General features: G+C 42.2%; 3 protein-coding genes across 15 annotated transcripts; 2 read left to right on the top strand and 1 right to left on the bottom strand.

Moving 5' to 3' along the window:
- Positions 1-14729: 14729 nt before the first annotated feature.
- On the bottom strand, positions 14730-58688 carry LOC109400267 (zinc metalloproteinase-disintegrin-like EoMP06). Of its 13 annotated transcripts, none has more exons than XM_062847190.1 (5): positions 58578-58688; positions 49576-49963; positions 16979-17366; positions 16724-16922; positions 14730-16663 (listed from the first exon to the last, which is right to left on the bottom strand). In XM_062847190.1, the coding sequence occupies exons 2-5, from the start codon at positions 49736-49738 to the stop codon at positions 14783-14785; spliced, it is 2631 nt and encodes an 876-aa protein (XP_062703174.1). In that variant the 5' UTR covers positions 49739-49963; positions 58578-58688; the 3' UTR covers positions 14730-14782. The 13 variants fall into 13 exon arrangements, with proteins under 13 accessions (XP_062703174.1, XP_062703172.1, XP_062703171.1 ...); XM_062847188.1 differs by having other exon boundaries at positions 58477-58684; XM_062847187.1 differs by having other exon boundaries at positions 49576-49990; positions 58477-58684.
- Positions 23410-26696, top strand: LOC134286687 (uncharacterized protein K02A2.6-like). Its single transcript, XM_062848354.1, has 2 exons — positions 23410-24685; positions 24780-26696. Exons 1-2 carry the CDS (start codon positions 23468-23470, stop codon positions 26694-26696), a joined length of 3135 nt encoding a protein of 1044 aa, XP_062704338.1. The 5' UTR covers positions 23410-23467.
- LOC134285758 (uncharacterized) lies at positions 36229-43655 on the top strand. The gene is made up of 5 exons (XM_062847178.1): positions 36229-36628; positions 40346-41579; positions 41828-42531; positions 42593-42953; positions 43016-43655. Exons 1-5 carry the CDS (start codon positions 36519-36521, stop codon positions 43649-43651), a joined length of 3045 nt encoding a protein of 1014 aa, XP_062703162.1. The 5' UTR covers positions 36229-36518; the 3' UTR covers positions 43652-43655.
- Positions 58689-60948: the final 2260 nt, after the last annotated feature.

The following is a 60948-nucleotide window of genomic DNA, read 5'->3' on the forward strand; positions in this document are numbered from 1 at the left end:
CACCATGCTGTAGGGTGAGGGTTCGATTCCCGCTCCGGGCGATGAAACTCTTTGTGAGAATAGTTTCTTCTCCGTATCCACTGGTGCATGCTCCGTGTGTCCCTTGTCTAATGTTATGTTCAGTCTGTACAGCCTTTGGCTGAAGACGGTGTCCGCGTCTTTTTGCCTTTCTCGTACACTAAGTGTACTGGAAAGGCTATATGTTCACTCCAAAAATGACTTTTTGATAGAAGGCCCGGAGGGTCAAGTCACATATACCAATCAACTCAGCTCGACGAATTGAGGTGATGTCTGTGTGTGTGTATGTGTGTGTGTGTGTATGTGTGTATGTGTGTGCGTATGTGTGTGTGTGGACAAAAAACTCACATCACTTTTTGGCAGTAAACCTCAACCGATTTTAATGACCGATGGTTCATTCGATGGGGAATCTGGTCCCATTGTTTCCTATTGAAAATGGTTCGGATCGGTCCAGCCGTTCCGGAGTTATGGCCATTTAGGTGTTCCGGACCCGTACCCCAGGAAGGGGCCAGATATGAAAATGCTACAAACTTATGCATGCGACACATAAAACCGCAGCATTTTCCATAACCTGATGAACGATATGCAGGAAAATAGTCTCAGGCCATATCTGAACCGGTAGTGTTCCGGAACCGGTTCCGGGTGTCCCGCCGGAAGTTGCCAAATATAAAAGTGAACCAAATCCATGCATGCGACACATCAAATAGCGGATTTTTTGATAACCTTATGAACGGTGAGCAGCAAAAACGCCTTGGACCATATCTGAACCGGTAGTGTTCCGGATCCGGTTTCGGGTGTCTCGCCGGGAGTGGCCATATATAAAAGTGAACCTAACATATGCATGCGACACATCAAATTGCGGCTTTTTTGATAACCTGATGAACGGTAAGCAGGAAAAACGTCTTAGACCATATCTGCACCGGTAGTGTTTCGGAACCGGTTCCGGGTGTCCCGCCGAGAATGACCAAATATAAAAGTGAATCAAATCCATGCATGCGACACATCAAATAGCAGCTTTTTTGATAAACTGATAAACGGTTAGCAATAAAATAGGCTTACACCACATTGGAAACTACCGGTATTGTTCCGGAACCGGTTCCGAGTGTTGCGCTGGAAGTGGCCAAATACAAAAATGAACCAAACCCATGCATGCGACACATCAAACTGCGGCTTTTTTGATAACCTGATTAACGGTAAGCAGGAAAAACGTCTCAGACCATATCTGAACCGGTAGTGTTCCGGAACCGGTTCCGAGTGTCGCAAAAGTGAATCAAATCCATGCATGTGACTCATCAAACCGCGGCTTTTTTGACCACCTGATGAACGGTAAGCAGGAAAAACGTCTTCGGCCATATCTGAACCGGTAGTGTTCCAGAACCGGTTCCGAGTGTCCCACCGGAAGTGGCCAAATATAAAAGTGAACCAAACCCATGCTTGCGACATATTAAATTGCGGTTTTTTGATAACCTGATGAACGTTAAGCAGCAAAAACGTCTTCGGCCATATCTGAACCGGTAGTGTTTCGGAACCGGTTCCGGGTGTCCCGCCGAGAGTGTTCAAATATAATAGTGGGAAAAACCCATGCATGCGACACATCAAAACGCGGGGTTTTCGATAACCTGATGAACGGCAGTTAAAACGTCTTAGTTCATATCTGAACCGGCGGTATTCTGGAACCGGTTGCGAGTGCCCCGTCGGAAGTGGTCAAATGTAATAGAGAACCAAACCTATACATTACATGCGTCACATCATACCGCGGCTTTTAGGTAACCTGATGAACGGTTAACAAGAAAAAAAAACTTAGACCATATTAGGGAAAACCAGTAGTGTTCTAGCACCGATTCCGGGTGTCCCGCTGGAAGTAGTCAAATGTAGAAGGGAACCAAACACATGCATGCAGCTCATTCAATAGTGGCTTTTTCGATAACCTGAAGAACGGTCAGTAAGTAAACAATATCAGATCACATTTGAAACTACCGGTAGTGTTCCAGAACCGGTTTCGGGTGCCCTGCTGGCAGAGATGGCATGCTCCTCAGAGCCCAAAGTGAGAAGAGAAAAAAATACACATTACACGCAACCATCAGGAAGAGTAAGAGTGCGTGTTAAGAATTATCTTCTGCGTAGTTCAACTGTACGCACTCGGCATCGTTGTCGCATAGCGCAGGACGGTGCGCGCAGGAAAGCAAGAGAAAGTACAATTCAACACACACCGCACACCGCATATGATGCGCTTCTCTGTATTGCCGAGTGCCTACAGCCTGCAGCGCAGAGCGCCGCGCAGCGCTAGGAATGAGCGAAGCTCACGCCAAATAATGTTTGAGCTCTGCGGCGTTTCGCGCAGCTGATGTGACCTTTCACTCTCACTCTCACGCAAAGTTTTACGGCTGAGTGGTGTGTGTTTGCTACCGGGCCACATTCGTAGCAGAACACAGCTGCGCGCATTTTATTGAAGATGTGTTCGCAGAGCTGTTTAGCAGTGCATCAATGCCATCTCTGCCTGCTGGTATTGGTCAAATGTAAAAATGAATCAACCCCATGCATGCGACATATCAATTCGTGGATTTTTAGGAAACCTGATGAACAGTTAGGCAGAAACTATTCTCATGCCATATTTGGGACAATCGATACTGCCCTGGAATCGGTTCCGGATGTCCCTCCGGAAGTGGTAAAATGTAAAATTGAATCAAACTCATGCATGTGGTACATGAAATCGCGGCTTTTTCAATAACCTGGTGAACGGTTAGTAGTGTGCAGAAAAAAACTTTGTTGAAGACCGCAAAAGGATCTGTGATTGTGAAGCAAATTATATCTTACCCAACTAACAGTCGCCAGCCGCAAACAAGCATGCATGCTGAATTGTTGCTTTATAATAGTAGTTATAGCTGAACTAAAATTATGCTGTACACATTACTGTACGAATGCTTTTTCAATTGAAAAAGTAGCCAATGTTCAACTTTTCGTATTGGTGTAAACAATGATAATTTAAAATACTTTTCAAGCGTTTAATAAGATTTTTATTCGACACGCAGTATTTTCTTTACAACATAGCTTCCCCTCGGTGGTACACCCTTTCGATACCTCCCATCCAACTCAACAATCCCATCGATTCTTCCCCGGATCTACCGGAATCACCTCGACCCGGCACGGCCCCGTAACGGATGTTCAAAACTATCAAGACACCGAACGCAAACGACAAAAAAACACAAATTTTCCCCAATAATTTATTCACTTCACGGACACGGCGCGACGACCAACAGAGACCGGACGGACAGCAGATAGACAGGGGTGCGTCCTCACTCGAACGCAAACGCTACACATCTGAGGCGCAACGAACTGACGGGGAACGAACGAACGAACGACGACGACGGAACAACGACGAAAGCAACAACAAAAGGAGCTCAAAGTGACACACATACCTACTCCGGAGCGAAAAGCTCGCACATGAATCACCAATACAAAGAGAGAGATTCGGAACAATTACAAACTTGAAAAATTGCGTAGAAAGCTAACGTTTGCAGTGCTACGGTTGGAAGATCAACGTATTTTGAGAGATTCGATGACAGTTTTTAGGAATGTAACGCAATTATCACGCTTGACGTGAATTAGGTGTGACAACATAAATGGAACGGTCTCACCAACATACCCTACCGCTTCACAAAGCATGGCTCACGAATGCGCTTGAAACGTTTGATGGATTGAATGTAAACCAGCAAACACGATTTTTGAGCAAACAATCTTACCATTATTTACCAATTATTCCGTTTTTCTTCCATCGTATGTCCTCAATAAGCAGTTCTGGGTGCACTGTGCCTCAATACTATTGAAGCAAATTCAAATATAACGTATATCGTCATTTCGTTAGTAGCTGTTTAGGATAATATTTCACTACCACAAGTCAACTATACGTGAAAAGTCAAAACAAGCTGTCAAAATTGCATTGGAAAAGAACCACCAACGTTGTGGGCGTTACACTTTGAAAGTCTGTAATGTAGTTATTTACAGCTATACAGAGGGCAGAATCCATTGGACTGAGTTGGTTATTTGGGATAGATACGATGGATATTGTTTAGCAGTCGTTGGAAGACGAGGTAAGCAATGTACATGATGTAATAGCAGTATTCCACCAAGATTATTATATACAGGGTGTTAGGTTCCTGAGTGCAAACTTTTTAAAGGGTGATAGAGGACCATAAATGGAGAAAAAAAATGTTCTACGCATATGGTCAAATCTCAACCGTTACGTAGTTGTTGAACTTCCCATGTTTATGACTCTTATTGCCTTAACTGGCAATAACTTGAAAATGGTCAAACTTATTAAAGTTTTTATTCGAAAGATTATTGAATTTTCTAACAAATGGCATCTTTGAATCGATTGGTTTAGTTAAATAACTAAGTTTTCTAGAGCAAAATAGCTAAAAATAGTGTATTTTTATTGGGTTTTGTCAATTATCTTTGAAACATGCGTAATAAATTAAAATTCTTTCTTTGGCAAAGTTGTGGCCCCTGTTACACTCTACAATTCGTTTTTTGACACCAAACTTCTATCTCTTATCGTTTTGTTGCAATTTTGATTTTAACATCGCATTTCAGATCATAAATTTGCAACTGTCATGGAAAGCACTTTTTTGCGCATTGTGCCGCACATTTAAATCAAAATTGCAAGTAAACGACAAGAGCTAGAAGTTTGGTGTCAAAGAACGAATTGTAGAGTGGAACAGGGACCACAACTTTGCCAAAGAAAGAATTTTAATTTATTACGCATGTTTCAAAGATAATTGACAAAAACCAATAAAAATACACTATTTTTAGCTATTTTGCTCTAGAAAACTTAGTTATTTAACTAAACCAATCGATTCAAAGATGCCATTTGTTAGAAAATTCAATAATCTTTCGAATAAGGGTATAAAACTGCGATAAGTTTGACCATTTTCAAGTTATTTCCAGTTAAGGCAATAAGAGTCATAAACATGGGAAGTTCAATAACTACGTAACGGTTGAGATTTGACCATATGTGTAGAACAATTTTTTTCTCCATTTATGGTCCTCTATCACTCTTTAAAAAGTTTGCACTCAGGAACCTAACACCCTGTATAAGGTTGTCTATGACGTTCAATTTACATGAGTGGAAGCCAATTTTGAAAAGAATCAGCCAGTTTTGGCATTTGGAACAACCTTCCATATATAATAATCTTGTATTCCATAGCCTGCATACCTATCGTGAAGGTAAAATAGAAACAGTGACGATTCTCTAAGTCTCAAGCAAGGTTTCAAGTTGTAAGTGCAGAGTTCACACGACAATCAGAGAAGAAATTCGGCTAGGCGGTCAGGATACATCTATCACAGGATCAGTAGGTCAGCTCCAGAGGCACGTTCTCTTCATTTGCATTTTTTTTAACATCAGCTTGAAGTATCCAATCGTTTGGTTCGCCTGCGATCAGAAAAAAAGGAACTATGCGAGACTACAAAGTAGTTCTATTTCCGTGTGATGACCAGCTCCTCCCCTCCCCCACGAAAGTTATGCCCCCTACAACCGCTACTACTTAGCCTACTCTTTTATTTCTTTTCTAATGGGTAGTACGCAGATCGCGGGAAATTCCTTGGCCTATCTCGATGCGTGAGAAATTAAGGCAAGGAATCGCTCCAGAAATAAGAAAGCGTCGCTTTATTCCGGATCCTAGTGCGGAGCTGAAACGTAACGTCCAATCAAATGAGGCTAGCTGTGTTAAATTTCTTGACCATTCCGGTCACGGAAAAATAATGCACTGAACGAAAATTACTCGAGCGATCTCGTTTGAAGTGCATACCTCGCATAAAAAATGAAAGGATAATCTGCTCAACAGACTCCCGAAAGGCCCAAGTCCAGGTAGTGTGAGGTTGGGAACTGTATCCTACAGGCAAAGTAGGAGACAGGTTTACATCACGATCCATTAAACACAATCCCATTGCCGTCAAACCTGGAACAATTGCATTGCACATCGCACCCTCAATGGAGCTACCATAGCCATTAGTATGGGACACGCTTGTATGAAAAAATAAATTCTCGCTCCAGTCGATTTTTTAGATCCCATTTAGGTCCCATATGAACTGTACAAAATTTCAGCGCAAGCGGTTCAAAGTTTTCATAGGATTTACTATGGGAAAAGTTACACTTTCAATCAAAAAATCCCAGAGGTCACCCTTTGTCTCCTTAATTCAAAACGATCAACGTTTCTTAACTTTCCTTCGAAGACCGCTAAACGATGGGATGCTTGTGGAAAAAGTTATTGATTTAATACCGATTAGTGATCCAACAAACGGCTTTTTGTTTTGTTTTATCAGCAGCACTGCTGCTGCCGTTGTTGCATGGGGTGGCGGGAGGCATCACCACCCCCAGAAGGCAGGCCAAGGCAGCAGCTACAGTACTGCTAATAAAATAAAACAAAAAGCCGTTCGTTGGATCACTAATCGGTATTAAATCAATAACTTTTTCCACAAGCATCCAATCGTTTTGCGGTCCTCGAAGGAAAGTTTCACAAATGATTTTTCTACAAGAAACGTTGATCGATTTGAATTAAGGAGACAAAGGGCGACCTCTGGGGTTTTTTGATTGAAAGTGTAACTTTTCCCATAGTAAATCCTATGAAAACTTTGAACCGCTTGCGCTAAATTATAGTTTCACCGATTGCGCTGAAATTTTGCACAGTTCATATGAGACCTGAATGGAATCAAAAAAGTCGACTGGAGCGAGAATTTGATGTTTGTCCCATACTAATAGCCATGCAGCAACGAACATCGATGACTCGCTTTGGGGAGTCCATCAAGGCAGGAAGGGTCAACACATGCCTGCTTCCACCTGCGTTATTTGACCTTCCCGCAAGTAAGGCTCTATCAGCCAGCACATAGAGGGACGTGCCGACATGAGGCCTCAACTTACTCCGACCCTTACCGAAGAGCTCTTTCTAACCGTGAGCTCGGATCCAACCCAGTAGATCGACGCCACGACAGCATGGCTACTAGAATGTTGTCCTCGTGGCCACTTAATCGCTGTATGGGATGATTTCGACCACAGGACATCGGTATGATCTACGTAGCTGATATCCGGTTATTCACAACCACCACCTCAGTTTACTATCTACGGCGAAGTACCTCAGTTTTGTGGTGATCCAATTCCAGTTTCCAGAAACCCGTAACGTGGGTAACACCTTTGAATGGTGCGTTGCGGCGTAAGATCTACCAAATCAAATTTTGATCTTGAAATTTTCCTGCCTAAAATAATCAGGCAGTAGTTTACAAATACTCCAAGATCAAAGTTTGATGCACTTTTTTGATGTTTTTTCTGGCGCATTAAACGTTTGTATCGGCAGCCACCGCACAATGTGTACGGTCGGCTATGCTATGCCATGCTATGCTATGCTATCCAATACCAGTTTCCTGGAGCACATCCACTCCTCCACAATTGTGAAATGGCTTTTGACCCACCTCTAAGGCGTAAAGACTAAAATATTAACGCGCACTGAAACGGCAAAAAATAGCAATAGCCAATATCTCACAGAAATAATAATAAAAACTATCAAAGTCTTTGATAACAGAGAGATGTTCCTTCTTTTTATCATCCACACAAAAAACTATTGAAAAATATCCATAGGATTGCCAGTTATTCAACAAAAACCGAAATTTTTATTGCTTCACCCATACAAAGTGTTAGGCGATTACGATCAAGTTTATTGCTAATTTCTAATTTTTAATTGAGCGATAATATAGCTGCCATTTTAATCGCACTTTGTTTCAGGTGATACGTCTGTTTGTCTGTGCTTTAAGGGTAGTTAAAACCCCAGGTCCGAACTGAGTTCCGAACCAGGCCTTAAATTTGTGATTGCAGAAGCTCCAGGATGCTGAGGTCTGTTATGCAGAAATGCCTGGACGAAATTTTTCGCAGAGGTTTGGAAGCGGCAGGGCAGCTATATTTTATTAAAATCATCGTCACAAAAGTATAATCGCTCAATGCTATTTACGCTGTCTTTCGCAATCCCGCTGATTAGATGGCGGTAGTGAGCAAACGCCAAACATGAACAAAAATGATGCGGGCGCCATATGCGAAAGATTTGCGAACTACAGAATATTTGAATAGTCCGTTAAAAAGAGAAATGCTGATAAATGAGTAGAGTGAGACGTCTGCTTGTCTGTGCTTAAAGATTTCGCAATCCAGCAAGTTCCTCAGCAGTGACCCTCTCCTCATCGCCGACCCCTGTCCCCATCTGTACGCTTTACCCCACTACATATTTCGTATTGGCACTCTGATAGCCATACTCGAAGCAGGCCTTTTGCTTGCCCTTATCTCGGTCTTCAGTGTGACTTTGGCAGTGGCGAACACCACACGACCCTTCGTTCATTTTGCTCTTCCTCAATCCGCGCTCACAGCTAGCCTGTAGCCAGGCGCAGCGCAGGTCCGTAATCGTTTGAGTCCACCAGTAAGCCGGTGGTCTCCCATTTCTGGGGTGAACTTACCTAGACATGATCGCATCGCACGCACGAGAGAGCACTGCTACCAACTCGTCGCCGCTTAAACCGAGCAGGCTTCGCTCACGGTGGATCACCTCCCTAAATACCTCGTTGTTGAAGGGTGATGTCATCCACCGACGAGGGCTTGGCCTTGGCCCAGCCGCCTTTTTCGCTACCCGCTGCCTGCAGTTGTTGTAGTCGATACTGCAGCGAACCGCAATGTAAGTGTAGCCATTCGAACTACTTGTAAGGTCAGGGAGGATTACAAAAAGTAACGTAGATAATCGACTCCGCTCCGTTCACACTAAAGATACTTTTGGTACCGACATTAGCCAGATCGACATCTGACAGATCTGTCCCCACTGGTTCGTAAAATGGCTTCTCCATTCCACGGTCCAGGTATTGAAGGCCGCTATTACCATCGGCATTCACCCTGTCAGCACGGTCGTGGTACAGCCCAGCATCTGCGTAAACTGCTGGACCGACCACCGCGGAGATGCATAACAGCTACAAAGGAAGAGCACGTTTACTATTTGGCCACCACGAAGCCTCCGTAAGGAGTCAGGTGTTTATCCGTCGTCCATATCGCCACCATTTTTCCGGAATCGCGACCCCGCGCGAAACTGCCTGATACAGCGCATTTGCCGAGCTGCGTCATAGTGATTGAAATTTAGCTGCGTTGTCAGCTGAAGCTGTCGACCTTGAAGCCCGTCGTCAGCTTGCTGTTCGTGGATTTTTCTAACAAACTAGAAAACACTTGGGAGAATTTGTGCAGCCTTTTATGGTCTACCCCGTCACATCGCCTACAAAGCTTGTTACTGTCAGGATATCTACAGTCCCACAAAGTGTCCCGGCTCAAGACACTTGAAACAAACTTCCGGTGCGTCGTATATACCCAGTGGACATACCAACCAGCCTACCTTGAGCTTACCTACTTTAACGGACTTATTAGCGTCCCCCACAGGTAAGTGAAACAAGACCGAACGAAAGTGGAGAAGGGGGCGCATGTGGCACCCGGAAGAAAGCCCGGGTAACGGTACAAGTTGAACATCGAGCCGCGAGATACGGCATCTCGTGGATCCGACAAAGCATCCAGTGAAGCTATGATAATGAAGAAGAACGTTTTCAATCGCACCGGTGATTCGGTTTCTGTCCACAGAATAAAGAGGCTTCTCCTAAGCCTTTAAGAAGCAGATCGAAAACTCACTAGTTGATGCGTATACAGCTTTGAGTTACAAATTAATTTTCCAATTAACTTTAGTTTTAGCATATAAATGTATGCCTGACAAATTTCAGTGTGCCTAATCTTAAAGAGATTTTTAATTTTCTTGTTGTAGATTCCCCTCCCGTAACACTGGCCACTGGTCCCAGTTTTACCACCTAATTCAAGCTCCAACACTGCCAATATTGATACCGGTCTAAGCAATAACCCCCTCACAGTCTGAACAACAGCTTGCCAAACTCTTCCGTCTTCGGCAGTCATGACTACGAGTCCATCCATTCCTCCGGGTATCGTCCACTATAGTTCTTCCATCGCCGCTTAGAACTCTCCACCCATCAACTGTTGGAGTCAACTGCTACATATAACCTGCTTGTCCTGGAAAGCTTGATCGGTCTCTTTGATAACAGAGCCATCTCATCTGGACTCTCTTGAGACTACACGATCCACATTAAAGAGTTCTTTGCTTTCCTCAGTTCATCCTGCCTCAAATGCAACAGCTGCAGCTGCTCTCTTCGACATCTGCATCTGCAATCATCCACGAAACGATGGACATACGCCATCGCACCTAACAGTCGTCGCCACTTTGAGGAACGGGTGAAGTCCAATATACTCTGCTTAGCGAACGATTCTCAGATAACGAAACAAGGCCGCAGTTCCTCCTTTCGCTGGATTGAATGATGTGCTTACTTCGGTCAGTTTTCGTCGGAAAACCCTCGAAACTCCAGACCTTCGTGCCATTCGTCACTTACGTCAGAGCAAGCATTTTTCCTCCATTTCGTGGCGGCGTCTGCCGGATTGCTTCGGCCATGTCTGCCGCTGAAAGTAGCTCTCCTATCCGACTCCGACATGCTACATACTGCTTATATCGGCGATGATCAGCCCGTAGCCAGGTCAATACCGCTGCTGAACCGCTCCACAGAAATCGTTGCTTAACTTTGACACTGTGACTTTCCTGCACGGGACAGTAAACGATTACCCAGAACAGCAGCTTGCAACTCCAATTGAAGAATTGAAAGAGGCTTTAGAGGCGTGACCAACTATCGAGCATTCTGGTTCTCCTTGATAGTTTACTACTCGGAAATATACCATGGCAGAGAAAGTGGCTTCGCTCGTATCGACGAAAAAGCGCAACTGAAGTTGTTCGTACTTCCGAACAGTTGCTCCTTCAAAGTAGCATCGATGAATTCGTAGAGCTCCTCTCTTTGAAAACTGACTCACTCAAAGTGCAAATTTTCGGTAATACCAATCCGTGTGGTCAATTATGGATTTACGAAAGCATTGTGATGGCCTCAAAAAAAATTATGGATTTCAAATAACTCAACGTCAGAGTATATGTACGCACAAATCTCAATATGAGATTGAGACAAGTTGGCGGTGAACACATTAAAATTCCATGACCTTGAGACTCGCGATGTTGGTGCACATCACATTAGCATTGCGAGTCTCAATGAGACATCTCAATGAGACAAGCTCTAGATACAGCTAGTTATAAGCCGATATCGGTTCATATCTTCAGCTCTTCAGTATGATAAGATTTCCGGATGATATCCAGCTGGGATTTGGTTGGAGTGTTCCGGGGGTAGAGGGGATTTATTTAATTTGTAATTTTTGAAAATTTGTATGGAGCTTTAACTTTGGCCAGACACCCCCCTTCCCCCAAAAAGTCTACGTGGTTTATAGACGACCCCAAACGAAAAGTGGTAAGAGGAACAATACTGACAGGGTATTCTTCCCAAGTGACGATACTATGTCTGTTATGTCCTGGGAGATTCCGTAGGACTGCTGTTGCAGCTCATGCGGTTTTGCCACCTCGTGTGCTTCCGTCATAGGGCATGTTATGATTGACCAATGGGGAGGAATGAAGGGAGGACCTCTTGAGTTGATAGGAAACGACATCAACGTTCATCCCCGGAACGTTCATGTCATGTCATTCCCCCCCCCCCCCCCCCCCCAGGTTTCTATAAAGGTTCCTTCTTTTCCAGCTTACAATTTTCATCATCGGTTAGGGAAAAGGAGCTTCCAGAACCGAGAGTAGTTTTGAGGTGCCTCTGTCACTAATTAAATCGTCACCACCAAGGATGAGGATTGAGGATTGTAAGGGGCCGAGGGTTGGCTATATTGTCTTCTGAATCCAAATAACATCCTAAAATATAACCGTAGCGAAAATGTATTTGATCTCCAGGTAATCGAGATTTATGATCGAACTACCGAGGCTGTTTATTGGTCCCCGGTTTATTGGATTTCTGGATAATCATCACTCTCGGTATTTTCCCTAAGTCCAGTGAGAGACTAGTTCCGGGTCTCTAAAATAACTTCGCTGCAGTCCATTTTAACTGGCAAGGGCAAGTATCTCAATGAGACGAGTCTCATGAGACGTCACATTGAGGCACGTACACTGGATTTTTCATGAGCATGCTATGATCTCAAATCTCAACTTTTTTCTTGAGACGTATTTCAAACAAGCGCATGGCACACTGTCTCATTCATGTATACATGAGTTTTCAGACACTCTGCTCAACGTACATATGTACAGATGGGTAAATTATTGGTTAAATTGGGAAAAAATCCACAGCTCAGGTGAGATTTGAACTCACGACCCTTATTCGCTAGACAAGTGCTTTACCAACTAAGCTACCGAGCCAATTAATGACCCGGCAACTTAGTTGTCAGAATGCGAACGACGCGTATGATCGCCTTCCAGGTAGCAATTGTTTTTCCTCTACAAGTGGTTGAAGAAGCGGTGCCTGTATGATACAGTTTCAAACAATAAACAAATCGCTTTCGCTCTTCGTACATATGTACAACAGAGATGGTTATATTTGTGGTTTTTGGGAAGATGATATAGATCGATGAGATTAGAATTGAACCTTATGACAACTAAGTTGCCAGGTCATTAATTGGCTCGGTAGCTTAGTTGGTAAAGCACTTGTCTAGCGAATAAGGGTCGTGAGATCAAATCTCACCTGAGCTGTGGATTTTTTCCCAATTTAACCAATAATTTACCCATCTGTACATATGTACGTTGAGTTATTTGAAATCCATATTTGAAAACTGACTGGTCCACCATATCCAGCGATCGAAGATCTTCTCTGATACCGTCCCATCCCACTGCAATCCAGATCGTTACACATCCTGGAGAAGTATATCTTGCCGTAAGTCGTTATTAACTGTCTCCATCTTCTTCATTGTCATTGAGAAAAGATGTTCGTCTTCCGCAGCCTGCCACAGCAATCCCCGATTTCGATCAGTACTATCAGCTGAGCTCAAATACACGTATTTGTTTGCCTTCGGGTTCTCGTTAAACCCACGCAGAACTTTGGAACAATTCGACAGCCAATTCCTAAGTTGGAAGCCTCCTCTCTGTGGTGTATTGATCGGATTTGGTTCGACACCCGTTCTGCCTCTTCGTCATCCTTAAAACAGTCAAGCTAATCATCCACGTAGTGGTTCCCTACGCTTTCTTCGACTGCCCGTGGATAGGTGTCGGAAACGCTCACATCGAACTGACGGAATCGTCATTGTGCTGTTGGAAGCGATACCAGTTGATCCAGACCTTTGAGTAGCATAGAGTTCAAGGACTGTCCGTCCACTCGATGCAGCCGCTATGCATCCTATATCAACCGATACTTTGCCCGGCTTTCGTGGGTTTGTTACTACACCCAAGGGCAGGCGCCATAACCATTTCAGATCTGATTGCGCCAACTCTTTTCTTGTCATCACTCTATGAGCATATCCTTGCAGTTGGTATTATCTGTTTCTTCAGGTTCGATGCCAAAGCTCGGAGCATCTTGCGTTCCGAACATTCACACCTTTTCACCGTCATGTTGTAACTGTCTGGAAACGCCAGCAACGTAATACTGCCACAATAGACCAATTTCAAATAGTTTTCAGCGGCACTGTTTCCTGGATGAGCCGCAAACAAAGCACCGTCATTCTCTCGTCTACTGAAGCATAGGATGCTTCATTTAATTTGAAAATGTATAGAAATCTGGATAATGAATCATACTAGAGCTTGGAATCACACTGGAACATCCAGTAGTTCTGTATGATGATAACCAGTCGTGTATCTGCATTGATCAGAAGCCGCGAGTCCACAAAAAGGTGAACCACGAGTACATTCGCCATAGTTTCATTCGTGAGAAACTTCAAGATGGCTCGATCAAGTACATTACAACGACTGGATAACTAACGGAAATTAGGATGATATGTGTAGTAGGGTATGTGTTCCATCATTAATCTCACGCTCCCATATTCATCCTATTCTAAAACAAGCGATTACGGCACCGATTGATTCCGTTCTTTTTGTTTTCATGGGTGCTCACTTCTAACAAAAAATACAAAAATAAGAAACAAAACAAACAGCGCTTCAATCCTTTGTTTTTCGTAGGATGAAAATGGGAGCCACATGCTTAAGAAGGGAACCAATACCCTATGTAATTATACACAGGAAACCTAGTTTTAAATGTAATACTTGGAAGAAACTCAGAGAAGGATTTCGGTCATATTATTACGCATTACCCAGAATTTACCTTTGAGCTGCTCGCAGCTCCAATTCTTCGAATGGATGACTAGAACTTTATTTCCTTCAAACGTGCTGTTACGATGCTTACAATTATCTCTAAGTAGTAGCTAGAAAATAACGCTAGTATCAAAAAGCTGTAAAATTCCTAAAATGTTTTATGAAACACGCAGACCTACACATACGAGCGCACATCGATCTATTTGGTTTGGTATTACACAGAAAAAATAATTCTTGTAAAATTCAGCGAAAAATCATGTACATAAAGGGAATGCTAGAGTTTGCATATTTACATGAGATATCATGTAAAATTACGTTACATTCGAGTAAATTTCCGCTAATAGTCGCGTAATTGGTTGGAGTCCATGACGGTTTACGCGATGGTTGGCGGAAATTTACACGATGGTAATGTAATTATACATTACATCTCATGTAAAAGTGCACTAACTCTAGCATTCCCTTTATGTGCATGATTTCTCGCTGAATTTTAAATACATATTTTTTTCTGTGTACATTCCGACTGAGTACATAGTACAAAATGAGATTCACGAATATCGAGTATTACTGCTTCCGCCGGATGATCCGTGCCGCCGTCGTTCGTACGAACTCCGATGCACGGACGACGACGACGGTTGTCGCGGTAACCGCCGTGGACTGGCCGGAGGTGGCAGAGGTGCCATGATGTGCGTCACGTAGCCTACCGAGGGCTGAGCCAGCGATCGTACCGAGACGGTACTGTTCTTGGCCGGAGATTCCCGGCCACTGTTGTCGCCAAATGGCTGCTGCTGGTGGTGTTTCAGTCTTGCGATTGGGGTAAACTGAGGTCCGTCGATGTTCCGAGTGGAAGAACACAGTTTGGGGGCGGAGATGTCCCGCACTATGGCGGAATTGGTGGAGGGAGTTGAGATGAGTTTGTGTTTACTGCGGGAGGATGTGGGGAATGTGTTGATTTTTAGGGGAGTTTGGCAGCGATCTGTGTGGCAGAAGATGCGGATTATGTAGATCGCGAAAAGTAGGAGTATGACGAAGGTCGCTACGGAGAGGGAAATGACTAGTAGGGAGTATGAGGAATTGGAAGCCGGACCACTGTCAATGGATCCACCGTTTCCGGAAAATTCGCAGAATGGAGGAGCGTAGCCCGGGTTGCAATGGCAGTTTCCTTCGCTGTTACAGACGCCGTGATTGTGGCAGTTGTGAGGGCATAGTTGTCCTACTCTATTAGAGTTGAGGCTGTCGATGTCCCAGCACTGTTGTTGGTAGCACATTTTGTTTTGACCACAAGGAGCTCCATCTGGAACTAATGATGGTTGTTTGGCATTGCCTAGATCTATGAAAGCGGCGTGGCAAGGGACGACCTTGCGGCCGTTCAGAGTACTGGCGATGTGCTCTTCGGTGAATACTCGCAGTCCAAATTCTAGACGATTTTCGTTTAGCTGATGGCAGAAAAGCAGTCCACATTGAACATCCTCCTCGGCGCACTTTTTCCAACTATGGTTATCCCGATCGTATCCACAGTTAGCATACTTTGTACCGTTGACGTTCCTTGCGTAGCAATTTACATCAGCTGCCTTGCCGGACGGACCCCACAGCAAACGGCACTGATCGTTGCGTGTTTTACAGTCTCCATCGATGCAATACGCTTGACCACCAGCACAAACCTCTGTATTCCTCTTGTGAACGTCCCTTGGACAGTGTTCAGATTTACCCGTACAGTACTCTGGAAGATCACACTCTCCGTGAGCCATTCGGCAAACACTTGCGGCCTCCTTCAGTTGGCATGTTTCTAGATTACAGCACTCGCCTGTAGCGCATACAGCTCCTTCCTTAAACCGACAAAGCTTTGCATCACAGCATTGATTATCACAGATGTCCTTCAATCCACAGTCACACTCTTCGCCTTCATCTACGAACCCGTTGCCACAGCTCATCGGATGCACCACTTGCGGCCGATCCTTCAAACAGTGGTTTAACCCTCTGTTGAACGCCAGCGTCAACTGCTCTACACTACAGCTACTCCAGTGCTTCAGCGACAATCCTGAAACGGTTGATGACATGATACACTCCGTGTCCTCACACTTGCACTCATTTTTCACGTCATGTTCCATGTTGAAGCTGTGGCCCATTTCGTGGGCCAACGTCCCTGCCTGGATGCCGAAGTTATCGGTGTGGATCACGATAACCGCTCCGGAGTTGTTGCTGGTACACATTCCACCGAGCTTGGCTTTTCCGATTACGTGGTCTTTGAAGTGGACCGCCGTTAGCAGTTGGGCGTGATCGTTGGGATGCGAACGAAGCAGAGTATTCCGACGATACTGGAGGAAGTTATTCAGGGTGTCATCGGCACGGTCGGAGACGTGAATGCGGTCGTGCTGGTCCCATACGACCACGCCTGTCAGGGCGATGAAGATATTCAGTGGATTGAAGAGCTACGGAAAAGTAAGTTTTAAGGTAGGCTAATCGTAGATAGAGATTCTGAAGTAGATTACCATGTTAACGTGGTTGACAACGTTCGTGCAATAACTATGGACGGCCCAGATGTCTTCTTTAAAGTACCTGTAGAGAGAATTGTCTACCACCAAAACTAGCTCAACGAACCGTGAATAACGGTTCGCGTTGTACGGACCGACCAATCGTGAACGATGGTGACTTCGTTTTACTCGATTACTATGCGAGCTTGCGTAGATTCTGTAATGAAATCACGGGTTAGTTCCATATCAATACACAAGACATAAACAACAAACCTTTCCAAAAAATGTTCTCCCGAAACCTCATCGTAGTCGATGTAGTAAGTCTCATCCTGGTCATAAACGGTTCCACGAACCTTTCCCTCACATGTGGACAACGCCACCTGACTTCGCGGGCTACCGTGGACCCTGCCCTGGTAGTAGCACTCGTCATTAAAATACTCCACTATCGATTCGTTTCCATAGCCCTGCCGTTCAACGAAGGTCCGGCTCGGCAAGCTCCTCCGTAGATCGATTCGAACCGTCAAGGCGCCATCCGACGCCGTCGTCAAGTTGTAGGTCAGTACAGCAGAGTCGCTGCCGAATCGCGTGTGCTCCACATTCGGCACAATCGAAATACGGTCATTGCCATTGCCCGCCAAAGGTCCATTCTGCTGCCATACTGCTGTAATGGAGAGAGGTAAAGCAATCAAAGCAAGCTGGGTTAGAATGGTTAGAACAACGACAATGTATCATGACGGGCGGAGAGACAAAGAAAAGGACTTGATAACGATGCGGAGATGCTAATTTGCCTCATATCGAATAGCGACGTGCCTTGAAGCAAACAAGTGGTGCCAGTCGTCAATATTGACAATAAAAAATCATTTGCTAGAAACTTTGAGTGCTGCTTGCTGTTTGCCCGAAGCTGTCTGTTGCGGCGGGAGACACCACGCTTTGTTGTCTATGCCAAACTCTGATTTTAACAACTTCGGAACGAGATGAACTTTTATGACTCGCCTTGTCTGTTTGATTGCTAATGCATTTCAATTTCATTGCTTATTTATAACGGAGAGCACGTAGCGTATCGCACGCGGCGATACATACTCTTTCTCTTCAAACAGAAACGCTCTTCTCGTGTCGTGGTTTTCTTACTAAAGACGGATCGCTCTTACTAGCCTTTTGTGAGTTGGATGGGTTTTCTCATTACTCACGTTTAGAGCAACATCCAAGTGTTCTTTGCATCTGCTTCTCAACGTCGAGAGCGTGCAATAGTAGGCGAGGGTGTGTACAAGCCAAACGACGGTACACTACATGCATGGCTGGTAGCCATGGCGACCGCAAAAGCCGCCGTCTACTGTGTCGACTCTATCAGCTGTTTAGAACAACTGCTTGATAGAGGATGATTAAAAATAATTGATAAACTTGAAAGCTTATGAATTCAATTAGAGAAATAATCCTAGTCTCATGAGCTGAATAGCTGCTCTGAATGAAAAAAAAACTCAGCTTGTGGTTTTCAGATTTTGTTTTTAGATGTGGGATGAAACATGGAAATTCAAGGGAATTGGCACAGCTCATGTGCTTCCATTGGCAGCGCATGTGGGGGATATTTTGAGTCCGGTTCGATGATGCGTGCGGTAGGTACTAGTGGCAGGCAGGTGGCGTGAATCACACACCGTGAAGGAGGCTTGTAGTTGGTGACGCCGCCGCCGAACAGCGGTGCTACCGTTTTTAAACTCAGCAGAAAGATGAGTTTGCTTTTGGTAATAAGCGTTTACACACGCATGAAACCGGGAGTAGTTGCGGTTAGTTGAATATTTTTACTCTTCATGGTGGTGCTGACATTGACTGACAGCTATCAAGTGGAAAGACTTGAAAGGGTTATGGTCAGGAAATTGAGTCGTTCGGTAAGTGATACGAGAAAGATGTCAATGAACTAAATGTAATATGAGAACATGGCTTAAATTACGCTCATGGGGTAAGATGGCTCAACGCAATTTTTTAAAGGACGTAGACTTGTTTGTGACTTAGGTATATGGAATTTTGATAATTTTTGCAAAATCTTGACAACTGCTGCTGCAGCAGAGCCCGAGAAGCCGAAGTCTATCCAGACTGAGGCTTTCGATTTTGCAATAGCAGACCCGAAGGGTACATCGGATACCAATGCTTATGCCAATAGGCCATGACAGCGCCGCAGTGCTGCCGCCTGGCGGGAGTCGTATTGCAAACGTGAGAAAAAACGAGACAAAACACGTTTGTTTATACTTCTTCACGCACACGATGACAGATACAAATGGGATTTCCCATTGGAGTGAGTGCATTTTTGCTGCCGTCAGAGCCTATTGATCGTAGGAGCGTGCGCGATAGCCGTCAGATGAGAAGCTGCCACACGGCGTTCGCAAGGCCAGAAGGTTGCTAACCCCCTGAGTGACGGGTAGTAATGCCCAACCAGGCGTTCCAGAAAATTGAGAAGGGTGGCCTTAAAAGCAGGAGGTTGCGACCATTTGTACGTCCACATCCACCACACAGGTTAGGACGGGTCTAGAGGGTGGGTGTAGGGACCTACACTGAATAAACACTGTACCTTTAACATAAATAACCTTGACTTTCAATACAAGCATACCTGTCACGAGCTAACTAACCTGAACCGAACTGACAGGAGGGGGATTGTGTTTTAGCGACTGCGAGTGATAGGACACGCGAAGGTTGGTGGCTGAGATTCGACGGCTGTTATCGGGACGAACGACGAGTAATCGGATCACTCCCCGGATCACTCCCCTACATCTGGCGACTGCGGATAAAAGGTAAATTTGATAATTTGTTAAATTTGAGAATTCGGCCTACGGTTTAATTTCCGAATCTGGAAAATAAAGTGCACTACGAGCACGACTGCGAGCTCTTCCTGTTCAGCAAGATGGCGGTGCGAAAATATTGCTGAATGAGTGCAGCGTTGAAACCGACCTGGCAGTTGGACTTTTTGTTTCCAATTGGAAGTGAGAATAGGATGGAGATGTGCAATTGGAATAATTGAAAGTAAACAACGATGGGAAAAAAAATAATGTGGAAAAAAACTTATCATAAAGGTGTTTGAGCAGAGGGTTTTTGATAATGTAGCGTATGGCGAAACTGCTATGAAACGGTGTCTTAGTGCGCGAGGGCCTAAGATTAATTGTTGAAGGAGTGTTTATAAGGGTGTGCTTATCCTAGTAGTCGATAATTCTAGTGCGCGAGGGCCTAGAATCTTGAATTATAATCTTAATGCGCGGGGGCTTAAGATGAGTCCCTAGTGTGTGAGGACCTAGGTAGTTCTAGTGCGCGAGGGCCTAGAATGGGTAAAACGTCTTATTGTACATTTTTTTTTTAAAGAGAAGAATGTTATGTTTGCCAAGTGGTATTGTCGGAAATAGTTACATGACAAAAGAGTGCTCGATTAGTCTGAGAGGTCATGAATAATGTAGACTAGGTACTGTATATGTAATGAAAATTCAAAAAAGAGGGTGGTGACTGAATATGGCTGGCATTACCATTGCTTGCTGTATTTCAGGTCCTAGAGAATGTTTCTACACCCAACAATCCGTTAGTTACTGTACCTACTCTACATTTTATTTGCTCACTTTGGAACATCAGAAGGGCTCGACAAAAAAATTAAAATGCTGAATCATAGATTTGTTTTATTTGCAGATGGATGAAAGTGGCAAGAATGGAAAGGCTCCCTGCAATATTACTTTGATTCATATCAAATCACGGATCAAAAGCTAATGCGTGCCAAAATGCTACATTTCGGTGGACCGCAGCTCCAAAAGGTGTTCCGTACCCTAGATGGAACTGAAGATTTCCCATTGATTGTAGTGCAGAAACCCTGGTATGATGTAGCAATCGACCGGTTGGACCAGTACTTCAAGCCCCGTAAGCAAGACGTTCTTGAACGCCATAAGCTCCGAAATATCAGACAGCTGCCGAATGAGCGTTTTGCCCATTACGTGCTGCGTTTGAGGCAGCAGCTAATGGAATGTGGTCTCGAGAAATACGCTACCGAGGTCAGAATCAGCATTGAGGAGATGATGTTGGTAGATGTCATCGTGGAAGGATGCGCTTCTCAAGAACTGCGTCGTAGAATCCTCGAAAAGGACCAATCACTTTCGGACATTGAAGCATTGGGAGCGTCACTTGAAAGTGTCAGAAATCAGGAGAAGGAAATGAACGCTGCTGAACTTCGAGACCGCCCAGCTGAAATATACAAGGTGCACACCGCTGCACAGTGGGAAAAAACCGACCCAAAAAGGCACCTAATTATTGCGGCTGATTGCGATCTTTGAAGCCCATCTTTTCCGAATAGAAAAATGCCAAGGAATCGATTGGTGATAGTTTCATTCACCGGAATTGAGTGTAAGTGTCCATTTTGCCTCATTTTCCCCTAAAAAACTCTGTTTTTCTGAATTTAATATTGGTTTCAACTGATTGCGGCTAACCAACCAATTTTTTATTGATATAGAATTGACAGGTGCATTCTATGGAGCATACCTCGATCTGTATCTTTGACTGGGAGTGCCCATTTTGCCTCATTTTCCCCTAAAAATACTGTTTTCTGGATCAAAAAATAGTTTAAACTGATTGCGGCTAACCAACCATTTTTTTCTTGATGTAGAATTTACAGGTGCATTCTATGGGACACACCTTGATTTGTGTCATTGCATGAAAGTGCCCATTTTGTCTCATTTTCCCCTAAGATACTATTTTTCAGAATGAAAAAAATGTTTCAACTGATTGCGACCAACCAACCAATTTTTACCTGATGTAGAATTAATCGACACATACTTTGCGGTGCACCTCGATATATGTCATTGACTGGAAGTGGCCATTTTGCCTCATTTTCCCCTTAAAATACTGTTTTTTTCTGAATTAAAAATTAGTATCAACTGATTGCTGCAAACCTACCATATTTTTCTTGATGTAGAATTGGCAGGAACATTTCATGAGACACACCCCGATCCGTGTCATTGACTGGAAGTGCCCATTTTGACCCATTTTCCCCTATAAATTCAGTTTTCCTGGATTAAAAATAGTTTTAACTGATTGCGGCTAACCAACCAATTTTTACCTGATGTAGAATCAACCGGCGCATGCTTTGGGGCACACCTTGATCTGTGTCGTTGACTGGTAGTACCCATTTTGTCTTATTTTCCCCTAAAAATACTATTTTTCTGAATCATACAATTGTATCAACTGATTGCGGCTAATCAATCAATTTTTACTTGATGTAGAATTAACCGGCACATACTTTAAGGTGCACCTCGTTCTGTGTCTTTGGGTGGTAGTGCTCATTTTGCTCCATTTTCCCCTAAACTACGGATTTTCTGGATTTTAAAATGATTTCAATTGATTGCAGCTAATCAATATTTTTTTTCCTGATGTAGAATCGACCTATGCATACTATGGGATACACCTCGCGTTACATTTGCTTGGTTAACCGCAATTAGTTGGAACTAATTAGGGGAAAATGGGGTGAAACGGGCAATTTCAGACTAACGGATAGCGCGAGGTGTATTCCATAATATGCATAGGTCGATTCTATTTCAGGAAAAAATATTGGTTAGTTGCAATCAATTGAAACTATTTTTTAAATCCAGAAAACCCGTAGTTTAGTGGAAAATTAAGCAAAATACGCACCACCACCCAAAGACACAGAACGAGATGTGCCCCAAAATATGCGCCGGTTAATTCTACATCAGGCAAAAATCGATTGGTTAGCCGCAATCAGTTGAAACATGTCTTTAATTCAGAAAAATAGTATTTTTAGGGGAAAATGTGGCAAAATGGGTACTTCCAGTCAAAGACACAGATCGAGGTGCGTCCCAAAGTATGCGCCGGTTAATTCTAAATCAGATTGAAAATAATTGATTAGCCGCAATCAGTTAAAACTATTTTTTAATCCAGAAAAACAGTTTTTATAGGGGAAAATGGTGCAAAATGAGCACTTCCAGTCAAGGACACGGGTAGAGGTGTGCCTCAAGAAATGTAACTGTCAATTCTACATCAAGAAAAAATGGTAAGTAAGCCGCAACCAGTTGATACTAATTTTTAATTCAGAAAAAACAGTATTTTAGGGAAAAATGAGGCAAAATGGGCACTTCCAGTCAATGACATATATCGAGGTGCACCCCATAGTATGTGCCGGTTAATTCTACATCAGGTAAAAATTGGTTGGTTGGCCGCAATCAGTTGAAACTATTTTTTAATTCAGAATAACTGTATTTTAGGGGAAAATGAGGAAAAATGGGCACTTTCAGTCAATGACACAAATCAAGGTGTGTCTCATAGAATGCTCCTGTCAATTCTACATCAAGAAAAAAATGGTTGGTTAGCCGCAATCAGTTGAAACTATTTTTTAATCCAGAAAAACAGCATTTTTAGGGGAAAATGAGGCAAAATGGGCACTTCCAGTCAAAGATACAGATCAAGGTATGCTCCATAGAATGCACCTGTCAATTCTACATCAATAAAAAGTTGGTTGGTTAGCCGCAATCAGTTGAAACCAATATTTAATTCAGAAAAACAGTGTTTTTAGGGGAAAATGAGGCAAAATGGACACTTACACTTAATTCCGGTGAATGAAACTATCACCAATCGATTCCTTGACATTTTTCCATTCGGAAAAGATGGGCTTCAAAGATCGCAATCAGCCGCAATAATTAGGTGCCTTTTTGGGTCGGTTTTTTCCCACTGTGCGCTGATAGATCGAAGTTTGAGCGTAAACCTGAGCGTTCGGAGAACCGTTTCGCAACACGACCGATGAAACCCGATAAAGAGATGTCAACTAAGTGCTTCGCTTGCGGTTTAGTTGGACACATCTCAAGAAGCCCAACATGCCCTGCTAAAGGAAGGACATGTCGTAGATGTCAAAGTATCGGGCATTTCGAGAAAGTGTGTCGAAAGCGTCTAAGCACACCACATTCGATCGCACCGGGAAGGAAAGTTCACGTGATTGAAGATGTCGTGGAGCCGCAGCCAGGACCGGCTGCAGAAGAACCGGAACGAAAGGTCTACTATACTTTCCATGCCGGTAACAACACGAACGTGTTCGACTGCAAAATCGGTGGCGTGGCGGTCGAAATGTTAGTCGACTCAGGATCGGACGTCAACCTTATAACAGCGAAGACTTGGGACGAGTTGAAACGGCAACAAGTTCGCGTAACTGAATGTGTGAAGGGCTGCAGGAAGACACTCAAGGCGTATGGAAGTGATAAACCGTTGGAAGTTCTGGGTACATTCAGAGCGCACGTCGAAGTTGGAAAGCGTACGATCGATGCGGAATTCTTCGTGACATTGAGCGGGCAACGGAATTTACTCGGTGATGTAACATCTAAACAGCTGGGTATTTTGAAGATTGGTATGGAGGTTGACCAAATTATGGATGGTGGAGCAGGTCAGGCACCGTACCCCAAGATTTCGGGAACAAGAATTCATATCCATATGAACCCGGATATGGTACCGATTTTTCAACCCGTGCGTAGAATTCCCATTCCCCTGGAAGGCGCGGTGAACGCTAAGTTGGATGAGCTTTTAGCTAAAGACATCATCGAAGTCAAAAATGGACCAGCGGCTTGGGTATCTCCACTCGTTGTTGCCAACAAAGCGAACGGTACCATTCGCCTATGCGTGGACTTGAGGCGTGTCAATCAAGCTGTAGTACGGGAGCGCCACCCCATGCCTGTGATCGACGACATTATGACAAAAATAGGCAAAGGCAAGATATGGAGTGTGCTTGACGTGAAAGATGCGTTCTTTCTTCTCGAGCTGGATGATGAGTCGAAGGATATAACGACCTTCATCACACATCGCGGCTTATACCGGTTCAAGCGGTTGCCCTTCGGATTAGTTTCGGCTCCGGAAATCTTTCAGCGTACCATGGACGAGATGTTGGCTGATTGCGAGGGGGCGTATTGGTACCTTGACGACGTAGGCGTTGAAGGCAGTACAGTAGAGGAACATGATTCACGTCTTCAGAAGGTATGAAATCAAAAAAATTGAAATCCACACATGCTAATAAATAAAGTTGAATTCATTACATTCGTGTTTTCTTCATTCCAAATTCCTGTTTCAGGTTCTTGCTAGATTCAAGGAAAAGGGAGTTGTTCTAAACTGGGACAAATGTAAAATGAGGGTAACAGACTTTGAGTTTCTGGGATTCAAAATCAATCCTAGTGGAATAGAACCATCTGATACGAAAAGAGATGCTGTCATGAGTTTTCGCAGGCCTTCAAACGAAAGTGAGGTAAGAAGTTTTCTTGGTTTGGCCAACTATATGGGGAAGTTCATCCCTAATTTGACTGATATTGACGAACCGTTGCGAAAACTGACACAGAAAGGAATACAGTTTCATTGGGGCGATGCGGAAGAAAATGCGTTCAACAAGATTAAGTACCACATAGCAAACGCTAAATCATTGGGGTTTTATCGAGCAGAAGACGATACAGCTGTAGTTGCAGATGCAAGTCCCCATGCGCTAGGGGCCGTGCTGATCCAGACCGATAAGCAGACGCGTCAGTCACGGGTAATCTGTTATGCATCCAAATCGCTCACAGACACGGAAAGGAGGTACTGCCATACCGAAAAGGAAGCACTAGCGCTGGTGTGGAGTGTGGAGCGATTCCAGAACTATTTGATAGGCAAAGAGTTCAACCTTGTAACGGACTGTAAAGCTCTAACATTCTTGTTTACGCCATCCTCGCGCCCGTGTGCTCGCATTGAACGATGGGTGTTGCGGTTGCAAGGATTCCAGTACAAGGTCGTCTATACTGCGGGTCCATCGAACATCGCCGATGTTTTATCCAGATTATCCGTATCGGAACCTAGAGCCTTTGACGATTCGGAAGAACTGGTGGTTCGTGAAATAGCAAGTACTGCTGCTACAGCTGTGGCGCTGAAATGGCACGACATTCAAAAGGCTAGCCATGAGGATGAAGTGATATGTCAAATATTCCAAGCCCTGGAATCCGGAATATCTGATCAACTACCGTTGCCATATAAAATGATTTTTGGAGAGCTTTGTCGGGTAGATGAGGTACTATTAAGGGGTGATCGAATCGTGATTCCTCAAAGCCTCCAGCAAAGAGTACTGCAGCTGGCACATGAGGGTCACCCAGGCATGCGCATTATGAAGGGGCATTTACGTGCAAATGTGTGGTGGTCAAAAATGGATGCGCAAGTAGAACAATATGTAAAAACCTGTCGAAGCTGCTCCCTTGTATCGGCTCCAAATCCGCCCGAACCAATGACTCGAAAAACACTTCCTTCTCGACCATGGGAACAAATTGCCATTGACTTTTTGGGTCCTCTTCCTGAAGGAGAGTATCTTCTAGTTTGCGTCGATTACTACAGCAGGTATATAGAGGTAGTTGAAATGAACGACATTTCAACCTCATCCACTACACAAGAGCTGCTAACAGTGTTTTCGCGCTATGGAATTCCTGAATCTCTTCGAGCGGACAATGGTCCACAATTCTCTTCTGAAGAATTTCGTATGTTCTGCGAGGAATACGGCATTTGTTTGGTGAGCACTATCCCCTACTGGCCCCAAATGAATGGTGAGGTTGAACGACAGAACCGCTCCATTCTGAAGCGTTTGAAGATAGCTCAAGAGCTTGGACGTGATTGGCGTAAAGAACTGCGACAATACATGCTAATGTACCATTCGGCAGCGCATTCGACAACTGGCAAAGCGCCTTCAGAGCTAATGTTCGGTTGGCGCCTCCGATCCAAGGTTCCCAATGTGCCTACAGTCGACAACCAAAACGAAGCTGTGAGGGATCGAGATATGTTGGAGAAGGAGAAAGGGAGAGTCTATGCAGATAACCATCGAAAAGCAAAGTCCAGTGGAATTGAAGTGGGGGATACGGTTTTGGCTAAACGGATGAGAAAGGAAAATAAGCTCAGTACGGAGTTTACCTCGGAAGAATTTACGGTTTTGGATAAAAAGGATCATCTGGAAAAACATACAACAGAAGTGCAGCTCATCTGAAGGTCGTACCTAAAACAGGATGCTCCGGAGAAGATCCAATGCTTCAGAATCAGCTTGGGAACGAACCCGGCCATCCAACCAAGGATATCTTCTGCTGACACCACCGCTGACAAAGCTCCTGAGAGGGCTTCTAGGAGACCAAAAGCTGAGTCTAGTCGATTGAAGGATTACATTATGTATTGACGAAAGCTATTGTTATCAATTTATTGAAGGGTAGGGGTGTAGGGACCTACACTGAATAAACACTGTACCTTTAACATAAATAACCTTGACTTTCAATACAAGCATACCTGTCACGAGCTAACTAACCTGAACCGAACTGACAGGAGGGGGATTGTGTTTTAGCGACTGCGAGTGATAGGACACGCGAAGGTTGGTGGCTGAGATTCGACGGCTGTTATCGGGACGAACGACGAGTAATCGGATCACTCCCCGGATCACTCCACTACAGTGGGGACAGGAAGAAGTAAGAACAGAAGGGCAGGGGCACCAAGCTAAGGAAATGTAAGAGGGCACAGGTGCCAAGCGTGAGAAGAGTAACGCGCTCGTCATCAAGACGGACGGGTCTATCAGTATTCGGTTCGGAAGTTTTGAAGGCGATGAGGAGCGATACCAGTCTTATGAATCTTGGAGTCGACGTACGCAATGTTTGGAGTACTTATACAGGCGAAATTATCCTTGTGCTTAAGTGTGATAAAACCCGCAAGGGCGCTGCTTTCGCGTGTGCAGTGGAAGAGGTCCTTGGTGAGGTTGTCGAGGTGAGGGCTCTCACTGTGGAAGCCACTCTAAAGGGCAAAACTTGGACAAGATCACGTACACAGAAGAACTTGTCACGGTTCTGTGGCAGCCACTCGGCTACGGAAAGGCCTAGTAGAGACCCACGTGGCCTTGGACGCTTAAAAGGCTGTAAAAGTAGGGAAGCTCAACTGCCGTGTGCAGTATAGTTGTTCCATATTCTATGGGAATCCCTATTAACATGGGACAACTATGCTGCACACGGCGCGGCAGTCAAGGTGGGCTGGTCAGTATACCAACTGACCATACACGAGCCACCGGAGACTTGATTGTGTCTGGAACCAGGACACAAGTTATGGAACTGTAAAGGCCGTGACAGGAGCAAGCTCTGTGTGCAATTCGGAGGAGAAGGCCACAAGGGACAAGGCTGCTCAAAGGTTCAAGGTACCCGAAATTCAAGGAAGCCTCAGCGGACATATCATTGTCCATAGGAGTAGTGGTTATGGAAACTGAGTCGCAGGTGGGTCCCAAAAAGGCGACGCCTCCGCGGCGGTATTCGATCGAGTAGTTCACGCAGGCACTGGATTGTGTGATGGCCGTGCTGACAGAACGAAGGCCGGTGCTAAAAGCGGGTGACTTCTATGCTTGGTCGCAGAAAGGGGACCATGATCGATCTGGCTAATGTTGGTATTAAAATTACCTTTAGTCGGAACGGACCGGAGTTGATCATCGACGTTACTTTTTGTACTCCAGGCCAAGTCCAGACCAAGTAGTTCGAACTGGAGGTTATATTATGCTTACACTCACAGCGATCGTTTGGCGGTTCGCTACTGTATCAAACATTGCAGGCCGTGATTAGACCAAGGCCAAGCCATCGTACGTGGAAGGCATCACTGTGATAGCCCAGAAAACCAAAAGTTAGCTGTTGGCTGTAAAAAAAAGTCAGAGATCAACCCCGATAAGTTGAAGTTGACCTATTAGGTCTTGGAAGCTGGGAATAAGCGAATCAGGTATGATGTGCTATGCTAAGAACAGTTGACTATTCAGGACGCGAGCTGTTGTAAAAAGTACAACACTACCAAAAAACCTCGCTTGTTATATACAGTGCGAGCGCGGTGCAGTTTATGGATCTAAAAGACGCGCGGTCTGAAAGGTTAAATTCATCATGCGATACATACCTAAGGAAAGCCTTAATATTTAACCTCGAATTGGTGCCCCTTTGTGCTATTAGGACCCAGTAATCCTTGGCCTCCACCCTCAACCTAAAGGCCAAAGTTCGCCCTGGTCCAAATCCGAGCATCGTCACCAGAACGTCATAGATGAAAGAACCCAGGTGACACGTCGGACGCAGGTTGTTCCCGACAGAAAAAGGCGTTGCACAATGGTCCGAATCCACGTTTTGGCAGGACAAAACTACCTATCTTTGTTTATTTTAGGCGTTTCGTAACTTTAGAGAAGTTGTTTGCATCTTTCGTCTTAACTCAAATCTGGAACAGAACTTTTGAATTTTAAGTAATATGCAATCGAGTTCTTCAGCAAAGTTATAGACAATGCTATTTTGAGAAACTTTGCCAAAGACACCTTCTGTCAAGCTCTTAATTTGAACGTAGTAGGTCAATTTTAAGTTTTAACTCAGGGTGATCCTTCCAAAAACTTTTTTTTACAATAACTTTTTAATTTGACTTTTTTTTCGAAGATGTGAGCTTCGGAGCCGTTGATAAGCATGTAATGACGCATATTTGTTCTGAACATTACATGTTGCTAGGTCTTGTCATTCAAATGTTATGGGCATTTTTGACTTAAAAACAACGATGTTTTGAAATGCTTATATCGAATGGAGTTGGTACGATAAAAAAGTTGCTTAAGCGGAATTTGGAAGGTCACATATAAAGCCAAATTTGGAACAAAAATTATGATAAAGTAATTTTTTAAATTGGAATAAATCGTCTCCAAAAGTCCACTTAAAAATAGAAACACTACACGTAACTCATATATTTTTAAAGAAAGAGCCAAACTGTCGTCGGAGAAAATGTAGGTTTTTACCATACCTACAAGTTTCCCATACGATAACAGAGATACGAAGATTTTTCCTGCTAAAACGTAGATTCAGACCATTGTGCATTGGAGTCTTCGGAGATCCCCTCTAATTCCACAAGAGCGTGGTCCGGCCGGCCGTCCAACGCTTCAACATACACACCCGCATACCCACCCAGAGTATTTGTGAGTAGATTGAATAAATTAAGGCTAAAACTGTTAAAGTGATGTTGCCATTCATTAGGCTTTTATTAGCCCCTCGACGTAAGCTGACCCTGCGAGCTGGAAGTCCACGCTCAAGCTTCCCGACGTTCAGGCTTAAGCCAGGGGTCCGTCTGATCCCAGAATAACAGGCTATTGCCGATACGCTTCTGCCGATACCCGGGCACTTGTACAAGATTCTCGGAAGTTTCTTAACCTTCTTCGTGCATTGGCTTGCGCTCACCTTGCTGACCTAGTGCACGTTTAGGGGTCATAATGACCCCAATGCAGGACGAGAGTTAAAGAATTGAGAACTGTCATAAACTCACAGAGGTGGGACGGAAGCACTTTCTTCACATTACCTTAGGAGTCTCGCATGGAGGAGAACGTACCTCTGAAACAGATGGTCCAGAGGCACGTTTTTCTCAATTTTGAACATTTGTGCCATAACCGGGGTCCGGTGGTATAAAGACACGGACACCGTCTTCAGCCAATGGCGATACAGATTGAAAGAAACTTAACACTAGACACTAGACAACGGACACACGGATCATGCACCAGTGGATACGGATTAGAAACAATTCTCGTCAATAGCTGCATCGCTCGGAGTGGGAATCGAACCCTCACCCCACAGAATGGTGCAATTAGAAGCTTGGTGACCCTATCCGCAAGGCGACGAGGCTCCACAATGTGTTATGTCTGTGAGTGGGACATGCGATTGCGCTCGAAGTGCTTTGTCAAAAACTTGGAGATGATGATCAACAATGAGCCTATCATTGGTAGCTTTAATGATTAGGGGAACATAGCATAGCATAGCATAGCATGAATACTTGCACAAATCTTGGATGGAGTTGCAAAGTTGAATATATCCATTTACATTGCTTATGTCGCTACTATCTACAATGTCATAGATTCACTCAGCTCCACACACCTGGCCAAGTCCTTGCAACCATTTATAAATCGCTTCATCAACTTAGAAAGAGCCCAGCTTCCAATAGATGAAAGGATGTTGAAAATAGCGAATTTTCAACTTATATGCAGTTGTATAGCAAATATATACTGAAATAGAATTATTTATAAATAAATATTATTGGAAAGATCTCACCAATTATTGTGTGGTTTTTGTGGTTTAATGCCAATCATCTAATTGCCTTAATTAATGTTCTTCTCTGCAAAGAACAACACAATACTGAACAATAAACACCCGCGGATCTATTGCTTTGATTTCCGCTCGAGACAATAACGGGAGCTATCGATTATGCTGCCATACTCACCCCTTACAGGAGCGATGCATGCACAGCAAAGAACAACACAATACTTCTTTAATGATTAGGGGAACAGAGCCCAAAATGCCAAGGTGGGGTAAAATGGCCCAACTCATAAAACCATTCCCGTATCCCAAGCAACACACATGTTATATAAAAGTTACGACAGCGCAAGTTTTGGTTGTATAGAAGTTTTTTTTACGTTATTTCAACACAATGTTAGAATTACGTATAATAAACATCTATACAACCGAAACTTGCGCTGTCGTAACTCTATTATAACATGTGTGTTGCTTGGGATGGGACTTGATCATTACTATAGGTGAATGGTGTCAAGATATGTTTGCATTAAACATTCTTCTAGAAGCTAGGCCGTCAAACCCAAGGAAAATCTTTTGATTTCCCAATGAAAATTTAAAACTTCCGGTTTTTCGTGCTAGTAATTAAGGTTTTCGGGTGATTTAATTACCAGCTATGTTGTTCTAAGGAGATTGAGGCACACATGGAGACGCATGGTTGTTGATGTCTACGCTATTCCGGTTGGGGGTCATTCAAATATGACGACCATCGTTTAGCGGGGAGGGGGGACACACACCATGAATTGAGTATACGAAAAAACGTGACAGAGAGGGGTGAAAGTGAGTCGAATATGCCCGAAAACTGATGGACGTAATTTTTTAATGTTTTCATGTTTTATGGCACAAATTTCCCGAATGGAGGAGAACGTGCCTCTAGAGCCGACCTACTGATACCTAGCCTTTTTGCACCACTTCCGTTTTACGAGCTAGTTTTAAAATCGCTAAAAATCGATGAAAATGCAACAGTTTAGTAGTGAATATATTTGCTGACGCATCGAGTCTGGTTACTGTTACCACTTTGAAAGCCTATCAAATGAGGCTATATGTCATTGAAAACGTCAGAAGAGGTGGCGCGTGGAATTGAAGAGTGGATGGTCAGCTCCTAGCATAAGAAGATATCAGTGCTCTGAGCTACGCCATGGATAACTCGCAGGTACTCAAAACAGCATCCACAAACAGTTGGTCGATTTCGCCTTTTTGTCTTTTTTATTCGTTCTCGCTTCCATCCGTTTTCCGAGTGTCTAAAAATAGACTTCCGAGCTGCAGCAGGAGCTGCCGTCACCAACACAATCACTTTCCGGGTTTGTTAGTGGCAAAAGTGCAGTCGTTCAAAACAATCCGTTATTTTATGTTGAAACTGCCAAATCTCTGTTTGTTTTAACCATCTGTCAAAAAATTCGACAAATGAAAATATTTGTTTAATCAAACAATGGAACAGTTCAGTTTAAATTAGAAATCAGTTTGTCGCTATAGTAAACTGAATAAAAGGTTGATTAGAAGTAGGGGAAGACGAGGTAAGAAGGCCCGCCGGGGTAAAACGGACCACCTGAAGTTCAGCATGAAAATGCCGTTTTCTATAAAATTTCACGTAGACTCTGTTCAAATACAAGATATTTATCATTTTGAGCCATTTGTTTAATTTTGACATTGTGATTTTCTAAACAAACAATCAAAACAAAGATTTTGCTTCATGATGATGTATTTGATCTAAATTTGTGGCATATAGGTTTAAGGATTTTGATTCGGAAAAACGTTTTTAAACCAAAAAAATAACCCGTTCGTAACTTACCAGGAATGTTAACAAAGCATATGAGGAGCGGAATCGAGATAAGAAAAAAACAATAGTTAGGAACTAGCCTCATAAGTAAAATCTACCCAAGCGGGGTAAAAGCGACCACCTCACACGGGGTAAGAACCCTCCTCCCTCCAGTTCATAGAACAATATAGCTGCAACACAATTTAATGAAAATTGTAAGTTAAAATGTGCCATTTCACATAAATAAATGCGGTGTTTGTGCAGCACATAATCAGAAACAACATATTTGTGATAATAATGGGTGTTTGAGTATCCATATTTATAGTTACCTAATAAAAATAATAAATGGTAACCCTTGGACCTCTATGCTAACCAATTTTCCATGTAAAGGACTTAAGGGAGACATATCTTACTTTTACGTACGGAATCAAACATTTTTGATCACTATTAGGCTGATACAAATTTAATTTTGACTTTTTGTCTCCCCCCCCCCCTTCAAAAAATTTCGGCTGGATGTTGCATTTTGAGGGGGCAGACAAAAAAATATTTATCAAAATATTGGGTTTTGCTGAAAATTCTTTAACAAATCCGATGAGTTTTAAATATTTTTCAGATTAAATGCTTTATTATTTTTATCCCCCCTCTCGACCAGCCAAAGAGTGGTGGGACAAAAAGTGAAATAAATATTTGTAACGGCCTTATTTAAAAAAAATCGTGATGGTCCTTCTTACCCCTCTGGTGGGCCGTCTTATCCCGTCGTCAAAAATTGAAGTGCTTTTTAATCACATTTTCGAAAGGCTCAAAGTTATAAAAAATTCATCATCATGAATTGAAAGATAATTTTCTTGCATGCCCAATACTTTGAAAAATGATGTGCTGTGTTAAAACTTGTGTAATTCATTGTCAGTTTTAAGGTATGATTTTTTTGGCTTAGGGTGGCGGTCTAACCCCGTCTTTCCCTAGAATTTAATTGTGTTTTCAATTTATTAATCTGCGAATGGTGCACATAACTTTGTAAGTTTTGGAGATAGAGTTTTCTCGTCTTCGACAAAGTTTCTCAAAATAGCTAATTCTACAATCACAGACAAACAGACGTAACACTCTGACAATTCCCATCGTACATCGATTTAACGGTATTTTTTTTTTAATTTGTTAGTTGGCCAACTGCCCACCCGCGGCGCTCACATCGCTTTTGCTCGATTTTGACGTTTGCTCACTACCACAACCTAGTTGATTGTTGGCCAAACTTACGGATGCTTTTAGCATTGGGGGAAAATGTGTGTGTGACTATGATTTGAATTGAATAATACTCGAATTGTTACGTCTGTTTGTCTCTGCTACAATGTTTCCATAAAAGTCATTCGTATTACTACCTTCACATAAAAAAAACGTTAAAGCTTTGAAAATTATTTTTAAAACTAAGAAACTCCTCCGAAGACACCAAATGGCTTTAACCAATAGTTTTGTCGCAAAACTCCGGGGAACTACTTCAGTGATTTCTCCTCGGACTAGGGTTGTTAAATGTCACGGAAATGTCATGGAAAAATGTCATGGCATTTTCTAGTTATATTATTTCCAGTGCAAACTTCTGCCCGTGACCTTAAATAATGATAGATAGAAATGGTAAAATAACGATATCGTCGATACACATTTTTTAATAGGAACAGTGAAATGTACAAATAACGAAATTACATTTTTGTGACATTAACCCTGCTCTGGACTAAAAATTCTTCCAGTATTCCTCCTGAAATTTTCTCTGGGACTTCAAGGGATTGCGTCCGGGAATCATTCAGGAATTGTTTTCGAGATCTCTCGCAGAACATCTTCCAAGATTCATTGTAGAATCCTCTTTTTTGAAACAAGAAGGTCTTGGAGGAATCTTGGAGGGAGTTCCTGGAGGAATTTCAGAAGTAATCCCGAAGGAACCCGAAACAATCTCGGCTAGCCCTAGGCTAGTTTATCTCGGGTCCCACACTTTACTTCTTTTCCGAAGAAAAAATTCACATTTTGTGAGTTTGTTTGGAGTGGGATTCTATCCCAGGTCCTCGGCGTGATAGTCATGTGTTCTAACCATCACACCAGGTACGCTCTACTTTGATCTACATGTTCATCTAAAATTGAAACTTCTAGTCAACTTCAAAGCAAGTTTATTTTCCAGGATTTCCATGTTGTCACAGCAAAGTGGATTTAATATGAAGAAAACATGAATTCTTGAGAAGTCCCTGCAGGTTCTGCATGGTTATAAACCATTTAAAAGAATCAATTACTTGTTTTTATTTTCTGGTAATTCTGATTTTCTATATTTCTTGTTGAGCCTATACCCGTAGGTTCTTCGTATTCCAAAAACAGACAATTTAAGCATATATTGATTCTGCTCTTTTTGTTATCATAAATGCTCACTCCTAAAAGAGCATGAGCATGAGCATAGATGACCGTACTATTCGTAGTTGCTACTCCGTGATTGACCAGAACAATCGAAGTTGCACAAGGAACCAACAGACGGAGCTTGGGAGTAGCTTACCGTCCTCAATGTGCATCTTCGAGAATTCCAAACTTTATTAGGTCAATAACGGCGCCGGCCACGTCCTTACGGTCATCGAGGAAGGAAAGGAATGCTATTATGACGTGCGTTGCTTACTAAAGACCGAGATCACCTCTGCGTCTCCACGTCTGTCATGGGAAGGACTTCTTGTTAGTGGGGAGGGGAAAGGGCGCATGATATGAGTTCACTTTGGTAAGTGGAGTGATTCATGCAACCCTATTAATATCAAACCACTTATTTTTATTTGGACTAAAACAAAACACATGCCGACATCGAAGATGACGAACCATTCAGATAGTTTTCGAAGTGCGAAAATTAACGAAAGAGAAAATAAAGTGATTTGAACCAACGTGGCTTTGGAACTTGGGCCGACACTTGACGTGACGAACATTTCAATGTCTGTTGACTAAAATCGCAAAAAATGTTGTTTGTTGCATTTATCGTATCATAAATCGCCCCGTACGAAGATGAGCAGTCAAATAGACGACGACGACGACGATCGAATGAAAACGCGGCCTGTACACTTTGCCTCCAAAAACTCACTAAATCGCCCCGTACGAAGATGAGCAGTCAAATAGACGACGACGACGACCGAATCCATAAATGCTCACTCCTAAAAGAAAAACAAAAACATAAACCGAAACAAATAGCACTAATCAGCTTTGTCTTCGATATGACGAAAATGGGAGCACTTTGCTCAAGATAGGTTCCGTCCCTTAAACGCAATAGTGGTTCATGGGTTCGATATGAACAGTTGCCATATTGTTATCCCAAAACTTGAACATTAACTTTCATGGTTGGCTTTTTGGCCAGGATAAATCATAAGCAGAGCGATACTATTCCGTCCGAAGTTTCGACCCTTGGTATGAGCCTTCTTCAGGGAGGTTATAGGGATACCGCTACTTTCTTGTCCTGGGTTGCTTGTTGAATTGTGCATTCAGTATCTAGACGCCATGTTAGTGTTCAGCGCAGTGGTAAACCAAATTATTGTAAAGTACATCGTCAACAACTACTCGCTAAATCCGTCTAACCCGACAACCCAACGCCAAGCAACCGGCGAAAAGAACGTAGCAGTATCCCAATAACCTCCCTGAAGATGGCCCAGATCAAGGGTCGAAGCGTCGGAGGAAATAGTTGTAGAAGATAATATCAATTCAGTGTGTTCTGGATACAATTTTAATTTAACAACTTAGATAACGAGATAAAACAGTCGTACCAAAGAAAATTAATTATTCCAAACGTGTTTTATATCCCAAGGGGCCGAACCCCCAAAGAGAGAAAATAGCTCAGAGAAAGAGAGAGCAAAGAAGTTCAAACCCTCGTCAACGAGGTTCGGAAGTCAGTCTTAAAATCGATTTCGAAGTGAACGGTCGCTCGTTCGTACGTTCGCGGTGCAACCCGTCGAACCGTCCAGTTAAGTCGCGTGTGAAAATGATTCGGCGGAATTATGGTTGCCAAAACGGCGAGGCCAGCGTTGGCCATCAGAGTCCGACGGTTCACGACAATGGCGTGGACGGTGGAGAACCCGAAGTTCCCAGCCGGTAAGTTTATATTTGAAGCTGAAAATTGCAATAAAATGATGGTGCACATTGCGAGGCGTTGTGAAACGAGTTTCGCAAAGATGGCGGTCGATTGGACTGGTTTTTTTTTCTCTTCATTTCGGCCACGACAACACAAGCTGTGATAGTGTGTGTATTGAACGTGATCTTCACCATGTTAGTGTATTGATGTTGGACAGATCATACCCGCTTCCAATTAGAATGATTGGAGTAGGAGAGAAATACGAACGTTGGTTTGTTTTAATGGGAGGTGGAATAGTGCTATTTTTGAGTGTACTGAATGAGATGAATCTGTTTTTGTAATCGATATTTACTGTGCGCTATCTACGTCGCGATGCCAACCAGTCGAGAACAAGTAGTGCTTGAAGATACGTCAGGCGTTGAACGTAAGGTGTTTTTGTTTTATTTATTTTATCGACTTCATTGTTTTATGTGCTGCCACGTCGCGATGACAAAAAAAATCGACAGTGCTGAAGACATCTAACGTTTTATTTCGAGATAGTGTTTTCCAAATCGTAAGTACGGTGCAAAAGAGTTGAATATGATTATGCTACGATACTTATATAAGCAGTTTGCAGATGGTAAAAAAAAGTAAAAGTGAAAACGACATTGACTGTATTAAATATCATCATCCATACTGTGTACTATCCGCACCGTGATATCAACAATTCGAGGACCATGGAGCCATCAAATCTGGAGTCCGTGTTGACACGGACGGCATCGTGCATATTTGTAAAGTTTTCACGTTGTTTCGTCGTTTAAATTTAATTTGTTTTCATTGTTTTTGTCACTTTATTTTGTATTTGCTGTGGAACTTAGGACCACCCGGAGCGTGGTTCGTTTTAACTAAGGTACTCGAAATAATCAATGCTATAAAGCCAACCATGCAATCGATATAGTGTATTTCTGCTGCAAGTGAAATTTTAATATTATGACGGAAAGTGGTTTCACTGTTACCTTGTTGGAACGAGATAGACGCTGGCAAAACACGGATAATCCAAACAACGCCGTAGTGATTTTTTTTTTCGCTAAGAAACAAAATCCGTACCACAAATTAGGAAAATTAACAACACTCATTGCGCAATTTCCCAACTGTATAGAAGATAATATCAATGTTTAAATATTAAGTTCAGGTGTTAACGATTGCGTTGTCAATTTATCTAATTACATGTGCATTTTTAGAATGCCATATTTACACACTTGAACGAATTCGTAGCTGATTGATGGACAATGCGTTCGGTAACCGTGAAGATGCCGAAACGTCGGTAATCTGGTACAGGAGTGGCAGCTGCCAAATTTCGAATCCATCTGTTGTAGTTCCTCCCCCTTCGATATTTTATGTAGGGGAGCCTGGGGCGACTTGATCCCTGGAGAGACCTGTTCCCCGTGTTTTCTTGAAATATAAAACAGTTTATTCTAGCGTATTCGTTTCAATTCTATCTATAAACCATAACTATGCGATCATGGGCAGTACAAGTTATTTAGATTGTGCAACACTGTATTTTTTTATCGAATGATCGTTTGTTTCCAGTCCTTCAGAAATCTTTAATCAGAGATGATACCAGATGAGGTAAATAATTTCATATTGCGAGCTAGCATGAATTTTGCTTTTATTTCTAGTATTTGCTACAATCAAAATAACATCTGAGTCGAATTTGATCAAATTTTGCTTACAGTTACCAATTAGCAGCGAGTTTACGATTACAGAAGGCGAATTGTGGTTTGACAGTTCAGTTTTCCTTCCTTATTGGTTACATATCGCAAATCAGAAACAACTTTTCAGAATTGAGCATTTACTAAAAACGAAATGAAAAATAATCGTATGCAAATTGAATTTCATTTGCCTATATGTTTGAGTGATGTTTAAGAGCAGAATCATAAATAAGGTTTTCACCATCATTTGTCCTTATTTTCTTAGTTATTTTTAAGGCGATCTGCTATGATACCAATACCTATTTCACAATAAAATTAAATCGTTGATGGAATTTTCCTCAAAAAAGTTCTATGCTTCTCTGTTTTATTGAAATATTCGATAGTGGGCTTCAATGAAAGTCTACTTACCAACTGAACCTTAAAACTTGTGTTGAATCGACCATCGTAATGGAGATAGCACTGAAAATACAGTAGACGTTCGCTCGGTACAAACGGTTTAACTGCAATGCTTTTTAACTGCAAGTCCGCTAAGTACAACAATTTTGCAGTTATCGTACCGCTGTCTGTCAAACACGAAGCGTCAACAGAGTTGCGATGTTTTTCAGATGCACTACAGCTGTATTGCGATGTTTTGAGTGCATTCTGGCTGCTTCAAACAGAAATTGGCAACTGTTTGACGGCTGTCAGTCGTTGCAGTTAGCGAATTTCATTCGGCAACTGAAACGTTAACATGTTGCACTTATCAAACGTTTATTGTAGCAGATTTGTTAAAAAAAAATAATAATAAATAAAATTAAAATAAAAAAAAAAATCTCGGGTAAGCATTAAGGGAATCTAGTCAGTGCTTAATTAGACCAAGCCGAGTTGTTAGAAATCAGTGGTTTGGATATACCACTGGTCTTAATAGGGTCAATGCTAATCCAGGTTTGAAATGGGATGGTCAGCGGTTTGGATGCACCACTGGACCTAGTTGGGTCGATGGAAATCCAGCTTTTGAGTGGGCTGGTCAGCGGTTTGAATGTACCACTGGACCTAGTTGGGTCGATGCAAATCCAGCTTTTGAGTGGGCTGGTCAGCGGTTTGAATGTACCACTGGACCTAGTTGGGTCGATGGAAATCCAGCTTTTGAGTGAGCTGGTCAGCGGTTTGAATGTACCACTGTACCTAGTTGGGTCGATGGAAATCCAGCTTTTGAGTGGGCTGGTCAGCGGTTTGAATGTACCACTGGACCTAGTTGGGTCGATGAAAATCCAGCTTTTGAGTGGGCTGGTCAGCGGTTTGGATGTACCACTGGACCTAGTTGGGTCGATGCAAATCCAGCTTTTGAGTGGGCTGGTCAGCGGTTTGGATGTACCACTGGACCTAGTTGGGTCGATGGAAATCCAGCTTTTGAGTGGGCTGGTCAGCGGTTTGAATGTACCACTGGACCTAGTTGGGTCGATGGAAATCCAGCTTTTGAGTGAGCTGGTCAGCGGTTTGAATGTACCACTGGACCTAGTTGGGTCGATGGAAATCCAGCTTTTGAGTGGGCTGGTCAGCGGTTTGAATGTACCACTGGACCTAGTTGGGTCGATTGAATTTAGGGGATACAATAGAGCAACATTGGCCTAATTGGATCGATGAAAATTTAAAATAAGGAAATTCAAAAAAAAATACAATGATTCAGAGGTATCGTATTATGCCTCTCAAGAAAAACCAGAACATGGCGATTATCTGCCTCTGGCTTCTGATATAAGCGCGACAGTCACTAATCATAACGGCGTCACCATATTTAGAAGTATTTCATTCCATTATATAGGGTTTGACAGCAAAAATACTCATTCCACTGAGCCACTTTTGCGGTTTCAGAAGGTTGGTCAATGATTTGAAAGTGCATTGGGTTATTGAGGCTAGTTGAGTAAATGCAAACTCAGCATCTAGCGATCCGATTTCTGGTTTAAGAGTACCACTCGATCTAGATGGATAAATGAATACTAAGTTTAAAGTGTTCGTTGTGCGTTAAGCTAGTATTATTTATTGGACCTTTTCTTCGTATTTACATTCTAGTTATGCCGAGACCGAGTCGAATAACCTAATGGACGCATTGGAGATAGAGCGGAAGCGCAATGCCTCACTATCCTCTAAGCTAAGGAAAGTTAAAGCCAGAAACAGAGAGCTGATGAGTTCCAGCGTTCCCGGATCTACCCCTGGCCCTGGGTTAAGCCGTTTTCAGTCCACCATGCGGGACGATTCAAGACACACCGAAGCTGACTCATTGTCAACATCAATGAACAATCTCTCCTTTGCCACGCTTAATATCGCTCAATGCATACCCGTGGAGGGTGAAGATGAGATTGACAGGAGGACATTTGAAAGTTGGCGTGAACTTCTAGAAGCATCGATGCAGCTCGTCGGAGTAACAGACGAAGGGACGAAAATGAGCATTTTTCGTATCAAGGCGGGGCCAAAACTTCTGGAAGTATTGGAAAACACGGGTTCCTCATTCAGAACACCTTGCGACGTTACTACGCCGTACTCGAATGCAATGAGCCGTCTGGTGGACTATTTCGGTTCGCGGGACTATACACTGCTTCATCGACAAAAACTTCGCTCGCTGACTCAAGGCGTAGGTGAAACAGATGTCAAGTACGTCAAGCGCGTTATTAACTTGGCAAAACTTTGTGACTACGACGAGAGCCAGGTTCTGGAGAATGTAGCAGATGTTATTCAGTCACATGCACTGAATTTCAGCATCCGGGAAATCGGAAGAAAAATGTTGAGAAAAGGAGGAACCATTTCAGGTTTATTGGAAAAGGTGCAGGCAGTGGAAATCGCTAAGGTGAATGAAGAGCTGTTTGCAAAAGCGCATGCATCACAAGTAGTTCAAGTCGCTCCGGTGTCTGTGCCTCACTCGACACAAGTTAGTCCGGCCCATACAACCAACCGGTATCCCGAATATGACCACCAGTACCAACCGCAAAAACGTGAGAACAACCAGCCAAGGTATAACGACCAGCAGTTCGGAGCTAAACGAGGAGGTTTTCGTCGAGGATCATCTGTGCAGCCGAGACAAACGCCTTGTTGGCGCTGTTTTAGCCGGTACCACGGGGCTTCATCCTGTTCAGCGATTGAGAAAGTCTGTCGCGCCTGTCTTCGAAAAGGACATCTAGCTCGAGCGTGCAACCAATCGAAAGGACCAATCAAGCGAAAGGTAACACCCGAGGAAGACAGCACATTCGCTGGTCCGGCACCGAAGAAGATAGCCATGATTTCCAAGGAGGAGCTATCAGGAGATCTCAATGTAAGTCCCAACGAATGAACTAATTTTTGAACATGTCTTTAAACCACCACGTTACTAACAATTGATGCATTATACTACTACTATTGTTTTGTTGAATTCTTTATGATATTCTGTATATCATTGATTATACACTTTTCAGTTGACGAATTAAATTCGTCCTTGAATAAATAGGAAATGAAAACTTAACATAGCTCACGTAATTAATATCTGAAATATCTAAATAGCGGGAATTTCTTACATTGTTCCAGGCAACAGAAGCTGTTGTCAATGATGTGCAAGGACCGAGACTGGAACAAAGAAATAGGACTGACCGTGGGGCTTATGTTCACGGATATGTCGCAGGGATGCCTATTCCATTTCTTATCGACTCAGGAGCCGATGTGAATACTATCAACGGTGACATTTTTCGAACAATAATGAACAATGTTCAATCTCGAGCAGCCATCTTCGACGTAAAAACGGGTTCGGATAAGGTGTTGAAACCATACGCGACCAACGCCAACGTTGACGTTCTAGCTACCTTCGTAGCAGAACTTAAAATTACTGATGATCGTCCTACGTTGCTGGAAAAGTTTTATGCTGTAGATCAGGCCAAATCTCTTCTGAGTAGAAACACCGCACTTAGATATAGTGTTCTGCAAGTAGGTTTGAGTGTACCAATAACGAATGGTACCCACATGGACTCCAGCCCTCTTCCTGGCGAGATCTTTTCGGTTTCGGGAGCAGTAGAGTTCCCGAAATTCAACATTGCACCAGTCTCGCTGGCATATGACAAGAACAGGCCTCCATCTCGAAATATTTATACGAACATACCACCAGCTTTCAAACAGGAAGCAAAGCGTAGGCTGGACGAACTCTTATCTGCGGGGATTATCGAACCGGTCACCGATAGTATGGACAAATCGTTCTGCTCTTCGTTGCTCGTCGTTCCGAAGGGAAAGGACGATATAAGGTCGGTATTGATACATATAATGTAAGTACGAGTTTAAGTTAATTTGTTTTGATTTTGTCAGACTGGTTGTGGATTTACGGGGTCCGAACAAGAGCATTATCAGAACCCCTTTCAAAATGCCTACTCTGGAAGCGATTTTGGCTAAGCTACACGGCGCGACATACTTTTCGACACTTGACCTATCAAGTGCGTTTTTTCATGTTGTTTTGGACGAGGGATCTCGTCATCTCACCAACTTCTTCGCTGGAGACGGGACCTACAGGTTCAGAAGGCTTCCGTTTGGTCTGACCAACGCTCCGGACATCTTTCAGGAAGTCTGCCAGACAGTAATTCTCTCCGGCTGCGAAGGGGTTGTCAATTACTTGGACGACTTCCTAATCTTCGGAAAGAACAAGAAAGAGCATGACGAGAACTTGGAGAAGGTAATTTTTATCTATTTAGCAATTTTCCCCTTCTCTTATGGTAACCTCCCATAATCTATTAGGTACTTCGTCGTCTTCGCGAGCACAATGTATGCCTCAACAAAGAGAAGTGTGTGTTCGGAGAGACATCAGTGAGGTTCGTGGGATTTACCATGACTAGTGATGGTCTCATGATCGAACAGGATAAACTTAAAGCCATCAAGAACTTCCGCCGACCGGAGACACAGGCCGAAGTAAAAAGTTTTCTTGGCCTGGTCAATTTTGTAGAGCGATTCATCATCAATCGAGCAGATAAAACTGAGAAATTGAGAGAACTCGCTAAGTCGGATACTTTTTATTGGTCGGATGCGGAGGAACAAGAGTTTCAGTTGCTGAAGGAGGACTCACTAACTTCAGTGCTCAAATTGGGCTATTTCTGCAGCGACGACGAGACAGATGTGTTTGTGGACGCTTCGCCCGTCGGGCTCGGGGCAGTTCTTGTGCAATACGACGAGGATGGTAAGCCGAGAATAATCTCTTGCGCTTCAAAAGCCTTAACGGAGTCAGAAAGGAAGTATCCACAAACTCAAAAGGAGGCATTGGCCATTGTTTGGGGTGTAGAGAGGTTTGCCTTCTATTTGACTAGCAAATCGTTTTCAATAAGAACAGATTCTGAGGCAAATGAGTTCATCTTTGGAGAGGGACGAAAAAACCAGTAAGCGAGCCATTTCCAGAGCGGAAGCGTGGGCGTTAAGACTGCAACCCTTCGACTTCGTCGTTAAACGAGTCCCGGGTCACTTGAATGTAGCAGACGCGCTTTCGAGGTTGATTTGCAATACACAACGTGATGCTCCCTTCGACGAAACCGATGAAAAACATGTACTTTATGCTCTTGACGCAGGGTCAATGGATATTTCGTGGGGTGATATCGAGAGTGCATCGGAAGTTGATGGCGAATTGTCACAGGTTCGAAAGGCTGTAGTTTCTGACAACTGGCCGGATCAGCTACGTCGATATGAACTGCATCGTTCTAGTTTGCGTTGTATCGGATCAAAAGTACTCAAAGACGATAAGATTATTCTACCAGAAATTCTAAGAGGCAGAGCATTGGAGGCGGCCCACCAGGGCCATCTGGGTATTTCGGCCATGAAACGAATCATTCGTGAATATTTCTGGTGGCCAGATATCAGCCTCACCGTCGAAAAATTCGTGAAAGATTGTCGGACCTGCTTAATCATCTCCAGGAAGAATCCGCCAATACCACTTTCTAGTCGTACCCTACCGGATGGACCTTGGGAGATCCTACAAATTGATTTTTTAACTGTGCGCGGATGTGGTACTGGAGAATTCTTGATTGTGGTTGACACCTATTCCAGATATTTATCTGTCGTGGAGATCAAATCCATGGACGCCAAAAGTACTACAGCGGCACTTACAAAAGTTTTTGAGACCTGGGGACTCCCTATGATAATCCAAAGTGATAACGGTCCACCCTTTTTCAGTATGGAGTTTACCGACCATTGGGAGCAAAAGGGAGTTAGAATACGCAAATCAATTCCTCTCAGCGCACAATCCAACGGTGCCGTAGAGCGCCAGAACCAAGGCGTTTTGAAAGCCCTTGCTGGGAGTAAAGAAGATGGATCCAACTGGAGGAGTGCTCTGGAACGGTACGTTCATGTTCATAACACAATAAAACCCCATTCGAGGCTAGGAGTAACCCCGTTTGAACTCCTCGTCGGGTGGAAATACCGCGGATCATTTCCGGCGCTTTGGGAGTCAAAATCGAGTAAGGAACTGGATCGTGGCGATATTCAGGAGCGGGATGCATTAGCTAAGTTAGCTAGCAAAAACTATGCAGATCAACGTCGAGGAGCGAAACTTTCGGATATTAAAGCTGGAGACAAAGTAGTGGTAGCAATTTCGAGGAAAAACAAGATTGATCCACTGTTTTCAAGGGAAAGCTATACGGTGCTGACCCGTGATGGAGCCAAGGTTGTTATTTGTAGTGACCGAGGAATACAATATGCCAGGAACGTTCAGGATATCAAACGAATACCAGAGTTTGCAATAAGTGAAACGGAAAGTCCCGATAGCGGAAACGACAACGTTGACGAAACTGTAACTACTGCAGGCGCCTCTTCTTCTGATTCAGGAAGACACCAAGCAGGAAACGATGATGATACTGAGCGCGGGGTTGGAGATTCTGTTCCTGATGATGGAAGCAACGATGAAACGACTGTAAACCGAAGTAAGGGAACCACAACTAGGACCGCATCTATTAACACCCGGCCCAAAAGGAACATTCGTAAACCAGAAAAATTCAAGGATATGTTTGTTTATAATATCTTTCAGTAAATCTTGAATACTTACGTACATAATCGAATGCTTATAAGTCTTACTGGTTTTATATTATACGCTGCGTTTACATTACAAAACATCAAAAATACAATACAAAAATACAATTCTAATCTTTGAATACAAATCTTTAATCTTTGAGGTTCGGAATTCCAGCATTTACAAAATAGTTATTGAGAAGGTCATTTTTGAATACACGCATATACGCCCTTAACAAGTTCTCGAGTAAAAGTTCCACCAACCAATGCAGCTTATTGATGTATCCGAACGGAATGTTATTGTCGCTTTGCCGGCAAACCGAACGTCTCAAAACGGAGCGACGTTTTCGAGTCATTGGAATTTCTGCGCATCGCCCTGTATGTCAACTGCAACACAAGCCCATTTTGGTCCTGTCTTTTATGGAAGAACATCAAATAAGTCGTTGCTTTGAAAATTTTCGTGTTGGGAAGGGAAAGATAAACTACCTAATGTTTGATGTAAACAATAAACTTTCTTTTTTTCCGGCTCTACGTTCCAGCTGGAACTTGGCCTGCCTCTCTTCAACTTAGTGATACATTGGATGAATTTGTAGCAAAAGCATTGGTCGTTTTCATATTCAATTCTGCAAATTGAGAGTAGAGGAGGAGGTGAATGTAGAAGATAATATCAATTCAGTGTGTTCTGGATACAATTTTAATTTAACAACTTAGATAACGAGATAAAACAGTCGTACCAAAGAAAATTAATTATTCCAAACGTGTTTTATATCCCAAGGGGCCGAACCCCCAAAGAGAGAAAATAGCTCAGAGAAAGAGAGAGCAAAGAAGTTCAAACCCTCGTCAACGAGGTTCGGAAGTCAGTCTTAAAATCGATTTCGAAGTGAACGGTCGCTCGTTCGTACGTTCGCGGTGCAACCCGTCGAACCGTCCAGTTAAGTCGCGTGTGAAAATGATTCGGCGGAATTATGGTTGCCAAAACGGCGAGGCCAGCGTTGGCCATCAGAGTCCGACGGTTCACGACAATAGTATCGCTCCGCTTATAATTTATCATGACCGAAAAGACAACCTTAGAGGAATAACTCTGCCAACTCCTCAGTTGTTTCCACAATAAACTCTCGTGGATTCAAAGCAATCCTATCTAGGGTGTAGGGCATGGATCCGATCTCGCTATACATACATATCCACATACTGCTGACTTAGTCTAAGGCATTGTCCAGTTAGAATCCGGACGCAGATAATCACTTATATCTCAGAAGTGGAATAACAAACATAAAAGGTTAAGCCCTCAAAACAAAGATAATTTACTGTAGCTTCATGGAAAAATATCATTAAAATTATTAAATTTGATTTTTAATACATTTTCTCATTTTTTCCGTGATAACTTCCTTAAAAATCTGCACAATGGTAGTAAATTTTAACATCAACCCCTTCGGCGTATTTGTTTAACAATCGGGTCATCTATGTAGTGTCCTGAGACCCTCTACCAGTCTGATTAGGAATCCAAAGAAACTTTACCAAATATTTATCTTCTTGCGAAATTACGGGCTTATCAGTGAATTCCAAAGAAGCGAAGTTTGAGTGTTTTTTCGTTAATAAACACTATCTAACAGTGATGACACCACTGCACATCTCAAGCTGACGTGATAGCTCACCAAAGTAGCTCAAACCTCTTCAAATCCCTTGTGGGCATTTTTGAAAAGCAGCACGCGATTCTTGAGGTTATCATCTTTGTACACATTTGGTGTCAAAATCGTGATGTAAGAAAACGATGTCCAGAGCTCGAACTTCCTGCCAAATCTTGGAATTCCAAGCAGATTTATCCATGAACATAAACTTTTATCTTCCTTGGACACTTCCTCATCGCATGGTTAACAACATCTGAGCACATCACACATAATGGTTTTGGAGATATTAACATTTTTCGCGACTGTCGTACCTGACCATCCTAAATTTTCAGCGTGTTTGTGCAAGATTTTTTTCCTTCGCATGTCTTCAATCTGAAATAACTTTTCACCCGTAGCAAGAAAATCGATGAAATTTTCACCGTCAATAGAGGACTTGTTTATGATCAGACTGCAGTAAATAAAATATGATTATGGTCATTTAGAGCGTCACAATAAATTATCCTTTGCGTCCGGATTCTAACTGGACAATGCTTTAGTGCTGGAAGCACGTTCCAGTAACATAAAAAAACGGCGGCGGCAGCCGCCAGCAAGTTAGTTGTGCACTTCCTTTCGCGATAACACACAAAAAAGCGGAACAAGTCTGGACTGTGGCGGGTGGTGCACCGTCCGTCTGTATCTACCGTATGTATCGTGTCTCGTATTCTAGCGTAGTCGTCGTCGTTAGAGCAGTCGAACCCGAGAAGAAGATAGTTGTATGCGCGTATACTATACTTTAATATTAAAGTTAGTTCTCTTCGTCATGGGGGATTTCTAGAACCTGATGAACTCAGAGTTGACCTCAAATCCGTCCCAACCAAATTGTATTATCTGACCAAGTTTCAAGCAATTTGGTCGACAAAAAATCCTCTTGACGAAGAGATCAAACCAGCCGATAATACCCAAAGTCACCCTATATGAACCTAACATCGAAGTCCACTTTATTAAGAAGACTTGAAGCTCTACTCACTTTCCATAGGATTGACACGATGAAAAGTGTTTCGCAACAATAAATTCCCCAATGTTATCTGTCACAAGAATGAAGTAAAGAAGTAGCAAAAACGCGTTTCTACTGGAATATACCGTGTAGACTTTTAAGCTAGGTTTAGTAAGGACTGTATCGTTAATGTGTCTATGTGTTGCCAGTGTTGTAAACAAACGATAACCGCTATTGAAATACGATTGTATGGTTGACTCTCTCGATTAACGGCTACGCAGTCTTGGGATTTAAAAAACGAGTTGTTTTATTCACCCGACGTTTCGAACATTGACAAACACAACAAATCGAGAAACGAAAATAATTTAGACGAAAGTTAGATTATTCCGATAGGGCATCACCGCTACCAAAATGAACGGTCCGAATAAGGGGGTATGCTAAAGAGGGAAAATTTTCGTCATTGCCAAAAAACCGTTAAACTGAAAGTGATTCCGAAGTGTAAGATATTTTAATGTTATAGTTTTAAAGGACATAATTAATTGATAAACCGCACACCCACTTTACAGCATGTACCAAAAACGACACAAAAAGGGACAGTTACAGTTAGACAAAACCATTGACAAAAAACGATAGTAATTATGTAAGTAACTGAGCAAATTTATGCTAAGACAAAATTGTTCAAAACCCAAATACCAATTACAGTTTCCCCCTGAGGAAGACACTATCCCCGTGTCGAAACGTCGGGTGAATAAAACAACTCGTTTATTAAATCCCAATGCGAGGGTTTACGGAAGAGCAGCGAAAATCGATTGTGATTAGCAAAAGTTGAAGGTGTTAGAGTTTTTGCTGTCCAAAATGGTGTCAAACGATTTGGTATGCATAACATACTGGAAGACTCACCCGGGCGCGACAGAAAACCAGGTGCATCCAAGTCAAATTTAGACAGCAAAATTTGAAAAATCTTTGTGGGTATTACTACCCTGTTATTTCCTTCCGCTCGGGAAGCGATTCGTTCGGAAGCTATAGTATATCGGATCGCTTTCACGCCTTATTTCTCGCCGGATAGGAATCGGAAACTGAATGACGCCGCGCCGGAAAGGTGTTAGCAGAGGATACGTGACTGGTCGGTGCAAATACGGATCGGTTAGAGCTCTCTTCTGTGTGCCAGACATTATTGGGATAGGATTGCACCAGCTACAACTCTGTCTGGCTGGCTGGCTGACTGGGAAGATCATACATTCATTTATGCAAAGCGTTTCCTTTGCGATTATTTATGGAAGTGCGAGCTTCTTTTTCGTGCGATAAAATAATATCGCTGCATGGGTGGTGAATGTCAGTTATGAGTAAGCGTCCGGAGTTCAAATTGGTTTCCTCTTTCATACTAGTGGTGTGGAGGCATGATACAATTGTATTGTAGTAGACCATTGAACCATTTTAAAACAAATTTTCGGTTTTTCTCTGTTTCGTTTTAACAATTTTTTTCAAGAGCCGTATTGCTCTATATTCACTTCTCCTCCTTTGAAGAAAATCAAGCGTTCCTGTTTGTACATATGTAGGTATACGGGATCGCCTTACTGGCACCGTACACCGAAGCAACAGTTTTTTCAAACTGTTCTTTCATCGTCATCCACTTTGTTCTTCGCATGGGGCCAAGCCCCCCAACGGCGAGACATCATACAATATATGTAGCGTAGCACAGCACGTATACTTACCATCGGCACCATCTGGATCACCACTGCCACCGTCCGAAGTGTGGCGATGATGAGTCAACCCTAGGACAATGGACTCCGCACACAGTAGCACCAACAGCAGCAGTAGTCGCAGTAGGCTTGTACCGGTCATCGTGATCCTTTCGATTGTCATCCTACGAGCCATAGCCTACCTAGTGACTGACTACTAGTGGTTCTTTGTGTCAAAACGGCGACAAAGAATCTTCTACAATCTCCTTCGGAAAACGATTCATCAATCGGCAGTGCTTTGTTGGTGTCGCCCTAATGGCGGCTCATGGTCAGCGGAAAATGCGCTCCCACTCACTCACTTACTCACTTACTCATTCGAGACGCAACACGACAGTTTTTCCCGATTTCTTTGGCTCAATTACTGTGCTCCGTAATGAAATTTAGTTGACTAGGGGAAGGTGGGGTAAGACGAACATCTGTAACACATAGTACGAGCAGAAGTTTTATGAGAATTGCCATGGAAACTATAGCACCTCCTGAATTCACGAAAGTATTCCACGCATAATTCCCCATAGGAACTACTGCAAAAAAAAAATCCTGTAGATACTCCTAAAGGAATATCATAAGGAACTTTTCAAGAAAAACCTTCGGATTTTTTTCGAAATAACTCATGAAGGAATTGCTGGAGGAAATTCTAGAGAAAATTCTGATGGATTTTCGACCCGTTGAAGAAACTTTCTGTAGTATTGTTCGGAGGAGTTTTCAGAGGAACTCTTTAGGGTGTATCTGAAGAAACTGTATTTGTATTTTAATTGTAAATTTTAAGAATTTTTTAAAGTAACTCGTGTGGGAATACTCGGAAAATAGCTAAATGAATTTCCGAACAAACTTTTGAAAGGATTTTCATACAAGCTTATTATTCTTGAACTCCGGGGAAACTCTTGAAGGAATGTCCAAAGAAACTCATTAAAGAATAACCGGGGACTCCTGAAGAAATACCCGAAGAAATGGAATTTTCGGCAGAACTTCTGAAGTAATTCTACGAGAAGTTTCATAAGAAATTCTAAAAATCATTCTGGAAGATCTTCAGATAAAAATCCCAGGGAAAGTCTTCAAAGGTTTGAAAATTCTCCGAAAGGAACACTTTTTGTATGAATTCTCAGGCAAACTCTTGTTATAATTGACTTAAGCACTTATAAAGGAGCTCCCGAAGGAGCGCGTGATGGAGTTTTCTCGTAGAAAACTGTACAAATTCTTGGAGAATCGCTTGATGAAATTCTCGGAGGAGTTAAACTGCTGGAGGCATTCTCGTAGGAATTCATGAAGAAATTATACAGTTTGGACAGTATTTCTAGTAAAATTTTTGAGGAACTTCTGAAGAAACTCCAAGAATTTCCGGATCATTATTTTTAAAGAATTTACTCATAAATTTTCGATTCCTGAATTCTAAAAGAACTCATGAGCAATTCTGGATGAATTTGCCATGGAAAACTGCAGCTGGAATTTCCGGGAAACTGAAAGAAGGTTCCGGAGGAATTCCTGAAGCAATTCTCGATGGAACTTCGCGGAGGAGCTCCCAAAAAATCATGGAAGAGATCTTGAAGAAATTTCCAGGAATATTCCGGAGAATTCTTGAAAAAATTCTTGAAGGCAGTTTTGAAAGAATTCCCGGAAGAACTTCGAAAGGAATTTTCAAATGAAATCCCGAAGAAGCTCAGGGAGGATCACTCGACAGAATTTTACATCTCTTAACCAAGCAACTCCTGATGGAATTTCTAGAGGACCATCTGAAGCAATTTCCGAAAAAAACACATCAAGCATGCCCGCAAAACTTTCTAAGTAGATCTTAACAGAATTTCAGGAAAAAAATATTGAAAGAATTCTCCTGGAGCCTTTTCCGGTGGAATTTTTGAACAAATTACCGAAAGAACTTCTTGAGAAATCTCAGTAGTAACTCCTGGAGGAACTTCCATAGAATTTAGAGGATTCTAGGAGACACACCTGAGAGTAGAATTAGCTGCAAGTTAAAACACAGAGAACAGACATCCAGGCTAGAACAAATTTCACTCGGAAAGTTGTGTAAGGATTTGAATCTTCACTTGAGTTAGGTTGCAAACCAATACACGATGACAACACTAACGCCACCAAACACCATATTGCCACAGTCAGTGGTGAATTGAAACATTTCAAGTGGTGAATTAAATTAGTATGGGAAATTAACCGATTGCAGCGCCACGCTATTGCCACATGTGTTGCCGATTTCAAATGACCGTTAAATTCCTTACACACTTTCCGAACTGGACTTGGACGTCTGTTCTCTGTGGTTAAAATACACATCAATTAAAATAAAAAAATATGAGAATTTGCAGTATAAATGCCCTGCAAAACTCCCGAAGGTACTCTTTGTGAAATACTAGAGAAACTTCTTTGGGAATACCCAAAACATCCAACCATATGAACCAATATCGTTACAAATAGCTGAAGGGCTATTCTTCTTAGTTACCTCTGCAGCCGAACGAACGTCAAACGTTTTCTATTGATGTGATTATAAGTAAGACATTCCCAAAAAGGTGACATTTAACTGAATATCTACTTAACATGGTAAAAAGAAATCATTTACTTGTCTTGACCAGAGTTGCTTCCAGGAATACCGTAGATTTACTGCTGGGATTGGTACAGCAATTGCTTCCGGGATACTTCCAGGGATTTTCCAAAATAAAAAATCCTTTAAAGTGTTCTCTAAGAGTTTTTCATAGATTTTACCATAAATTTCTTCTTAAATTTATACAAGAATTCCTATTGGAGATCCTTCAGGAATTCATGACGCATTTTTTTCAGAAATTTCTTCTGGGATTCTTTTAGAAATGTATGCTAGTGATTCTCCAATTATTCTTCCGAATCTCTTCAGATATTCCTCTAAAGATTTTTTCCAGACACTACTCCTGTGATACCTCCCAGAAGTTTTTTTTTTTGGGATTCCTTCAGAAATTCTTTCCTGGAATTTCTACAGGCAGTCCTACTAAACACACTGTTCATTTATCCAAGAATTTACCTAGTGATCTTGATTCAGGAATTCCTCTTAGGATTATTTTCTGCCGGCTCCCCAATTCTTCAAAAATTTCTTTATGGGTGTTTCAGTTATTTCTCCAAGAATTACTCTAACATTTTAATCAAGAATTCTTCTGGGAATTTTTCCAGGATTCTTCTATAAATTTCCCCGAGGAACTTCTCCAGGATTGCATAAGCATAGTGATTTTGGTGGTGTGAATCAAAAGAGATGAATTTTCATGAGATCAGTGTGGACAAGCCGGCCTACAGGAACATCTCTTGGTGTTGCTTCAGGAATTTCTTTTGAGATTTTTTTCCGCAATTCCTGCAGAGATTATTCTAGAAATTCTGGCAGGTAATTTTCCAGGAATTCAAACTAGAATTTCGCAAGCTAATTCCTTTCAGCTCAGGATTCCTACGATCATTGCTCCAGATATTCCAGTAGATTTTTATTTTCAAGAATTCATTCATGTGTTTAGCCGTGAATTTCATCTAGAATCCTAACAGGCATTTGCTTAGAGAGATTACAAAATGATTTTATTTGTCTTTATTAACGAGATTTTTAACCCAGGGGTAGTTCATCTCGGATTTCAATAGGATTGTGCTTTAAATTACCCCAGGGATCCATCCAGAAATTCCTTAAGGGATGTCTACGGATTTATTTGGAGATTTCGATATGGATTCCAATAGATATCACTCAAGGGATTTATCCGCGAACACCTGTAGAAGTTTCCATACAAACTACTTGCGGGATTCTTTCAGGAATTCCTGTAAGGGTTTCATTTTTTAATTCGTCGGATAATTCCTCCAGAAATTTCACCCGGAGTTTCACCAACTGTTGCTATTGTGATTTCTCTTGGGATTTTTGAATGATTTGTCTAGGGGTCATTCCACATCAAGTGTCCACACTGCGTGTTATCGACCATCACGGATTTTAATCAAATTTTGTGGGTATGTTTGTTAAATGGAGAAAGAAAACAAAATCAAATTTTTGTGCCGATCCGGTCAGCTACTAGCCATCTAACGGTTGGTCATGATCAGGCCACTAAAGGTTAAGGTAACTTAGTGGTCAACATAAATCGAAATTTTGAGGGTCTAACATTTATATTATCTGCTTCAAAGGAGCGATCGGTTCGAAAAGTTTGGGAAACACTGGCATAAAGGAATCTCTGTAAAAAATCGCTAGGGGAATTTCTTGATAAGCCCCATGAGGAATGACTGGACGAATCCCCGAAGAAATCCCGAGAATAATTCCCGAAGGCACCTAGGAGATACTCTAAGAGGAATCTCAGAAATAATCACTGGGAAATGTTTGATGCAGTACCTGGAGGAATTTCTGTAGAAATCACAGGTGCAAAAGCAAGGAGCAGGAATTCCTGCAGTAATTCTAGTAGAAATAACAGGAGAGATCCCAGTCTTTTAGAATGAGCACAGAAGGAATCTATGGAAAAATCTCAGGAGGAATCCGTGGAGAAATACCTGGAAATATTGTACGAGAAAACACCGGAACAACTCTTGGATTATGTAGGAAAATCTAGAGGAGCACTATCAAGCATTTCTAGGGGAATTCTTTCAGGAATCTATGGAGAAATCGTAGCCATTTCCGAAGAATTCATCGGATGAATACCAGGGGAAAACTCGGTAGAAATCGTTGGAGAAATTTTCTGGGGAATTCTTAAAAAAAAACACCCTAGAAAACCCGCAGAAGGAGTATCTGGAGGAATTCGAGGAGAAATTATGCGAGGATTCTCACCAATAAGTACTGGCTAAATGCCAGCAATGCACATGCTTTCCTAGAGGAATCCTATCAGGGCCAGGTGTAAGAATCTCAGTAGGAATTTCTGTACAAATCATAGAAAGAATTCTTGAAGGAGTCCTTGGAGATTAAGTTATCAACTTTATGTTTCAATTGGCTTTCTCAGTCTAGGAAAATTTAAAAATTCTGCTTTTGCTCCTGCTTTTGCTTTTAAATTTGCTCCAGCTTTTGCTCCTGTCTTTTACGTCTTCTTTTCATCCGCTTTTGATCCACTTTTGATCTGCTTTTGCTCTACTTTTGCCCTGCTTTTGCTCCCGTTTTGCTCCTGCTTCTGCTCTTGTCTTTTACCTCTTCTTTTGATGTACTTTTATCCACTTTGGATCCGCTTTCGCTCTACTTTTGCTCCTGCTTTTGCTTCTGTCTTTAGCTCCTGCTTTCGCTTCTGTTTTGCTCCTGCTTTTGTTCCTGCATTTTGCGTCGTCTTTTGATCCTCTTTTGCTCTACTTTTGTCCTGCGTTGGATCTGTTTTTGCTCCTGCCTTTTGCGTCTTCTTTTGATTAGCTTTTGATCCACTTTTGATTCGCTTATAATCCACTTTTGATTCGCTTTTGCTCTACTTTTGTCCTGTCTTTTGCTTCTTCTTTTACTCCTGTATTTTGCGCCTTTTTTTCATCTGCTTTTGATCCACTTTTGATTCGCTTCTTCTCTACTTTTACCCTGCTTTTGCTCCTGCTTTTGCTCTTGTCTTTAGCTGCTGCTTTGCTTCTTTTTTGCTCTTGTCTTTTACGTCTTATTTTGATCTGCTTTTGATCCGCATTCGCTCTACTTTTGTTCTGCTTTTGCTGCTGGTTTTGTTCCTGTCTTTTGTTTTTGTCTTTAGCTCCTGCTTTCGCTCCTGTTTTGCTCCTGCTTTTGCACCTGTCTTTTACGTCTTCTTTTGATCCACTTTTGATCCGCTTTTGCTCTACGTTGTCCTGCGTTGGTTCTACTTTTGCTCCTGTCTTTTGCGTCTTCTTTTCATCCGCTTTTGTTCTGCTTTTAGTCCTGCTGATACTCCTGTCTTAAGCTTCTGCTTTTGCTCCTTCTCTTGCTCTTGTTATTTACGTCTTCTTTTGATATGCTTTTATCCACTTTTGATCCGCTTTTGCTCCTGCTTTTGCTCATGTCTTTTGCTCCTGCTTTTGCTCCTGTTTTGCTCCTGCTTTTACTCCTGCTTTTACTCCTGCTCTTGCTCCTACTTTGGTGCTGCTTTTGTTCCTGCCTTTTGCGTCTTATTTTGATCCACATTTGCTCTACTTTTGTCCTGCGTTGGTTCTACTTTTGCTCCTGTCTTTGGCGTCTTCTTTTCATCCGCTTTTGTGCCGCTTTTACTCCTGCTTATGCTCCTCTCTTAAGCTTCTGCTTTTGCTCCCGTTTTTCTCCTGCTTTTTGTTTTTTTTTGCTTTTTCTCTTGTTTTTACGTCTTCTTTTGATCTGCTTTTATCCACTTTTGATCCGCTTTCGCTCTACTTTTGCTCTGCTTTTGCTCCTGCTTCTGCTCCTGCTTTTGCTCCTGTCTTTTGCTCCTATATTAAGCTCCTGCTTTTGCACCTGTTTTGCTCCTGCTTTAACTCCTGCTTTTGCTCTGCTTTTGCTCCTGCTTTTGTTCCTGCCTTTTGCGTCTTCTTTTGATTCGCATTTGCTCTACTTTTGTCCTGCGTTGGATCTACTTTTGCTCCCGCCTTTTGCTTCTTCTTTTGCTACTGTCTTTTTCACCTTCTTTTCATCCGCTTTTGATCCACTTTTGATTCGCTTTTGCTCTACTTTTGCCCTGCTTTTGCTCTTGTCTTTTACGGCTTATTTTGATCTGCTTTTGATCCGCTTCCGCTCTACTTTTGTTCTGCTTTTGCTCCTGCTTTTGCTTCTGTCTTTAGCTCCTGCTTTCGCTCCTGTTTTGTTCCTTTTTTTGCTCCTGTCTTTTGCGCCTTCTTTTCATCTGCTTTTGATTCACTTTTGATTCACTTTTGCTCTACTATTACCCTGCTTTTGCTCCTGTCTTTTTCTTCGTCTTTCGATCCGCTTTTGTACCACTTTTAATCCGCTTTTGATCTACTTTTGCTCCTGCTTTTGTTCTGCCTTTGGTCTGCTCCTGATCTGCTCTGCAAATGTTTTCGACTAATAAAGGTGGTTAAATTGAACGAAAAACGCATAGAACCTGTTCTGTGTATGTGGTTTAGTAGGCACTGTATAAAAATATGACAATAAGAAAGTTTTAAGACGTTGAGAATACTTGGCACTCTCATACATCAAAATATAATAAATTTCCAAATGATGAACATATCCGGGTTTTCATACTTTTTGTTGTAAATATAGAACCTCAAACAAAGTTGCATATGAAAGCCTTAGGTTTAAGTTATAATACAGAGAAAGTTGAAAAAAAAAATCATTAAGTACATATTGAGATAATGTGTTTAAAAATATTGTGAGTTTTGAGCAAAAGCAGATAGCAGTTCAAAAAGCTATAGAAATTTTACTGTAGCTTTTGAACTGCTAACTAATTTTACTTAAAGTTTCAGAAAATTATCGTCAATATTCAGGTAACTCTGGGTTGATTCACGACGTATAAAACAAGTTGTAAGCATTTGAATAAAAAAAAATACGAAAAATTCGCAGTACGGACAATTGTTTGATAAACTGTAACATACATAGAAAATGATGACTAATTCATATGGAAAAGGCCAAAATACGCTGTTAGATAAATAACAAGAGCTAAAGGACTAATTTCTCTTGAAAAAAAAAAACATTCAAAATGAAATTTCGGGGAAAAAATGTTGCTTCCATATAAAGTAATTTCGATATAACATAAGAAAAAATTCCTTTTTTTGTCCACCATTTCGCTATCTTGACCCACAGTGCAATAAACTGCATTATGTGTCCCCTACAGTTTAAAACAAATTAAAAAAAACTATGCTACGGAAACGGTTAAGCAGTCCCGAAAATCACACGATACCATTTGATTTCAACCACTTATTTAGTCTTCCTCAGGGGTTCTAAATAGTTGTGTAGTTTTTTGTACTTTGAAATTAAAAAATCTAACTTACAATCGCTATTTTCGATGGGCAAGTACACTAGTACACATATTGGTTTGCAGGTTATGCGGTGAATTAGTGATTGGTAGCTAATTTCTAATTTCTCGTCACTAATTCTTCCACTTGTATAAGGCACTGTTCAGATTTCTGTTTGCAACAGTCGAACGCAACCAACCAATTAAAAAAAACTTTGTTTGAGAAAAGAATTTATGTAAGGTTTTATTTTTTTATTTTAAATTAAAAAAAAATTTTTTGACAGTGTCTTTCCTCATAGTCTTTTGAACTGCCCATAAACCACGTAGACTTTTTGGGGGGAGGGGGGGGGGGGTCTGACCAAAGTCTACGCTCCATACAAATTTCAAAATTTTTGTATGGACAAAAATCTGCGAGGGGGAGGGGGGTCTGAGACGGCCAAATTGTGGTCTACGTGGTTTATGAACAGCCCCTAGCAGGATAAATCGTTTCTGAGATACATATATTTTGAAAATTTTGAATGACATTTTTCTTATGCCTTTTTCAAAAGTAAGGCTACAATCAAAATGGCAAACTGGTTATGCAGATCGTTCTTTTTGGTCATAAAACAGATGTTTAGACAAAGTTGGGGATAAATCGAAAAATACTAAATAATATAATTAAAGTCATTTTCAGTAGAACTTCTTTGAAACTTCCTGATTAACTATGGAGTTGATTTTGGTTTAGTATGATCAATTTAATACATGGTGGATCTATTTGAACATCGAACATAGAGGTATATTATGTAAAACAACCCGTAGTTAGGAGAAATATACACTTTTTAGGGATTCCAACTCAGTTGAACACTACACTGAATTCGATAAAATATCCATCACTTGTGCCACACTGTCTATCTTGACCCACCTTCCCCTAATATTAAACAAAAATCCACTCTCACGGTCACTTGTAAGCGACGTCTAAATTACACTCCCCCAAAACACACTTTTCGCATCTAATCTTGCACCTTAACCTAATTCACTGTGACGTTGTCGCCGCCACTAGCACCGCCGACGACGACGCGAATTGGAGAAAAAAAAATCTAACTAGAACCTTCACACTCGCGGTCTCGCGACACCGTCCAACGGATCCAACGTTGTCCGTCGTCGGTTCCAATCAATGTGATCCGCGAAAGGATTTAGAACCGATTTTACCGAGACGACGCGGTCGACAGCGAAGCGACCAACAGCTCAGCCCAATTGAGAGCATCCGTTCGAGTCGAGTTTCATGTGGCTACTGATGAATGATCAGCACTATTGGGAACGGGAGACCCAGCAGTCGTCGCAGACGCTAGCCAAGCGAATTTGCCACTCTGCTACAGGGCTGGCTGGTTGGCTTGCTCCAATGCTCTGTGCTTGTGGGGAGTTTGAGAGAAGAAAGAGTTTTGTTGATGGTCGTTCCCACGCGTCCTGCAACCACCATCACCTTTTCCATCAGCCCAGCGTCGTCTGGAAATGGTTCCCACCGCGCTATGCTATGTTTTCAGAAGATGAAAAACTACTCATCTGATTTTGCAGCGGTTAGTTGTTCGACAGACGGACGACGATTTCTACGCGAGACCAAAACGAGAGGTGCAGCTGCATAGCATGTGCGGCGGCCGTTACTCGGAAGCTGGCACAGAGAGCGAACAATGCACCATGCGACTCCGCTGAATAAGCTGCAGTAGACTAGTAGGCTGGGAAATAGTGGTGTGTGCACTTGTTTGGAAAGCCGTTTATCCGTTTATGGAGTTCAATAATCGACATGGTAGCGCTTCCTGGAGTCGTTTAAGTTACTATTTAAGTGCTCCGGTTGAACTTAATTTGTAACTGGGATACATAATAGCTATTTGAAGTTGTTTGAACGGAAACATTTGATAATAATATTGACGTCATCCTCTTGTAAACAGGGTAATTTTTACAGCCTAACAATTAGGCAATATTAAATGATTAACTGAAACTCTGTTGCAGCTGGCCCGTCTTATCTTGTTACTCATATTCAATCAACTTTTGGTATTCCCGTGTTTATAATTATCGGACAAACTAGTCATTACAGGGACTGCCTTTTTCAAGAACCGTAGGATTTTTTCTTTTCAAAAAAGGGGAAACAACAGCATTTGATGAACAACGCATAGTGCTATCGAGAAGGATAAGAACTATATCTGACTTCCTGTATTTGACAAAAATATATCAGGTTAACGAAAGCCTTTGCTAGCTATGACTAATATGAAAGAGACCATACTGAAGAATATGAACATTCACATTTTAGACATTGGGCTTTCAATGCAACCGAAGAAACAAATTTGGAACATTTTTCAATCTCAGCCCGGAGCAGAAATGCTGAAATAAATTATTCAAATGGGTCATTACTAGTAGCCTTGTTCGGATTGACCACCCACCGATAACCATTCGATCAACTGTGCAAAACAATCGAGCAGATGTACTTGAGGTTATAACTTTTGTCATTCGTTTTCAGGCACATTCAACTCGATAGTCAATAGCAGGCTTGGCATTTGTCACAATATTCACAAGCGTGCTATGGTTTTGTTCTAATAATCCTTGATTAGCGGATGCGATGGTAGTAATCAAAGATCGCATATACTAATGGAAAAGTCGTAACCAATAAACTATTGGCGACCGTGACGATTTGATTCTTTGTTTGAAGGTATTATACTCTGACCGTCAGCTAATTAACCGTCAGTCGTCAAGGGTTGTAAGCGTTGTAAGCGTAGCTGAAGTCTACGTAAAATTAGAAATTTTTCATGCAAAAAAAAACCAGAACCCCTAGAAGAAAAACATTTCCCTTACATTAATGACTCAATAGTCTATTAACGAGCCGATTTTATGAATGAAAATTCAATAGGGCACGATCGGTGAAGTATCAGATTCGTAATAATGAGCTGATTTTTTTTGTATGGAGAGAAGGTAAATTCTCCGTTTTTGAAATGAAATGGTGCAAGAAGCGTGGGTATTATGATTCCTTGTCTAATTAGATGCTGTTTGAGTATAACTTTTGGTAAATGTGCTGTTGAAGAGGCAAGAAATTTAGAAAATAAAAATACAGTTACCAAAAGTTTTGTTCAAATATCATCGACATCGAAAGGTCGAAAATAGAAACATACAACTAGAACAAGAGGTCGAAAGAACAGAAGATCGAAGAGATGAAAGGTTTTACCTTAAGCTTCTACTGCCACTTGACCTGCATATCTCTTCAACTAAGTGTTCTTCCAAAGCTACAACACCCGACCCTCCATTTGGCTAATTAGTCGGGACTGCCTAAATAAAAAAAAATCACCTAAATGGATTCATGGCTGCAAAGAATTTAGAGAAGGGCAAGTGGGTAGCAGATGTAAAGAGGACGGAGTCAAAGCTTTCAGATGTAAAGTGGGGAAGGATCAGAGGGATTTGAAGGGAGTTTAGTGATGTTTCCAGGTGTTTCAGAAGGTTTCAGATGGCTTTTAGGGGGCTTCAGAGGCTCACAAGAGAATGTCACTGAGATTTCATGGGTGATTTCAGAGGTGTTTGAAGATGTTTCGATGCGTTTTAG

Source organism: Aedes albopictus, chromosome 1, assembly GCF_035046485.1.
Source record: "Aedes albopictus strain Foshan chromosome 1, AalbF5, whole genome shotgun sequence".
Lineage (NCBI taxonomy): Eukaryota > Metazoa > Arthropoda > Insecta > Diptera > Culicidae > Aedes > Aedes albopictus.

Coding starts and splice junctions, on each gene's coding strand:
- LOC134286687 (XM_062848354.1), top strand. CDS start 23,468: ATGAAACCCGATAAAGAGATGTCAACTAAGTGCTTCGCTTGCGGTTTA. Junction 24,686..24,779: donor ATGATTCACGTCTTCAGAAG/GTATGAAATCAA, acceptor TTCCTGTTTCAG/GTTCTTGCTAGATTCAAGGA.
- LOC134285758 (XM_062847178.1), top strand. CDS start 36,519: ATGATTCGGCGGAATTATGGTTGCCAAAACGGCGAGGCCAGCGTTGGC. Junction 36,629..40,345: donor GAACCCGAAGTTCCCAGCCG/GTAAGTTTATAT, acceptor TTTACATTCTAG/TTATGCCGAGACCGAGTCGA. Junction 41,580..41,827: donor AGCTATCAGGAGATCTCAAT/GTAAGTCCCAAC, acceptor ACATTGTTCCAG/GCAACAGAAGCTGTTGTCAA.
- LOC109400267 (XM_062847190.1), bottom strand. CDS start 49,738: ATGGCTCGTAGGATGACAATCGAAAGGATCACGATGACCGGTACAAGC. Junction 16,923..16,978: donor GGAGAACATTTTTTGGAAAG/GTTTGTTGTTTA, acceptor ATTTCATTACAG/AATCTACGCAAGCTCGCATA. Junction 16,664..16,723: donor TTGTCAACCACGTTAACATG/GTAATCTACTTC, acceptor ACTTTTCCGTAG/CTCTTCAATCCACTGAATAT.